This window comes from Siniperca chuatsi, linkage group LG4 (genome assembly GCF_020085105.1).
Source record: "Siniperca chuatsi isolate FFG_IHB_CAS linkage group LG4, ASM2008510v1, whole genome shotgun sequence".
In the NCBI taxonomy this organism is placed as follows: domain Eukaryota; kingdom Metazoa; phylum Chordata; class Actinopteri; order Centrarchiformes; family Sinipercidae; genus Siniperca; species Siniperca chuatsi.
Window position 1 is genome coordinate 25,433,950 of NC_058045.1, and position 72,089 is coordinate 25,506,038.

The window sequence follows — 72,089 nt, forward strand, 5'->3', positions numbered from 1 at the left end:
GCCACCATGACAAGAAAAAAAATATTTGCCTAGTTTCTTGTTACAACATAAAAAGTTTCTTGTTTTAACTAGATCCTTTTTATGTTAAATAATTATGACACAATATTACTAAATACCAAATGATGCAATGTAACAAGAAACATGTGTTATTTATTTGTTATAACAACATGTAATTTTATCGTTTTATGTTTTTCAGTTGTTTTGTCTTGTTATCACAAAACTCTTGTTATTACAAACATGTTATAACAAGAAACTGAGCACATTTCTTTGGCAATATGGCAGCAATACACTGCCGTAGGGACGCTCCTAAAGTGATCAATAATGACATTTAAATTCAGCCATAAGGTTGAAGTCTTATTTAATTATTTCCTTAACAAGCATACATTGTTGCCCTTGTGTTGTCACAGTCAAGGTTATCTTACAGGTTGGTCTGTGTGTGTAATGAAGCTGTTTACAACTCACATGCTAACTAAAAATCCTCTTAGGAGATTAATGATTAATATACATATATATGATAGATAGATATATGATACATCAGTTCTGTTCATTCTGCACTATTTGAGCTTTTGGGAAAGGAAAATGTTAAAACCCTAGAGGGACATTTTATAAATATTAGGTATATATATTTGGTGGAACAGTGTATTTCCGGGGTCAGCTCAGTCCAAAATGATTTTTTGATTGACCCTGTAATGTGAAATTGTCCATGTCATGTTTAATAGTTCCTGTAATGAGTCTTGTTTGACTGTTCATGGAACCAGCCTTCTTACATGGCCTCGGGCTCTTCCTGTTTGGTTAAGGTCAAATATAAAACCAACCCTCGCAATAAAGCCTCCTTCATACGCTTTAAACTACAGAATGGCTCCATCACCTTGACAGACTGACTTGTGTAAGATAAATCAGCTGCTGAAGGAAAAGATTTTGGACAAAAACTGCACCAAGAAACTGACTATCTTAGCTGTCTTTGTGGTTACAATCCACTTAAATACAGAAAAAACATTCTGACATCCTGAATGGAGTTACCAGTAGCCAGCGACGGTGTTCACCTGGCTGCATACAGACCCAAACCTTCACTGTCAGTAGCCAATGGGAAGGCAACACCTGGAGGGTTTGATGAGTCTGGTTACTATCAGTGTTATGGTGATGGGAGCAGTGTAGCATCCCGTGGATCAGATGCTCTAACTGGCTATGAGACTTTGGATGCTCCGCCACACTATGACTTCTACGCCAACACAGAAGTGTGGGGCCGAAGAAGGCGCTTCAGACCATCTCTGTACCAGCTGCATGCCAACCCTGAGGTGAGGAATCTCTGCTTTTTATCAGCTCATATGGTTCTTATGTCTTTTCAAATGACCAAAGAACTGCAGGTTGAATAGTTGTTTAACAAAAAAGGTGCATTTTAGCCTCTAATTTCCACTAAATTTGTTTAAAATGGTCTGAAACAAACCCTGATCAAATGTTACATCAGTTAGGTATATTTGCTCCATTTACTGTAAACAAAGATGACATTACCCCCAAGATTCTGTTGTAAAACCTGCAACTGGCTACTAGAAATTATTTAGAATTTTTTTTTATTTAGAAATCAATTTTTTTATGAATGCACATACTGAATGAGATGATAACTGATGTATGAGACAAACTTGGGAAAAATGTCATTATAGTCCTAGTCCTGCTGTCACAGTACTTCTTGTTTGTTTGTATTAGAATTTTAAGTTTACATGGTCATGTTTGTGTTAAACCAGTTTCATAAACTTTGATTATTGTCTAACAATTGCAACAGGCAATTTTCTTGGAAAACCATGAAATATTTATTGAAGTATGAACTCAAATGTAATAACTCGGTGTATGTCAAATTGATTTGTATCACTCTTCATTTTTGTTACAAAGTTTGCTCTCTCCAGTGGTGATAATGGCAGTATCTCAGCAAAATCTCAAGGCAGAATTGAACTCATTTCACAAGGAATTTTTGATGTGGATCACAAAAAAGGAATTCCTATGCCGTTTGATACTGAAAAAACTAAACATAACAAATATCTTTGTTTCCATCTCTGGTAGAGGGATTCCTCCTCTGTTCCTGAGGTTTCTTCCTTTTCTTCCCCATTAAAGGTGTTTTGGGGATGAGGGGTGTTTGTTCTGAAATGAGGGTCTAAAGATAGAGGATGTCGTATGCTGTACTCATTGTAAAGCCTTTTGAGATCAATTTGTGATTGATGATTTTGGCTTAAATAATTGAAATTTACTTGAATTTACTTGACTAGGATGATTCCAGACCTCCCTTGTATGAGGAGACAACAAGTGGACAGATGGAAGGAGGTGACAGCTCTGAGGAAGACGAAGAGGAGCAGAAGGAGCCACCAACTGAACCTACTCGCTTTGGCTGGATACAGGGAGTCATGGTAGGTAGGGTTAGACCAGTTTGGGTTTTGGTAGATATCTGTGAGTTGTAGCTGCTCAGTACCAATCTATAAATGTTAAGATAAGATAAAATTTATTTACGTTATTATCCTTGTAGTGAAATTTGCCTTTTATGCCTTATTTTGCTTTTATGTTACAGCTTCCTTACAAAAGGAACTGACAATTTACAAAACACCTACAGTAACTGCACTGCATCAGACATTACCAACAAACTGTATATTAAAAACAGCTATGCATCACACTTCACTCTGACATATTGTACAAGCCTATATGCTGACATACTATAAATATCTAACTATGTAAAGAAACTTGGATTGCGCAAACCTAATAAACCATGACCAACTGCATTGTTAATTAAAATTCAGTTTGAGAGTGTCATGAGAGACCAATTTAGTCAAAGAAAAAAAAATCCAAATAATCAGTGTTTCTCTCAGATTAAATTTTTCATCTAGAGTCTAGATGCTGTTTCAGAGCAAAAATTTAATCATGACAGTCTAGACTGTCTAGTCTAGAAAGATGTTAACCTTTAAATTTACACCGGTGTAATTACATAGTACTGGAAAGAAACAAATAAGTAATAACCAAATAAAATTATGACAGATAATAAGAGAGAGTCAAGTCAAAATGCTACGACTTCTTTCTTGAAATACAACAACTTTATTTGTGACATACCATGACCTTTTTTTCTCATTCAATTCTGACTTTATTTTCAAAATATTACAACTTCTTCTCGAAATTACATTCTTTTCCGATAACATTATGACTTTTGTTCTCATGATTTTTTAATATTCTCAAAATTCTCAGATTTTATTTTCCTCAACACTGGCACTAATACCCTGTCATATAAAATCAATGTAATAAGAAATTGTACTGCTGGGAGTAATATAAGTAACATTAAGTATAAGTAATGTAAATCAAGCTACACATTTCAAAGCAACAGTACACACTATAGTTTACCGGCCATGGAAACTTAAATTCCTTGTCTTCATATATTATTTCTTCAGTACAAATAATAAACATTTCAAAGAAGGAGCACACTACACTATTCAGGCCATAGAAATGTAACTGCAGTGACATTTCTTAGCATTGTTTCATCATGTTTTATGTGGACTATCTGTATGCAGAAACACTACAGACTTTATAGGCTAGGCCATAAAGAGGAAATTATGGGTTAATTATGGTGAAATTTCTAAGTAGGCCTAGTTATACTGGAAGTACTGCGGTGTATCATCAGCTGTGGCTTTGATCTTTTATTGGGAGCAATGATGAGAACTGTTTTCTTAAAACCATATAACATCTTTTCCAGGTAAGAACTAGACTTTACAGTACAATTACTGGTGAAAATGTGCATTACTCAATAACTTCTGGCTATTACACTGTTGTCTCTATCTCACAGCTTCTACTGAATAAGCTGCCTGTCTGTCTTAACCCTCTACCTGTTTGGGATATAGTAAGATTATGAAAGAAGCCTCTTTAATGTGTTTAAATTTTGGTCAGTAATTCTATATACAGTTGTATGCAAAAGTTTAGGAACCCCTGACAATTTCCATGATTTTCATCTATAAATATTTGGGTGTTTGGATCAGCAATTTCATTTTGATCTATCAAATAACTGAAGGACACAGTAATATTTCAGTAGTGAAATGAGATTTATTGGATTAACAGAAAATGTGCAATATGCATCAAAACGAAATTAGACAGGTGCATAAATTTGGGCACCCCAACAGAAAAATCACATCAATATTTAGTAGAGCCTCCTTTAGCGGAAATAACAGCCTCTAGACGCTTCCTATAGCCTGTAATGAGTGTCTGGATTCTGGATGAATGTATTTTGGACCATTCCTCCTTACAAAACATCTCCAGTTCAGTTAGGTTTGATGGTTGCCGAGCATGGACAGCCTGCTTCAAATCACCCCACAGATGTTCAATGATATTCAGGTCTGGGGACTGGGATGGCCATTCCAGAACATTGTACTTGTTCCTCTGCATAAAGGCCAGAGTAGATTTTGAGCAGTGTTTTGGGTCGTTGTCTTGTTGAAATATCCAGCCCCGGCGTAACTTCAACTTTGTGACTGATTCCTCAACATTATTCTCAAGAATCTGCTGATATTGAGTGGAATCCATGCGACCCTCAACTTTAACCAGATTCCCAGTACCGGCACTGGCCACACAACCCCACAGCATGATGGAACCTCCACCAAATTTTACTGTGGGTAGCAAGTGTTTTTCTTGGAACGTTGTGTTCTTTTGCCGCCATGCATAACGCCCCTTGTTATGACCAAATAACTCAATCTTTGTTTCATCAGTCCACAGCACCTTATTCCAAAATGAAGCTGGCTTGTCCAAATGTGTGTTTGCATACCTCAAGTGACTCCGTTTGTGGCGTGTGTGCAGAAAAGGCTTCTTTCGCATCACTCTCCCATACAGCTTCTCCTTGTGCAAAGTGCGCTGAATTGTTGAACGATGCACAGTGACACCATCTGCAGCAAGTTGATGTTGTAGGTCTTTGGAGGTGGTCTGTGGGCTGTTTTTGACCGTTCTCACCATCCTTCGCCTTTGCCTCTCCAATATTTTATGTGGCCTGCCACTTCTGGCCTTAACAAGAACTGTGCCTGTGGTCCTCCATTTCCTCACTATGTTCCTCACAGTGGACACTGACAGCTTATATTTCTGCGATAACTTTTGTAGCCTCCCCTAAACCATAATTTAGAACAATCTTTTTTTCAGGTCATTTGAGAGTTGTTTTGAGGCCCCCATGTTGCCACTCTTCAGAGGAGAGTCAAAGAGAACAACAACTTTCAATTGGCCACCTTAAATACCTTTTCTCATGATTGGATGCACCTGTCTATGAAGTTCAAGGCTTAATGAGCTCACCAAACCAATTGTGTGTGTTCCAATTAATCAGTGCTAAGTAGTTACAGGTATTCAAATCAACAAAATGACAAGGGTGCCCAAATTTATGCACCTGTCTAATTTCGTTTTGATGCATATTGCACATTTTCTGTTAATCCAATAAATCTCATTTCACTACTGAAATATTACTGTGTCCTTCAGTTATTTGATAGATCAAAATGAAATTGCTGATCCAAACACCCAAATATTTATAAATGAAAATCATGGAAATTGTCAGGGGTTCCTAAACTTTTGCATACAACTGTAATACCAATACAACAACTTTCCATTGCATCCATTTTACTTGGCTATTACTATACTTTTACTTTACTTTTTTGTATTTATAAAGTAAATTCAGTATAATGTCCATTTACATTAGTTTGACTTGGTTATTTTATGGCAATACTATGTAAGTAACAGCCCTTAAAGTAACCACAAAAAAACCCTCTAATGAACAAATTAGCAAGCAGAAGAAAATTCATTTGCACTTTGGTTTAGTTGTCGTGGACAACTGGCCAATTTTTAATAAAAGCCCACCAGCCACATACTGTGAAGTATTCATAGTGTCTTAGAACTCAGGCTGTAGAACCATGATGTTTTGTTCGAACATCAGTTTCATGTTGTTAAACCCTGGCATATAGTAATAAAGATGTTGGTGTTGAACTTCAAATGTTGGCTGGGTTTAACCAGATCTTGAGAAATTTGGTAACTTCAGTCCGTAACTGTGTGTCTTTTTATAGATCCGTTGCATGTTAAACATCTGGGGGGTGATCTTGTACTTGAGGTTGCCCTGGATCACTGCTCAAGCTGGCATAGGTACGTCAAACAAAACCTGTTTATGTGCCTGATGTAATGCACCAAATTTTAAATATTTCTTAGATAGTTCAGTCTAAGAAAGCTTCCTTCTGGCTCACTGTCATTCTTTTTCTCTTTCTCCTTGTGTCTTTATGTCAGGTCTGACCTGGGTGATTATCCTGCTGTCCTCTTTTATAACTGGGATCACTGGCCTCTCGACCTCAGCCATCGCTACCAACGGAAAGGTTAAAGGAGGTCTGTTCACTCAGTTGTAACAATACTTAATAAATGTATATTTGCTATAAACAAAAGAAGGACTAATATCAAAAACTGCATTTTATTGCCAGTGATTCCTAACATGATGACCATATTTCCCATAATACATGTTTCTGTTCCCCCTCTTGTCTTCAGGTGGGACCTACTTCCTGATCAGTCGCAGCCTCGGTCCAGAGCTGGGTGGGTCCATCGGTCTTATCTTTGCATTTGCCAATGCTGTAGCTGTGGCCATGCACACTGTGGGTTTTGCTGAGACTGTTACAGACATCATGCGTGTAAGTAGGATGCTGTGTGTTAATATGCATGTGGAGGAGCTTTTACAACGATACCATAAGGCAAACACAGATTTTGATTCTGTTTCTCTCTTATCTTATTCCTCTTTCTTCTGTTACTTCCTCAGGAAAATGGAGCTGTCATGGTTGACCGAACCAATGACATCCGTATCATCGGCATCATCACTGTCACATGTCTACTAGGCATCTCAATGGCAGGCATGGCGTGGGAGTCAAAGGTTAGCTCAACCAAACATATGAGACCATGATAAACTGCCATTAAGATTAATTAAGACTAATTAAGATTAATGGTTAAGATTTTAAAATGTACATTAAAAAGATTTATCTTATGCACTGAATGTTTTAGTGCTACAGAAGTTACAGCATTAATACATTTTGGGAAATACAATTGTTTATAGAGCCCTCTAAAGGTCACGGCGAGAATCTTTTTGAGAACTACTTTTGCATTCCCTCGCAATATGTTTTGCGTTACCTCGCAATATATTTTGCGTTCTCTTGTAATAAATTTTGTGTTCTCTTGCAATACTTTTGCATTCCCTCACAATACTTTTCTTTTTCCATTCCTTCTGAGCCATATGTCTATTTCCGCTCAGCTGCTCCCAGCACAACACCCCAGTATATCAGCTCATTGAATTTTACTTTGAACTGGGCATTAAGTATGCTGATATAGTACTACTGCTCAATAGGCATGCATGGTTATGTAATTAGTGAAAGTGAACTTAAACAAATTCTTAGATCAAGGGGTATCTCCAGAAGAAAGCAGTAGGGTGATCTGCACGAAGCTGTCGGTTTCATTCATGAACAGTTACTGTACTCTCTACTGGACTCTGGACTGGACCCCAGAGGGGTTTCACTGAGGAAAAGGAGACGTCTCCAGAGGCAGAATTACAGATATGTAGTTGAATCTACCTCATGAAGCTAATTTGCTGTATTTGTTTGAGTCAAAAAAAGAAGGTGACTGAAATGCTGCAGAGTCTGTGGTTCTGACACAGAAAGAGCAGACAACATTGAACCACTTGCAGAGATACATCAGAAATGCAGACCAACGCAAGTTGGAAAGCTTTTCTCTGTTCTCTGTTCTTTGCACAAAACAAATTAAAGTAACCTTCAATGCTGAAACAACTTTTGGTAGAAGGCCTGTTGCTATAAGTGCAGAGCTATAATTGATGTTCCTTATACATACAGCTCCTGCCCAGAAGTTTGATAATGTTCTGTCTGATAACTTCTTTGCAATGGACATCACACCATGCTAAATGCATTAACTTGAGACTCTCCACACTACCGTCCATTACAATAGACATATGGCTCAGAAGGAATGGAAGACGAAAAGTATTGTGAGGTAACGCAAAACATATTGCGAGGGAATGCAAAAGTAGTCCTCAAAAACATTCTCATGGGGTCCTTTACGGGGCTTTCTGGCCAAGAGTTAGATGAGAAGATTGATACCGCTCGCATTTCAGTACCTATAATATAAAGCTAGGGCCACCAGTCAATTGTCTTAGGTTAGTATAAAGACTGAAAGCTGGGAGAAAGCTAGCCTGGCTCTGTCCAAAAAAGATCCTCTTATTGCTTTCATAAATGTAAAATTAGGTTACATTGTTTATATTGTTTTTAATTTTCAAATTTGTATTAACATTTGAATATTGTCCACTGTACAGTGGGGTACAACTTTGAAAATTAAATGTCAAACAGCTTTTCCATTTTCATTTTAATATGGTCATAGAACGCCCATGTGAGTAATCCAGTGCAAATTGGATTATTGCATTTCCATTTTGATATTTAGATCTTTTGACCTTTGGATAGAGTCAAGCTAGCTGTTCCCCCCTAGGTCCAGTCTTTATGCTAAGCTAAGCTAATGCTCACTTTAGCTTCAGACTTAGTAACGTAACTGTTTGTGTCAGTGCAGTTCCCAATGCCAGTAGAGGTAATAGATTAAGTTACCTTTAAGCTAGAAGATCCTCATTATGGGCTATAATATTGGGGCAGCTACACATGTAGCATCACCCACAACATACAGTAACTACAGCCTGAACCCTAACCCATAGCCATTGTGTCGGGGTGTAGCTACTCATTTTGATCTGTCATGTATGTATTAAGGGCTGCCTGTTTCAGCTAACAAGTTGCACTAAAATTCTCTTTATGTATATACCACCTACCATGCTAAAGAATTACAGAAATAGATAAAGAGCAGGTAGCTAGCATGTTCACCCTAGCTCGTATGATAGTTAATTTATTAGTGTAGTGAGATAAAGTAACTTATTCTTGCATGTAAATGTCTGTCTGCATCCACATATTCATCATATATTTTTCCTTCCACAGGCCCAGGTTCTGTTTTTCCTGGTCATTATGGTGTCATTTGCCAGTTACATTGTTGGAACGATCATGCCTGCTTCACCACAGAAACAAGCCAAGGGTTTCTTTAGCTACAAAGGTGACTATTTAGTCCCTGCTCAGAGATTCTTGAATGCCAATGCAAAGTTTCCCATTTCATTATGGAGTGAGGGTATTTTGATATGATTTCAGTGGCATAAAAACAGTTTTTGTTGAAAATAAGACTTTTTTAGACTTAGGATGTCATGAGTCTCTCCCTGTCAAAGCTCTCCAGTAAACTATGTCTATGTCACCTTCAACAGCGGATATCTTTGCCACCAATTTTGTGCCCAATTGGCGGGGGCAAGAGGGCAGCTTCTTTGGTATGTTCTCCATTTTCTTCCCCTCCGCAACGGGTATCCTGGCAGGAGCTAACATCTCTGGAGATCTGAAGGTATGTTAGTTTGTTTCTTTCTCTCTGCTTTATTCTATTCTTGTAAAATCCTGATTTAGAAACCATCATGCATTGTTCATTGTTCTCAGTGGTTTATAAACCTGCCTGCTTGCCTCACACACCATCCTGTTCCCGCACATACATACACACATCTTGATTAACATGTATGTGGCAATTTATATCTCAGTTGTACTACAAAAAGCCTTAAGTTCATGTCTTTTGTCCTCTCCCTCACAGAATCCAACAGTGGCCATCCCCAGAGGAACACTGATGGCAATATTCTGGACCACCATGTCCTACCTCATCATCTCTGCTACTATTGGTACTGTATGTCCATACTGCCTACCAAATCTGTATTTTGACTGCCTTTTACCCATATAGTGAGTTGGTCTACGAATCACCCTGTTGATGTTATTTTGCAATAATGACTACTTAATACATGGCTTTTACCAAAAGCATTTAATGTAATCATGTGGCATAAAATGATTCATTCAGGATTGAATATGCAAAAAATGTCTTGTTTTAGTTTGTGTGCTGGTTGATCCATAGGAAGTAAAAATCCAACATATCCAGGTGAAGGGAAGGTACTCATCCAATAAAGATCTAATGTTCGAGTAACCCATCTGAACTCTGCTAGCCACTAGCCACACCTTGTGTAAAGTCCTCATGTACAGTGTTTGCTATAATGTACAGCAGTTAAGTAATTTTGCTTCTTAAAGTTAAACCTCTGCACTATGTCTATCTCAGCTATATTTACAGTGTTAAAAAAACAGTGACACTTAAAATTACCTTGCGGAATTTTGCACATAACTTTTACAGTTACTTATTGTATATTTTTTTTATTTTTAGCAGGTTAAATATCTTGACAAGACAATGGTTTGTTGTAAGCAAGTATAATGACAAAGATTGAATTGAATGGAAACAATTAAATAGAATTTCGATATGGACATGTTGCCATAGCAACATGCAGACATATAGTAGGCATTATAGAAACTCATCTGCTGAAATGCCAGGATCACAACATGCCTTTTAATTTATTATTTATTATATTATTTATTTATCTATTCATTTTTTTAATTTTAGGTTGAATAATCTTGTCTGTATGCATATGCATATTTATTCATGCATGCTTGTGTCCATGTGTGTTTGTTTCCTCCCAGGATCTTGTGTGCTGCGGGATGCGTCTGGCCTGTTAAATGACACCCTGTCACCATCCTCATCCATCGAAAATTGTAATGGTTTAGCTTGTGATTATGGATGGGACTTCACCGAGTGCATGAACAATAACACATGCGACTACGGCATCATGAACTACTATCAGGTCAGCACAAGCTAAATCATCTCAGTCTAAATCACAAAGTGAGGCTGAAAAGCACAAGCCGACTCCTTACATGATTTCTGGGTAATGCAGTGTCAAAAACCCAAACATTTACCTCCTGTTGTCAAAGCATAAAGCTCCCTTGTCTGCTGTCAGTTCAAAGACATTTATTTGACTTTTCTTTCATTGCCACAAGCAGAAAACACACAATTTAAACAGTGACAGAAACAAGCCAAGAGTAACACCATTCTGCATGAATGATTCAGTCTCCCTGTGTATTAATCAGTTACATTAACAGTAGGTCACCTTATAAACAAACAGACAGTGTCTCCCCTGGTGATGAAGAGAGTAAACAGTAAACTAATAAGTAAACAGTAAATTTCTGTCTCCAGTCCATGAGCATGGTGTCAGCCTTTGCCCCTCTCATCACTGCTGGTATATTTGGAGCAACACTGTCCTCTGCTTTGGCCTGCCTGGTGTCTGCTCCCAAAGTCTTCCAGGTACATACAAACACACACACACACACACACACACACACACACACACTCACAGTCATAAATACACCAGTTGTGCAATATTGTTAACATGTTTTTTCTTTTCATATTTCAGTGCAACCTTTTCCATCTTTCTGTGCCTGTTTAAATGCAAGTCTTCTTTCTTATTTCCTCTGCTGTGACCAAGACATTTATTTTTGTCTCTCCTTTCATTTTTTTCTGGTAGTGTCTGTGTAAGGACAATCTCTACCCTTTCATCGGTTTCTTTGGCAAAAGTTACGGCAAGAATGATGAACCACTCAGAAGCTACCTATTGACGTACATCATTGCTGCCTGCTTCATTCTCATTGGTGAGAAGCTCTGACCACTGTAGATGACCAGTAGGAATTTTAGCAATTATAGTCTGAATGGAAATGGGAATGTCCATTGGGTTTCACTTCGTGAAAATCTTAAGGATTATAACTTTAAAAACAAATGTGAAGCATGGTTCTCTTCAATTCTGTCTTCTCCCCTCTATCTTTTCTCTCCACCAGCCGAGTTGAACACCATCGCTCCAATCATCTCCAACTTCTTCCTCTGCTCCTACTCTCTGATCAACTTCAGCTGCTTCCATGCCTCAATCACCAACTCACCAGGTAGAAAACTCAGAAACAACACATTTTGCTTTAATGGACAGATGGGATTAATAGACAGATAGATAAATGCATGAATGAATTAATATTAAGACTGATTACTAATTAAATACTTTGGCAATGAAACACAGAAGAAATGCAACTGTTGCAGAGAAATGAGAATGAGAAAGCAGAATACCTGGTAGATAGGGGTGTGTAGACATTTGTGTGTGTATGGTATACGCATGTTTTTGTGTGTGTCTACAGGTTGGCGTCCGTCCTTCAGGTTCTATAGTAAGTGGCTGTCGTTGCTGGGCGCTGTGTGTTGTGTGGTTATCATGTTCCTGCTGACTTGGTGGGCAGCCCTCATTGCCTTTGGCGTTGTCCTCCTCCTTTTAGGATACACACTCTACAAGAAGCCTGGTAAACTCACACACATACATTCAGACAAACAAACCACAAACAGTGTAGTGTCACACACCAAACAGCTGTCCTCCATTCTAACTCGACTGCTCTCCTCTGTGGTTAGCTGTAAACTGGGGCTCCTCAGTGCAGGCGAGCTCCTACAACATCGCTCTGAACCAGTGTGTAGGCCTCAACCATGTGAAGGACCATGTCAAGAACTACAGGTCAGTGACAGGATGTGATCACACATCTATAGTTTGTCTTCTGTGGTCAAAATTTAGAAGGGAAATGTATTTTATTGCTTTTTTGTATTTGGAAGTGGGGTAGGGGTCAAAACAAATCTGATTGTAGTACTTTAGATGAGTTTGATGGCTCAACTAAAATATAATACTAAAAACTATCTTTGCCAAATTATCTATATTATCTGGTGTTCATATAATGAAGTTATAGCTTACTATGAGATTCACTCCAGAGTGTTGCTTTCTGTGGTAGGCCTTCCAAGTATGAGGACCTGCTGGCTGCCAAATGAAAACATCCACTTTATTATCCTCATAAAATCTTGCCTTTTGGGGATCATTTCCTGTAGTTGGTGCAGATTGTGTGCTCACTCCTAAATGAATAGTTCTTTTGGGAAAAAAATGCTTATTTGCTTTGTTTCCAAGAGTTAGATGAGAAGAACAGTACTCATACAGTGTATCTGTCAGTTAAATATGACACTACATACAGGAGACAGTTAGCTTAGCTTAGCATAAAGACTAGAAACAGGTGGAAACAGCTAGCCTGGCTCTGTCCAAAGGTAACTAACTTCATTTACCAGCACCTCTGAAGCTCACTAATTACCATGATATATCTTATTTGTTTAATCCGTACAAAAACCAAAGTGTGAAAACTACACATGTTATGTGCCAGACCAAAGAGTTCATTAGACAGAGCCAGCCTAGCTGTTTCCACCTGTTTCTAGTCTAAATGCTAAGCTAAGATACCCGTCTGCTAGCGCTAGCTTCATATTTTCTGTACAGACATTAGTAGTATCGATCCTCTTATCTAACTCTTGGCTAGAAAACAAATAAGATTATAGTAAAACTATTCCTTTAATGTTCAGATGAATGCAGTATGTATTAATATGCAGTGAATTAACAAACAGCAAACCAGTTTGTTAACAGTAGCTTAGCTGCTTAAACAGGGGAGCAGATTATGAAAGGGTTTCACCATAAAAAGCACTTAAAGCTAGCTAAGTAACTTGAAAATAATCTCTGGTGTCAACTATGAAATCAAGTTGTTGTTCAAAAGACAAGATCATGTCCAAGTCCTTATCAGTCTCATTTAATGTCCACAGTAAAAACAATCAACGGGAGATAAACAAAGGTGTAGATACGTCTGCAAGAGCTCTGGACTAAGCTGCTCAACATCTAACTCTGGTTTTGCCCACGTTTCAGACCCCAGTGTTTGGTGCTAACAGGTCCTCCCAGCAGTCGTCCAGCTCTAGTGGATCTCGTCACCTGTTTCACAAAGAGTCTCAGTCTCATGATGTGTGCCAATGTGGTCTCTGTGAGTACAACTGGACTTGCAAAGACATACACATCACCCAGTGAAGACTACATCATTGGGTTGGATTTTTTGATTCAGTAAAAACACAAGCACAAACATATTTTTGAACATTTGAAACTGGCATGTCTCAGCTGTCAGAGCGTTTTCAGTTGACTGAAATCATTATTGATTTGACCTTGTATTTGTCAGGCTGGTCCCTCCCCATCAGTAGTGGAAAAGTCGAACAGCGACAGTCATGTTGCCTGGTTGAACCATCGGAAGGTCAAGTCATTCTACAGAGGTGTGGTGGCTAAAGAGCTACGATCAGGAGTTAACATGCTGCTACAGGTCAGAATTACACCTCATCTATTCTATTCTAATGAACTGTCTCCATCAAATGAACTTTGTTGGGGCCTGTCTCACAAAGCCAGCTAACTTTGGGGTTAACCCTGGCTTTTCAGTCTCCGAAAGATAGCTCAAGTTCACGCTCAGTTGTCATGGTAATTAGGCTAAACCTACAAGGAGCAGGTTTTGTTCAGGATTACAGATCAAAACATGTGAAAGAACCACCTCCTGACCAATCAACTGTCACAAAAAAATGTAGTCACCACTTCTACAAGATCTTCGAATGGACAAAATGCTGCATTCACATTAAAGTGCTTAGTACAACAGAGAAGAGTGGCATCATTACAAACCAGTAGAGAGGCTCTGCTAATGTCTCTGTGAATGTCATGAGACTCCTCTTTCATGTGCACAAGTTCATACTTGGATTGAGAAAGCCAACAGAGTTAACAGAGCCAGATGGTAACCAGCTATGTGACATCAGTTTAGGATTGTCAGTGTTAGGTTCAGTGAAGCCAGAGCCTGAGGAAGCTGAAGTTGCTTTGTGAGACAGGACTGACTCCTCTCTTCTTCTTCTTCTTCTCCTCATGTTGTTGACTGTCCACCAGGGGGCAGGTTTGGGTCGTATTAAGCCAAATGTTCTGCTGCTGGGTTTCAAGAAAGACTGGCGCAGTGACACACCTCAGGCTGCACACAACTACATAGGAATACTGCAGTGAGTACAGTGGGGACTAATAAACCTCATCCTATGTGTGTGTGTGTGTGTGTGTGTGTGTGTGTGTGTGTGTGTGTGTGTGTGTATACTTTTGAACCATTAATATAAGCACTGATAATCAAATTTATTGCAATAAAGTTTTCCAATGTTGAAATTCAACATTACAATGTGTGTTTCAGTGATGCGTTTGACCTACAGTACGGCGTGTGTGTGCTAAGAATGAGGGAAGGACTGGATGTCTCTCCTCCATCTCAAGCCCACGGTGAGAGCCTTATTTCAATTAGAGTAGAATGCACTGAGAGTAAGTTCATTTCATCAATGAACTGACTGCTGCTATGTCAGATGGAAGTTAACAAGGGGCATCGTGGGAAGAGCTGTCCACATCATTTGAGTTAATGACTACAAGTGAATCCATATACATAGCAAATTCCTCTGTTTTTATTTCAGTTAATCCAGGCTTTGATGAAGGACCAGAGAGTATAAACACCATCTCTGCCGCTCCACGCATTAAAACAAGCACTACATGTATGTATATGCATGATCATATCATTACGATTCATTTCTTTTATGTATCATTACAATTAAAATAAAATCTTGAGTAAATGTGGCCTGAGTTGCCCTTAAATCTGGAAAAATGAAAGCTGTGAATATCACTGAAAGGTAAATGTTTAACAGTTTTAAACTTAAATACCCAGAAATCCTATAAATTGATGTTAATAAAATGTAAAAAAAAAAATCATAATTTTTTAAAAACTATTTTCTGTGTATACAAAATTGCTTGCAGCTACTGTCTCCATTGAACCAGAGCCTCAGCCTAGTACGGTGTTCCAGAAAAAACAAGGAAAAAAGACCATCGATGTATACTGGCTGTCTGATGACGGAGGTCTGATCATCTCTCTATCCATCTACCACCTTCTTTTCTTTCGTCACGAATATTAGCACAGGTTTCCTTATCACTCTGTGTGTGTGTGTGTGTGTGTATGTGTGTCTTTTACCAGGTCTGACCCTGCTGCTGCCCTACCTGTTGACTCGGAGGAAGCGCTGGGCCAGATGCAAAGTCAGAGTGTTTGTGGGAGGAGAAACAGACAAGAAGGAAGAGCAGAAAGAGGAGTAAGTACCTTTCTTCTGCACATCTGACGAAAAAATGCAGAATTGCTTATGGAGATCAACAAAGTATCAAAGACCTTTTTCACAACAGACATTTGACTAGCATAGCAGAACATTAACAATGGCTCCAGTTCATTTGAACCTGCAATAACAGATTTTTTGCCCAGGGTAGCAGAAACAAGCTGTAAACACAACGCTGACATATTATCACCTGAAAAAGTTGGTATGGCTAACATGTTAGCAAACAACTGCTTTAGCAGCTTTCCTGCTATGACAAGTCAAAAATGTCCGTCGCAATTAAAAGACTATAGCTGTGGTTTACAAGTATGAGATTGTGTGAACACTTTGAAAACTTAATTGTACTACTGATTTAAATTTTCTTTCCAGGGTGTTGGCACTGATCAAGAAGTTCCGTCTTGGTTTCCATGATGTTGAAGTGCTTCCTGACATCTACCAGAACCCACAGCCTGGAAAGTAAGGCTGCTACCAGTTTATGAGAATGAAGCAAAGGGCAAACAACAGGGGAAAAGATCTGTCATCGTGCAGTTTCACATGTGATCAAGGCTGAGCTGGGCTTACCAACTGGGCAAAATCCCAGAATGCCAGGGGCCCGCGGAACTGTTTTATGCACCACTAAAGCACAATATCAGCTGACATGATAAGGGTTCATTAGCTGATCTTGAGGCCGTGTGATGAAAAGGTTTCCTGCGCCAGATATTGTTTTAACCTTCATTATTTCAGTTTTGTGGTAATATGATGCATATTCCTAAATTAATGCAGAATATGCGAAGAATTAAGGGGGGATTAATAGGAGCCCAGTAGCTCATTTTTGCCCCAGGGCCCGCTAGCATGTTAATCTGGCCATGCATGTGATTTACAATGTGTTTTGATTTGAGGATCAGCAAAAACTAGATGGTACTTGGAGAGCATATGCCTCCCATGATGTTGTCTAAGTCACTGTTAAACTCATAGAAGTCATTGCTATCACTTATTGATTTCCTAAAATCCTTTAAATGTTGTTGTATTGTATTTTAAACCAAGCTTCAATGTCTGTCTCATATTTGTTGCTAAAGTTTAGTGGATGGATCAGATCCTAAATGTGCTTCACAAAATATTACTACCAGCTTTCATGGAATTGTCCCAAGTGTGCTGCTGTAAACAACAGAGGGGAAAACCTCCACATCGAGGTTGCCAGATAAAATCAAAAAACAATCTTCATAGTGAAAAAGGAATTAATTTCTCCATACTTGATTTACATTATTACTTACTTTCTGCAATTACCCATGATCCATGTGTGTCTCTGTGTGCTCCAGTGTTCATCAGTTTGAGAATATGGTGGGTCGCTTCAAGCTGGATACAAACCCCAAAGAGGACTCTGATTCTGAGCCTCCAAGACAGCAGGAGGAGCCATGGATGATCACTGACCAGGATTTAGAGAAGAACAAGACCAAGGTCCGACACACACACACAAGAAACACACACACACTGACACAACCTGAATCACACACATTTGGATACAGCACATATAGAATTTAGCAGGAAGAAATAATCGATCCAAATCTTTTTTTTCCTCTGTCTTCCTCGACTGAAATTGTAAACGTTCTATGTGTGATTCAGTCTCTCCGCCAGATCCGTCTAAACGAGGTTCTGCAGGATTACTCCAGAGAAGCTGCTCTGATTGTTATGTGAGTACAGTAGTTCTTCTTTTTAGGTCATGGCTGTGCTACTTTATTAGAAGGTAAACAAAGCAGAGTAAAAGGAATGACAAGCACAAACTGTTCACCCTATTAAACCGTCTTTGCTGTGACTCTGTGTCTCCTGACAGCACCATGCCGGTGGGGAGGACAGGAGTGTGTCCCAGTACTCTCTACCTGGCGTGGCTGGACTTCTTGTCACGTGATCTGAGACCTCCAGTCCTGTTGGTCAGAGGAAACCAAGAAAACGTCCTCACCTTCTACTGCCAGTGAAATGTCTCGAGACCAATGTACAGATACTGAACTACAACTTATAACTCACTAACATCCTGATATTTTCATCTTGATTTAGACATGTCAATGCCTTGATGACTATCGATGATTATCAAATCCTGTAATGAATGTATGGTTCCTCTATTTCCTATGTTCTTGCCCTTTAATTCATGATTTACGCATTTTAGAAGTACTGCAAAAGTAAATCACTCTAGGGAAAATAGTTAAAACTGAAGCCATTATTGATTGTAAAGACAATTTAAATTTATCAAAATGATTGTATAACGTTTGACAATGTTTCCTGTCCTTAAATGTATGGCACAAATGAAGACAAAATTTTGTTACTTTAGTTCAATACGATTACCAGCTGCGACAGTGATGTTGGTACTGTTTTCACCTTGTCAGCCTGTGTGTGTGTCATCATGGCAAACTGGGGTCCTGGAGACACCTTCTGTAGCAGGAACTACCACAGAAGCAGTCTTGAGTACTTTGCAGTTTGGACAGATTTTGTCAATGCGATAGCGTCACAACCGTGCAAGATGCAGTCACCAATCTTTACAGATGTGTAGTTGAGATCAAACTGAAGGCTGAGTTCATAAATGTATGTGGTCCGAGCACTTCTGGGCACCAGAAGTAGGGGGGTAAGTAGGGAAGTGCTCACCCACACACACACACTTTACGCCTCTGGCCCCCATTCGTTTTGAGTCATGGAATTAGCTTTGCCAAGATGGCAAGATCCAGGCAGACACAAAAAAACACATGGTTTTAGCATACAGTGATCCAGATAACATTCACCCTTTATTATAACAACTAACGACAGCAACTATCATGATACATCATACATAGTCTACACATACTATACAGCATAAACTGTTAGATCCTTAACAAAAAAGTATTATTTAAGGGGTAGGCACATTAAACCTGGATGTGGATGTCCCTAACCAAATATACTACAACCTGATCTACACATAATTATTACCAGCTGCAATAACCCCCCATTCAATATTCATGTTCTTGCCAAACAACTGATCATTTATCTCTTGCCAATAATGACACATTCATGACTAACTATGTTTAATGTTGTACATTCCTTGTATCAAACCAGGGAATATTTTAGCAAAACACAAAACTAACAGGTTAAACGCAAGGAGCAACATCCGGGGCTGAAAAATTAAGCTATCGCCGAAGTGTCAAAAACTGCAGTTCCTTGAATGGCCACTTGAGGCTGGCTCAAAAAGCAAGTCAATAGCCCATAGAGCATAAAATGCCTAACTTTACAGTAGAAATAAACATGTTTACAGCCAGGTACAAAAATGGTTTTGGTCTCTATAGCTGATTTCCCCCTTCATGACAACTGTGAGGGGGGTGAATGTTTTTTATAACTCACCCGTTTAAATTGTATTAAGGCTCAAAGTTATGCATAATTAAGGGCGTGGCCGTTTTGATTGACAGATGGGTGCCATCACAGGTGGCTAGCCGCTAGGTGGTTTCAGCAACCAGGCTTCATTTGGCATGCCTCAGCTCCATCTCTTTGCCCATTTTTATATTAGCTGGAATCAGGCACTGCTAAGATTGTGACGGCCGGAGCCACCACACGAGTTTCACAATCGCTCTTCAGCAACCTATATGTGACATCACGGAGACAACGTCCATGTTTTATACGGTCTATAAAGTTGACCCTGCGAGGCCGGTTAGGCATAGTGGCACAGTTCACCTGTTTCGCCAAACTCACTTCTCTCATGTCATGTGTTCCATTGCACCATACACACCAATTTGGCATCATGGATGGTGTGATCCCATCGCAAATAACGAAAGACTTGTCAGAACAAATGAAAGATAACTGCTAGACAGTGTGCTTCATGTTATATAAAGAGGCTGTGTGTGTGTGTGTGTGTGTGTGTGTGTGTGTGTGTGTGTGTGTGTGTGTGTGTGTGTACGCTGCATTGTCACGAATCAAAATGGCAGAGGTAGTTTCCCCTCAAACCCTCTCCACCTCTTTCAGCTCTATCTTTAATCATTAACCTGTATGCTGATTATCAGCAGTGCCACATAGTTAATTGTATCAGCTGTTAAAGACATTCCTTTTGTATATATAGTATATCTAGAGACTATTTGTTGTATCTTTCTATACATGGCTTAGGACAGCAGGATATAGCAGTCATAGTGACATAGTATCTGGCCTGCTGAAACGTCCTTGACACCCTGAATCCTTCTCCTGTAGCAGACCCTGACCTTTGACCTCTCCAAAGGGGACAGTAATATTTGCTATTCCAGTAGAATGTTGTACAGACGTCACTGTCATTAATATGTCATGCCACATACAGTATAATGCCTGTTAATGTTTTTGACATGTTGCAATTAAAGTAGTGAGTATGACACACTGGTTCACGCATTCTCTTTCAATGTTAATTGCATCTGCCAAACCACTATGATTTTGAGGAGTGTCTTACTTTTACCAGCCGAAACTCAAGCCTCTGACATCCAGTCTTGGTTTGTTATTCAAGATCTACAGTATAATACTTTTATATTTTGTTTGTGTTTGCAATAATACTCAAATATCCATAGTCGGTGTGTTCAATAGCTACTGGATAACTCCTTTGAGATCATTTGCAAGTCGATTTACATATGATGTAACAAGACTGATGCAACTTCAATGGACAAACAAAGTTTTTCTCTCGGAAAAAAAGTGCTCTTGTCTGAGAGGGAGAAAAGAAGAAAAGAGCTCTCACTCCGCCTCCATTTTCAGGTACGGAAAACGTCAAACACTAAAGAAATGTTACAAGGGACTACCGGTAATACTAATTGAAGTTCATAAATGGTTGGTGGCATCTATTGATTTTGAGGAAATGTTGCTATGGAGTACAGTTTTGGAAGTACAGTACATACGAAAACGATGTTCCATGGCATTGCGTGTAACTTATGTTAGCAAATGTAGTAGTCCCTTCTTTTAACAGCTCTGTTTCATTAGTTTGCTGGCTAAACTGGGAAACAAATCGGTCATATCAGATAAGTATCTCATACTTATTTACTTACTGTCTAGTTTAGTCTTTATATGTTTATCATTTGTTTTTGAGAAGCTGGCAAAATAACACCAAAGTGAGCGAAGTCACATCTCCATTTAATGTAAATAAACGATCTTCGGAACTGTAATTAATATTTGCGCATGCTCACAGGGCGATAATCCCAAGAGCAGCCTCCACGTCTTTGCAAGAGCGAACGGTAACCAATCAGGAGCGGCCACAGTGTGTTTGGAAACAAACGTGACGTCCTCCTCGCTTCAGTCCCGAATGACTACCCAGCAGAGAGACGCTGCTAGATTCAGCAGAGTCCCACAAGTTACTCTTTAGACGAGACAATTTGCGTCGCTTTTCTTCTGTCTGCTGACAAATTCTATCACGAGGACTCTTGTTACTTTGACGACTATAGTTGTAGCGAGTAAACAGCATCATCCTAAACACGACAATACAACGAGTGAAAGAGAAAGATAAAAATGGATGTGGAAGAGTCACAACAAAAGACGATTACTCTTCTTATAAAAACGCCCAACCAGGCTCAGGAGGACCAAACCGTCGATGGCGTCTGTCTGAACTGGACTGTAAAGGAGCTGAAAACGCATTTGTCGATTGTTTACACAACTAAACCGGTGAGTTATTATGAGGCGGATAAGTTAGCAGGCTAATGTTAGCGGAAGTAGGTAGCTCGTGAGACAGGCAGCTCGAGGCTATGTTCTGGAATGTCATGAGCCAGCTGACGGAGTCAAGGAGGCTGCTGCCAGTTAACAGCTGTCTGCCATTTCCCTATTATTGTCTGGCTTTCTGTCTGTCTGTCCGTGTGTGTGTGTGCGCACTCCAAACCTGCACAATTCCGATTATTAATATTAACTTTTGAAGGAGTTTGAGTGTTTCCCAGTTGGAAGTCATTTAATAATTTACTTCCCTGAAAACAGACAGAAAGATAGTGTTTAGTAATGTTAAATAGGTTAAACTGTCCCAACCAGGTATTATTTTACAGGAAACTCCCAGCCATAACTCTGACTAGAGTCATAGCTACAGCTACAGTAGTTTGTATGTTATCTAAAGGATAGGCCTACCTGTCTGTGTTTCCTTGGGATTAAAATAGTTTGGGATAACCTGTTATAAAGTGCTGACTTCACATTATATACTTAAACTCTTTGATTTGTGAAGTGTGTGTGTTTGAAATAAGCCTGGTATATAACCAAAATTTGATTTTGGTAAAGCTTTGGTAATCCCAGCATGAGGCTTGGATTGGGAAGCACAATGCAGCCGTTTGATGATGATTATAAAAAAAAGTTGAAAGGCAGAATGAGCTGTACTCAGGCCTCTCTAATAAGAAAGTCAGCCAAGTACCTAAAATCTTAAGCATGTGTGGCCGCCAAGTTTCATTCTCCCTGGAAGACTGCAGCCTTGAAGGACACAGTGTCCATCCAGGCTGCCGCTGAGATGACCGAGGACAAACGAGCAGAGGACACTCTGTGCCTCAGTGGGATTGGGGGATGCTGATGGAAAGTGTCCAGACAAGGCGGGGCCAGGCAGTAAACTGTAAAATATATTTTTTCCAAGTGACAAACCAGGTCCCAGAGTAAAGTTAATGATTGCTGATCAAGTTTGTCACTTCTTGGGAAAATTAGCCCTGTGCTTTAGCGGAGACAAGGCTGAGACACTAGTATTTCCACCAGCTCATCTGCAGTGCAGGTAAACTTAAAATACAATATATGAAGACATAATTGAGACAAGTATAATCAAATGTATTTATATAGCTTGTATCAAAAACAAGAGATTACAACGTGCTTTACAAGGAAAAAAGAAAAATATAATACACATTCAAAGTCATACGCAAAGAACATGAGAAAATGAAGCCTTAAAAATTTTGATCATTTTGATATAGATACAAACATATTTGTTACATGTGTATTACTTACATACATATACCAACCTGCATACACACAAATACACACACACCCCAACTAATTACTTCTTAACCTTAGTTTAATACTTGCTTTCTAAAAAGTTGGTCATCTTCCACCTTAATCTTCATTTTATTTTGTTTTTATAGCTACTAGCAGACATTCACAAGCTCCTGCTTTGTGAAGAGTAGCGTAACAGACAGTCGGTAAGGACCCTACTTGAAGCCATTGTTTCGTTGTGATTAGCTCATGGTCACTGAGTGAAAGAAATCCAGCAAACCATCTAAATGATTTGCATTTTCATATTATGTAAAAATCTATTACTTTTTAAATAATTTCCTGGATTCAAAACCTACACTTGCCTTGCTTTTTCCATAATTTTGGTCCGAATTTTCCACTCAGCAGCTGATCTTGTCATGCCCTGTCCTCAGGAAAGAAAAGCTGTTACATGGTTTCAAATGTTTGCCCAAAAAATCAACCATAGACTGTATATAAAGATGGACGACGCGTCTCCACTTCCGGATACGGGAGCTGCCATCTTGCGCTGGTGACGTCATTTGTAGCCAGAGTCTGCGCAGTAGTGTTTGGAGTTGGCGCTGTGGTATCGAGGTGCCGCCCATACACCTGGCCGACTCAATCGTGAGCCAGCCTCAGCTGTCAATCATGACGTGTAACCCCCTTTTTATAGCATCAAATAACTAATTAGAACCAAACTTATCAGAAAAATGAACATTTGAACATACATCAGCATGTTAAGAACTACCCAAAGTGACAGAAACCATCTTTGGGAAAAATGTATTTGACGTGTTCGATTTTTTTAGTTTGGCTCATGTCCCATCCGCTAACATGGAGGTGGCAGGGTTTATGACCTATTCTGCAGCCGGCTATGAGGGGGCGATCGAGATGTTTTGGTTTCACTTTTGGGGAGCTGTCTTGTCGTTCATCTTTATATACAGTCTGTGCTATCAACTATCACTGGCACTGTGAAAAATTCCTTAAGGTTGTTTTCTATTTGCAGAAACATCACTCAAATCAAGCCACTATGCAGATACAATGTGTTAGTCACTAAAGTTACTTTATCCCAAAAGTTTTAACTAACTGAAACCTACTTGTTTGTTTTTCTATAGGCTGTGAGTGACCAGAGACTGATCTATGCTGGTAAACTGCTGCCCGACCATCTGCAAATTAAAGATCTCTTCAGACAGGTATGTGTGGGAATATGTGTGTCTGTTTACAAGTGCGCATGGCAGTGCTTACAAACAGTACTTTGGCATTCTGTCTAAATAGATTTTCTTAGAACCTCATGTCAATGAAGTTTAACATATACTTACTACAAAACCTGAGAACAGTGAACATCACAAGTTGATTATATGCCTTTATGCAGCAGTTATACTGGTGACTGTCTAGAGAGGTTGAATCAGGGTTACTTTTCTCTCACCAACCTCTCTCACCAAGGATTTCAGTGGCCTGTGAAAAGGTTGTTGTGCTTTATAAAACCAGAACAGTGTAATATTTCATGTGTCTCGTTCATGGTTTTTGTGTGTGAATCCCACTAGAGGCTCATATAGCTGGAGATGAGATAGTACCAGCTGTCATACAGCTCTAGCACTCAAAGAGGACATCAACCACACCACCTGTTGTGTTTGGTTCTGTTTAGAGGGCTGTGGCACATAGTGTCTAAACCAATCAACATCTTTAGATAGCTTACTATCCTCAGACCGTATGGACCAGTATCCAGAACCAAACCAAAACCAAGTTTTTTCTGATTCTGTTCCGTGCTGTACTATTTTGTGGATAGAAAAGAATACAAAGAGGCTGTCATGGAGCTGTGCAGTAATCACGTTGAGATAAACTGCAAAAACATTTGTCAGCCTGCCCTGCTCTGTTGTCCATGGCAGGCTTGCGTTCATTGTCAGTGGAACAGCTCCATACAGTCTTGGTTCTGTTGTTCTTAACGTTGGTAGAGACTGTTTCATGCTCATACAAACAAGTTTAATAAGTTTAATTCCGTTTGCTGTAATACTAAGGCTTGAATGTATCAGTGTGTTTTACCATGAAGCTTTTCTAATCAGGCATTTATCTCCACTTTCTCAGACTGACTGCATTCCCACACTGCACCTGGTGTGTGCTTTTAGGAATCCACCCCAGGGACCACTGGGAGCTAGACCTAAGGTGAAAATAATGATGTTTACTCATATTCAGCTTTCCTCAGAACCTAGGCACCATGTTCACACAGTACTCCTTTTCAAATTAGAAATTGTGTTTTTACCCCCGGGCTAGGAACAGCCAGGTTGTCATGCAAATAGAGCAGGCAGATATTTAGTGTCACGCCCAAGAACACTTCAGCAGGAATCAAACCAAGCTACCCTTTTGTTGGGGGATGATGTCACTAACCAACAGGCCAGAGGGCACCCATCAACATGTCAGATTCCCACCAAGAATCTGATGTGTTTTAATAAAACTCTTTTAGCTGAGGAACACAAACACACATTTGTGTTTGCAATTTTAGTTGTCACATCAATAACAGATCACAGATGATTTAAGGTTAGTTATGTTGGTCAGAGGTTGTGTTGAAGAGGTAGGCGGTCATAAGAAAGGACTTTCAAACATGTCCTGTTTTTTTGCCCTCACACAACCAGTTATAGTGAAACCACACTACTTGTTTCCTTCTTATCTAATTTAATGGTAAAAAATAACTTTGGATTTTCTCTGGAACAAATTCTGATACTGTTCAATCTTCAAGTGCCCAAAACCAGCTTTAATGTCAAAATCCTGTCATCATCCTTTTAAAACTTAGTTCATTTAATTTTTCATATGTATCCTCAGTGGTGCTGGGTAAATGAAACCTGAGTGTTCAGTGAAACTCCTATTAGTTTTATTTTTCACTTGTGAGACCATGTAAGCAAAACAGCTGGTTTCAGCTTGAGCTCCAGTCAGCAGTGTATTTCCATTGCTTGTCAGCTGAAATATTAGTTTGTTTCACATATTCACCTTCGTTATGTGCAGTTTACAATGCCAAGTATCTAAATGTACTGTAAAACTCATTGAAATACTTTAAAAGTAATTTAGGAGACCTTGCTTCAAATGCTTCAGTGATGTTTCAGTTTCATAAATTCAACAACATCCATCAGCTCTGTGGGCTTTTAGAGGAGCTCCTGCTTCCTGTGACATCTCAAGCTCAAGGGAGTTTGACAGGTGCATGTCTTCACCTCCTCCCTCATTACCATCCCACCGTGGAGTGGAACTGTTTCACTTCAGCTGTCACCCTTCAGAACTCAGCTACGGTATCGAGATCAAAAGTACAGCTAAAGATAACTCGCTTTAGTTTCACAACACTTTCAAGTGTCATGCTCTGCTTCAGCTAGTACTGCAAAACGTCCAAGCGGTTGTAAATCCTGGACAATAAAACTCATCTCAACAGACGTATCTTATTACAGTGGATTTGCTGTAGTGCTGAGTGACAGACATTGCTCAAATTTGCAAAAAAAAGTCAAACTCTTCTTGCCTTTGCAGACCAAAGGGACAGAACAGCCACATCCCTCCAGTCCAAGGACCATGGCACCCTCTCCTTCACCCAGTCCCAGCAGCTCCCCCTCCACAGTCCAGACTCCCAGCACACCAGAGCTGAGGCAGAGGAGGCAGACATCTTCAACCTCAGCTGCTGCTCCAGCTCACACACATACCCCAGTGTCTCCACCAGGAACTCCTTCATGGCCTGCTGCTGCAGTGTAAGCCACAATGGAAGAAATTATGTATCTACTAAACTGCATTTACTTTCATTGGCATTACCAGGCAGATGTAAACACACCAGTGAGAACAGCAAAAAGCTGCATGAGGTCATTACACAAACTGTAGACTGGTCCATATGTGTCAGATCGCCACCTGCAGTGATTTCATGTCTTTTGAAAAGATGAAGGATTCTGCCTTTCCAATCTTGTTTGATAATTTCATCATGCATTATTATTAAATTGATAACAAAGCTGTTTTCTTATTTCCTGAATTTTCATCCAGCTACAGTAAAACACAACCTCTATTTGAAAACTAAATCACATTTTTACCAATGTTACCATGACAAGTAAACATAGTCAGACTGAATACGGTAAATTGTCGACTTGCAGTCATTCACTGAGATCCCCTCTTCACTTCCCCTCGGGGGAATCCCAGCCACCATCTTAAGTGACACTCCATCAGTCTGAAAACTTAAGTGGACTTTAGTGAGATCAACATTTCAAAGGCTGAGGGAGCGAGTCAGGAATGATGCACACCCAAGGAGCCTATATTACCTAGAATGCATTGTGATCTTTCATTATTTCCACTGTTTTCTATCAATGTGTGATGGAATATTAAGTGATATTTGCTGTTAATGAATGTAAACGCATTCATCTGTTACTATCAGTTATTAGGGCTGCTCAAGAGTGAGTGCATTTCCTTTTCGCACCTAGGGGAAGTGAGAGAGGGCAAGTCACACCCTTGATTTGCATGGTGCTTCCACTCAAAAAAATGCAGATATTAGACATGTTAAAAAAAGTTTTGCAGTACCTTCTATTATAACTAGAGAAGATAAAGTATGAATTAAGAAATGGATATGACAATTTTTGTTATTATTTCTATGTCTCTTAGATTGCTTTCACTGGATAAAGGTTACAGTGTTGAACAGATATTAACCATCTGTCATCTTTCCCTGCAGGCCTGGAGCACTGCAGATGACCCAACCAGCCTTTCCCACCTACTCCCTGTACAGCCCTGAACAGCTACTGTGGCTCCAGCATGTCTATGCTAGACAGTATTACATGCAATAGTGAGTTTTCATTTATACATTTTTAATTCATACTACTTTTCCGTTAGTGTGGGTTCTTCCTTTAGCCTTGCAGACCTCTGCAAGAGTTTCTAATACTCTTGATCTTTGTCTTATTTTCCACCAACAGCCATGCAGCGTTGGCGGCAGCAGGCACCGTCCCCTCTGCACCAGCTACAACCATTGGCCAGTACCCTCCTGTTCCCGCCCACCAAGTACCTGTCCCAGCTGCCTTAGCCAATCAGCCAGCGAATCAGAACCCAGCGCAGGATGGCGCTTTCATCAACCCTGGGGAGGCCAACCAGAACATGCGGATGAACGCGCAGGGCGGGCCTGTAATGGAGGACGAGGAGGATGTGGAGCGCGATTGGCTGGACTGGTTGTACTCCGCCGCAAGATTTGGCGTTCTGCTTATGATTGTGTACTTCAACTCCAACCTGACTCGCTTTCTGCTAGTGATGAGCACCCTCCTCCTCATGTACCTGTAAGTTCCATCTGTTGCTCTCTTCTTTGACATCTATGAACCTTTACATTTTTCAAGTCCAACTACCAAACTTGGCTGAACAGCTTGACTGCACTGTTGTGGGTTGAGTGACTTACTTTAAAGCACTTCACTGTAGAGCTCTCAACCTTACCTACCCTTATTAGTTGCTAGTGTTGGTATCTAGAGCCTCTCTCAAAAGCAAGGGTAAACACTCAATTCACCATATCAATAATTTAAAACAACTCAAGGGCCTAATTATAGGAGGCAAGCTTTTATGAGTTGTCCACTAAAGCCTGTCTGTGTGTGATTTTTAAACAGCAGCACACCATATATGTTACTGCTTGTTTGGAAATTTAAGTATATAAAATGACTAGATATAGGAGCATAGTAGCATGTCTGGTTTTACATAATTAATAATAAAACTTTATTTATAGAGCACTTATCAAAACAAAGTACAAAGTGCTTCACAACAAGAGAAATAAATGATGAAATGATGACGAATGATGAAATATAAAGAAATAAAATACACAAGAGCAATAAAATAAACACCCAGTTCAGGTAAAATCAGGATATGCTTTCAGATAAAAATGTGTTTTGAGAAGAGACTTAAATAATTAACTCCCTCTAAACAAAGTAGCTGACAACTGTGTGCGTGTATGCATACAGCCCAGCCTTCAGGATGTGTATCCTTGAAACCTGTTATACCAAAGCTTCCTAGAACAAACAAGTGAAAGCAGCTGAGTTCAATGTATTGGTTCTGCTCAAGGGAAAAAGTTCCCTTTTGTGGCCCACTGGTAAAAGTTTCAACATTCATTATTATTTTTATATGTCTATATTATACAATACGTGCTTGTCTGGTCAAAAACAGTTGAGAATAAGAGAGAACTTTCAGACAGTTGCCTGCTATAGTGGATTAGTGGAGTAGATACAATGCCTGAGTAAACATTTGGTTGGTGACTGGCTTTTTGAATTTTAACTGAGGTCCTCACGTGTTGCTAGCTTACTACCCCTGTTGGTTCCCACATGATAACAGTAGTAGAGGTGAAACTATTAGTTAATTAATCGATTTGTAAGTCAACAAATAATATTCAAAAGCAGTTTTCATTATTTTTTTATATCAGTTGTCAGGCAAAAATGCCAAACATTCTCTGGTTTCAGCATTTACAATGTGAGGATTTGCTGATTTTTCTCCTTGTTATTTTATTCTAAATCAAACATGTTTGGGTTTTGGACTGTTGCTCCAACAAAACAACAGGTAAAGATATAAGTGAAAAGGAGGCTGTGAAACTATACTGTAGATTCATTCTGGTCAAAAGATATTTGTGGAAGTGTGACTGGTTTCTTCTGTGGAGAACAAAATGAAGAGCAGCCAGGACCACAAACAATGCACTCCCTGCCTGTCCTTTCTAATGGTCCAGAATGGGAGTCTTAGCCTTGTTTGTGCTAACATCGGGTCCTACGTGTGCTCTAAGTGTGTTTCGCCAAAGATGTTTAGAGTAGTTAAGTCAAACTGTTAACTTGTTTAGTTTGGTTTTGTGCCTTGAATTAACCACATGGACACGTGAAAATGGTCTTACTCCTCCTCCAGGTGAGCTGTAGTGTGGCTTGTACAGAGTGAATGCAGTCAAGTACAAAAAACAAACCCAAAAAACATGGGTTCATGGGTAAAAGAATACGGACACGGACACCTAATAGCTGGTGGTTCCTCATACTTGGAAAGATTAGCAAACAAAAGGCAAACCATGGTCTGAACTGACTCATTTACTTCCTCATGCTGTGAGAACTCCAGGGAGAAATGATTACTGCAGAGAGCACAGTCTGCAGCTTACGCTGGAGCAATAAGCATCTTTTACCTGTTTCAAATGTTTATCTTTGAAATGTCTGACTGTTTTAAATCTCTAAGTATTTTATTATTAGTGGCTAGAACTAGTTTTTTATGCTGTTGAGAAGTCAATACCATACTATCTCATCTGTTAATTAGCAAATACAAGTTGTGCTGTCTCGTTAAGGTCTCAGTGATATCAGTATAGATAGATGTCGCTTATAATATCTTTGTAGAGTAGCTGAGAACTTAACGTAGTCTGTGGAACATACAGAACTTAGTTTGTATATCTCTTATTGATCTCCATCTTAGCTTGTTTGTTTGACTTTACATCTGTGCACTGCAGCATCAGCAGGATGTGGTTACTCACTTCCTTAAACATGTTTTTATTCAGATTACCTAATAACTGTAAAAACAAAAAAGAACACCACTTGTACTTGCATTCCTTCACAAAGCTGTTGTCACCTGTTGAATGCATTTACTTACTCCTGAATTCAAGCTAAAACAGTGTATGTGTCTCCATTTTGCTCCAGCATATGAAAATTATTATGCTAATTATTTCTTATGACATCCCATAGTAACTGTAATTAAGAAAGTTTCCTTGATAAGTCACAGCTCAGTTTCAGATGCGTTAATGTTAATGGGTCAAAGTCCATCTGACAGCCTGTTCCACATCAACACTGTTATCATCAGTTCAGGCCATGTTGTTCCTTTACTTAACATGTCCCGGTCTCACACTCCGTTTGCAGTTACATAACCCTTTATCCCAACACACAAATATACATACACATTCCATTTCTCAGGCGTGTATTAAATAGGTTTAGATGTATACTAAATGTGTTTGTTTGTCAAGGACAAGCAAAGAAGAATGAATTGCTGAAAGTGGGAGACATGCTGTCATTTCTCTGAGGGAGAAAATAGAGTGTTTCTACAATTTCTAAAAGAATGAACTCAAGGCAAAAATGAAGTCATCTCTTCAGAACTTAAAGAGGAACGATGCAGCCCACCCCTTTGATAATACATGACAGTCAGCATGCATTTGACTGATTACACACCAGCAACAGTTGGAAGGTTAATGTTTAGAGACATAAACAGCAGACATCTGTTTCTATCCTCTACCCTCACTTTCTCTTTTCAGTCAGTTCTTTTCCTCTTTGAACATCACTCAAGTCAGGAATGTAAACAGGATAGTAGTTTCATCATTTCAACACATGGCGCCTGTTAGCAACAACAAAATTACAAGATATTTAGAAGTACTGTGTTTATATTCCAAAATGGAAAACAGATCTAATGCAACAGTATTTATTCAAACAGCTTAAGGACAGGGACCAGCAAATGTGTATCCACAAAGCAGCCAAATATAAGGATAAGATACACTTTTGTTCACCCACAGTGAAAGAGAAACTGAAACATGCACAGTTAAAACAAGTGTAAATTATAAATGGAAAAATATGAATAATAGAAAATTATACATTATAAAACCCAAAATGTGTACCAGTCTTGAAGTATATGTTAGTCATTTGATGCATTGTTAATATAAAAATATTGATTAGTGCAGCTTTAACTAGGGTGGCTCATAGAGGCAAACCCACAGAGAATTATCACCCAGCTCTGTAGAGCCCCTCAGCTCTATGGAGCATTTTAGCATCTTTTAGCTAGCACATTGGTTTGGTTTCGCGGCCTGCAACTGCAATGTTTTGGTTCAGTCCTACCACTTTCATTAATCTGGTTTCCGCAGCAGGCAGCTGTTTTCAGCACCAAACAGCAGACAGGCAAAGTTAGCAACTACTACCAAAACAGAGCTAAAAGGAGAGTGAATATTGGACTTACATTCATCAAGTGGACACAAACATGACGATCTGACATCAGTTTGGTTTTGGCTGCTAAATGATTTGTAGCATTTTTGAATAAAAAATATAATAAACTTTATTTATATAGCACAAGTTTACAAAGTGCATAAAAACAGAAAATAAAATAAGTTCATGCAGTCAAGAAATAAAAACATAGATAAAAGACAGTACAAATCTTTCAATAAATGAATAAGAGCCTACAGCTTAAGATTAATTAAAAGCCATTTTATAAAATTCGTTTTTAAAAGAGGACACTGAGGTAGCTTGTCGGATTCCCAGTGGAAGGTTATTCTACAATTGTGGAGCCCTTACGCCAAAAACCCTACTACCCTCGGTCTCAAGCTTTGCCCTGGGGATCGCGAGCAACAGCTGGTCTGCAGATCTGAGAGTACGAGCAGGGGTGTAGGGGGTGAGAAGGACAATAATGTAGGAAGAGGCAAGGCCACTCAGTGATTTAAAAACAAGTAAGTCAGTTCTAAACACCACAGGTAACCAGTGCAATGAGGCGAGAATAGGGGAAATGTGCTCGTATTTTCGAGTTCTTGTAAGAACCCTGGTTGCAGAAGTTGGAGGTGGTTGATTGATTTCTGAGTTACAGTAATCCAGATGGCTCGAAACAAAAGCATGAATGAGAGTTTGTGCATCACTGAATGAAATAAATGATCTAGTCTTGGCAATATTCCTGATTTCACTGATCGCTGATTTGGTGATATTCCTAAAATGTTTAAAGAAGTTTAGATCTGAATCAAAGGTTACTCCCATATTTCTGGCCTCATGGGTGCACTGCAAACCCTCGGAATCTAACGCCCGGCTTATACAAATCATGCTATTGAACTCTACACTGTATAATATAAAGCTCCACTAACCAACTTTGTATTTATTTTTTAGGTGTCATGACACCAATAAACTGCAGAGTTTGCAAATATACAAAACTTCCTACTAGTGTGTAGTCGAGTAGAGGAAATTAAGCTTTGCCTCAGTTTTGATATTACAAGTTTTAGACAAGTTTATCTTTTAAATAAGTGTTTGCCTCAAAAGATGGGTTATAGGCACTAAGACCTATTTTATTTTTTATTTTTTTGCATTCATATAAATGTATTTTCTCTCCCGTTTTTTTTTTTTTTCCTCCACAGACACACAGCTGGTTGGTTTCCGTTCAGAAGACGATTGCAGGTCCAAGGACTCAACCATGTGCTGAACCCTGAGATCCAGCACAACCAGCAGAACGAGAACAGGAACCCAAACCCAAATCCAGTAAGAACCTTCATTTACCTAAAGTTTTATAAACTCTGTTGGGAATCCTCATATCTTGACATGACAATCTGGGTTTGAGTCTGGTCTATAACCTGCATGTAGGCATGGATGTTCCCTTTAAATGTACCATAATGCCACTATGGAATCTGGTCTACTCAGTGTAGACTCAATAAACTACTATAGGTTGATCTGAGGATTTAAATAGTATACTTTAGCTTAAAAAAACACTTTCAAAACCCACTGCCATAAATCATCTTTTTCATGATGACTCTGTGTCCTGTCTATTCAGGCTGACGAGCTTGCTGACAGACAAAGAGAGGAAGCTGCTGCTGCAGCAGACGGATCAGATGGACAAGGACCAATGACGGCAGTTTTAGTGCCTCCTCACAGGGTGTCAGCCATGTGGACGGCCTGGGTTTTCTTCAAAACTTTCTTCTCCTCCCTCATACCCGAGGTTCCTCAGGGTGTGGCCAACTGACCACCTAGGACAGACGATTGATGGAGACAGTGGGGAACTTGAATTTCCACAAATGTGGCCTGGAAACAAAGGACACGAAGGACTGGAAACATCAGACAGCATTTTTAACAATAAGAAATTATTCAATCGGATCCCAGTTCTCCATCTGACCAAACACCTACTGTTGGTTTTTACCCCTCCCCAAGGTGTTTTGCTGTGTGACAAGGCCTTGTAAGACAAGTGCAGCTACCTGGTTCCCTTCTCCATGAAACAGCAGTAGGTGGCAGCTGAGGGTAAAAAAACCTCTCAGCTGACACTGTTGGACTATTGTGCCTGAATTATTCTTCCTATGAGGAGGTTTATGTACATGGGCTTTCTGATCCCATAGGATTCTAACTCAGCTCGTCTGAGTTTTCATAATGAAGAATATGATCCAGATCAATACTCTCACATTTATAAGGATTATATGAGCCATGCTCAGTTGAAGTGAAAATCCACGCACAGACAGAACTCAGTACTGTATCTTATGGCTATCCAAATCTAAATTCTGTTTTTCGAGGAACAGATTAATATTTTCTATACAAACTGTCCACACTTGGAGCCTGTGTTTGATAGGAGAGAGTTTTTTTTTCACTTGTTTGACATACTTCTATCTATGGAGGCATAGGAAGCCCAAAAGGATTTGAGCTGAATTTATAGCAATAAAATATATTACTTTTTTTAAAATCCCCCTTTTAATTCCTCAAAGTAAGTTATTTCAAGATGTGCAATTTCAAAAACTTGATTTTAAGTTTTTGTTTGTTTTTTTTTTGTATTCACAAAATATTCACAATATTCACAAAAACTACATATGCTTGCCCAAATTCAGTGGGTCCTTTTCGATATTTAAAAAAACCCTCATTTGACTTTTCTTTATGAGTTCTGTTTTGGGTGGATTTTCCTGTTATTGAGCGTCAGCTGATGGTGATTGTGACCAAATACAAATTAGACTGCGTCTTTCTGCCAAATTGTTGAGTACATTTTCTGTAAAATAGTGATTTTACCATAGTAAAAAATATATAAATCAAGTTTTGTAAATATACTATATGTACACAAAGCACTTTACAACATGTATCTTATGCAAGCTTCTTTACATATAGAGAGTTATGATTTCTTATTCTTCATGGGAAGGTTTCTAATATAAATATAATGCCTAGAGGGCTCAGAGTTGTGCTTTATGTTTTGTTTGTATTTTTCAGAGGGGACTAACTTTAAATTTCAGGTCAATTCTAAAATCCCATTCAAACAAAACAGGTTGAAGGTCAGATCAGTGCCATTTAAATTATAGCAAATATCACTTTAGAAATTAAATTTGAATTATTTATAATGTCAGAAACCATCTTTAGAATATCTATAGAATTGAGGCAAGTTTACTTCTCAGCTGGCTTGTAAGCCCTCTGTATAGTGTTCTCTTTGCATCCAGGGATTGCGTTCTTTTATTATTGTGTTGTCACAGATCTTAACTCCATTTAGTTAACATTCCAAATTATAAACTGAATGTGGTATAATCAAACTACCCCACATCATTCCTACTGTACATGTCATTTCTCAAGCATTTTTATCATCATTCTGATTGAGAAACCTTCACTGTAACAGATCAAGTGCACAAATGACAATGACTTTTTGTTAATGCTGTTAACTGGTCACTTCACTCAAGTCATCAAAATTACGATGTTATGCTGTTATGTGACTTGAGTTCCAATCTGTTAAGCGTTTATTAACTGACTGTAATCATTGCATGTTTTATTGATCTATATCAAGGAATAAGTGGGTTTACTAGCTTCTCTTAACAATGTCACTGTAAAAGGGGGTGTATTACACCTTTTAAGTAAAGAGTGAAAAGTCCGCCTTGTAATCCAATCCATTTTGTGTACTGCATTAGCCCCTGCTGTAAAGTTAGCACTCTGTTTCCCTTTGGGGAATGACCATAGTTTGTGACATTGGTCACCATGTATATTTGGAAGTGTTAATGTTAAGACAAGATTTCCTTTTTTTGTTTGTCTTTCTGTGAGAGTTGCTTATTGATGGATGTTGAGGGAGACAATAATGGATGCAATAAATGTTCTTAACTTTAACAGTTCCTCATTGTGTTGATTTGTTGCAGATATGGTTTGTGAGGACAACGTTTCTAATAATTTCAATACAAAGAGTGCAACCAGAGTTTGCTGATGTTTAAATGCATGAACTCGCTGAAGGTCATGTCACCATAGGGTAAACATGTACTGTAGCATGATAAATATTATGACCTTGAGTACACTCTCTAATTGCACTGGGTCCACTACAAATACAAGCAGAGTTTGCTACAGACACATGCTTATGCACGTGAGACCAAACCTGCAGGACTCCCCTATTGACCTTATCTACCTGTAAAAATAGTTATTTTTTCTTTATTACCAATAAAACAAAGGAAATCTTAATTTATTGTATTCTTCTACTAATCTTTCACCAGCTAATTTCCCTACACAACATTTCCTTTTCGGTGAGGGACTTCTCATACATCTACAACCCACTTCCTTGAGCTCGGTGATGGCCGATAAAGTAAAGAGTGCTGATTTTATCGCCATTCAAGCAGACATGACTGACATCCCCCCCACTGGCAGCAGTGCTTGTGCTAAGCTACATCAACGCAGTAACATCCAACAGCGGGTTTTCGAGTTCATTACCAACAGCCAACACCATCGATACAGCGCTTCAAATAGACAATGAATAACCAGATATCAATCAGATGTACTCAAACTCTGACTGGTAGTGTACATTTGTTCATGTTCAGCCCCAGTGTGTGTTTTTGTGCTATGTGCATAGTTGACATTTTAAAACAAATCTCAAATTAGTCTCTGCTGAAATTGATTGGATGTGACACAGCCCTACCTAGAAAATCTTCCATCAGCTGCCACTGCAGCCTACCATTGCACAATTGAAGACAGACATTACCCGACTGCATCTATAAATTCTGTCATTGGTCCTCTGCCTAGCCAGCCAGTTGAATCCACTGCAGAGAGTTGTGAGGATTTTCTTGGAAAATGAGGAATGAGGAATTACTTTTAGAATAAAATAGTGGAGATTCTGCAGCATTTTAACACTGATCTCAGAGAGCATGATGTTGACTCCTGCCCACCTTCAACATTAACAATGGAATCTCTCTGTCAACTCTGGAACGCGCTGTTGCACTTTGAAAATCATCCACCTGCCCTTCAGACTGCATTGCAACTTGGTTTTTAAAAGCTGTATTTCAGACAGTTGGTCCCGATATTTTAGCCATTATTAAGTGCTGTCTGTCTACTGGCATTTTCCCCTCCAATTTTAAACACACCACTATTTGCCCCCTTTTAAAGAAGCCTTCTCTAGACTCCTCTGTTTTAAGTAATTTTAGACCCATCTCCAAGCTGCCATTTTTATCAGAGATTTAAAAAGAAATTGTCTCCACTCAACTGATTTCTTTTATGAATAACAATCAAATCTGATTTCCACTTCCGACACTGCAGACTGCTCTGGTGAAGGTCACCACCTACTGGCTTGTACTCCATTTTAATTCTCATTGACCTCAGCTCAGCCTTTGACACAGTGGACCATGATATCTTAATCAACCGTCTGAAAACCTATGTTGGCATCAGTGATGTGGCTCTGGACTGGTTAATCTCCTATCTGTCGAACACGTACTTCTCTGTAGTGCTTGGAGATGCCTCCTCCTCTCATGCTTCTCTATTTTGTGGTGCCCGCAAGGATCTATTTTGTTTACTATATACATGCTACCCCTGGATCAAATCATGCGTAGTCATGACATTGACTTCCATGCAGATAACACCCAATATGTCCCGATAAAGCTTGGTGCCACAGATGCATCCTTTATTATGTCCTACCTTACTGAGACCAAAAATTGGATGTCCAAAAATTTTCTGAAATTGAATGACTCCAAATAAGAGGTACTTATAACAACCTCATTTGGCCCCAGTACTAGCGGCATTAATAATCTCTCCTATAGTCTGTGTGCCTTATCTAATAATGTTCTAAAAGAGGCCCGCAACCTAGGTATCATTTTTTATTCAGAATTGTCCTTTGATGCTCAGGTGACTAAAGTGGTGCAGTCCTGCTTTGCACAACTGAGACAGCTAATCAATATCATGTCATTCCTTTCCTCTGCAGACATAAAAAAGGTCATCCATGCTTTTATCTCTTCCGGACTTGACTATTGCAATGCATTTTATTCTGGTATCAGCAGGCGAAACATCTAAAGATTGCAGCTGATACAAAATGCTGCTGCCAGGCTTTTAACACGTAGTAAGAGAAGCAGCCACATTACACCGATCCTTGCTGCCCTTCACTGGTTACCTGTGAGTACAAGCCTTTACTGCTTGTTTTAAAGCCTTGAATGGTCAGGCTCCTGCCTATATCTGTGATGTGCTAACTCCCTATGAGCCTGATCGCTGCTTGAGATCTTTTGGTAGGGCCCTACTGGTTCCAAAATCTTAACTTGTCACTAAAGGTGACCAGACTGTTGCAGTCCGGGCCCCTTAGCTGTGGAACTTCCTGCCTGAGGATCTCAGGAAGGCAAACACAGTATCCTCCTTTAAATCTCTTCTTAAGACTCACTTTTATTGTATGGCATTTTCTTAATCTGATGGTATTTGTTATAATTAGTTTATATCTTAAGTTTTGGATTTTATTTGCTTTTATTATATGTTTTTATTTTAAAGTACTTTACAACTTTGTTTTAAAAGGCGCTATATAAATAAAGTTATTACTATTTTTATTATTATAAGTCCCGCCAGGGTAAGCATCGCCTCCAGCCGCTCTCAAAGGCTCCCCAGCTTGGGAATGAATTTCAAGTTCTGGAAAGTCTGACCTTCCCTGGTACATCCAGATCCAGCTGGCTGTCCTCCCTCCTCATCGGCTGCTCCCTGCCTGTGAGATTTCTAAAAGAAGTATATTGTTCTGTCAGTCCCTATATTCTCACCATAATTAACATGTCACTATTAACTGGTTCTGCCCCTGCTTATTTTAAGAATGCAATAGTTCAACACCTTCAGCAAAAAACCCTCTTTAAACCCCAACTCCATGGATAACTTCAGACCAATTTCCAAACTGCCTTTTCTTTCTAAGGTTCTAGAAAAAGTTGTTGCTGTGCAACTGATCACTTTTTAAAACAGTAATGGACTCTAAACGTGATGAATGATCTATTGCGTGCTGCTGATGCTGGAAAATCGTCAGTAATAGTTCTGTTAGACTGAAGCGCTGCATTTGATTCTGTTGACCATTCCATTTTATTGGAATGTCTCAAACACTGGGTTGGCATCTCTGGTTCTGTTTTAAAGTGGTTTTATTCCTACTTATTAGTTAGATCTTTTAGTGTGGCCATTGGCAACTCACAGTCATCCTCTGTGAAAATGACCTAAAATGCTGGATGGCCCAGAACTTCCTATAGCTAAATATTAATCACTTAATCAATAATATTAATGACTTCACTTTGTCTGTTAAGTCACTTCTTAAAACCTACAAAGGCATTCTCTTAACTCTTAACTTTATTGAATATTTTAATTATTTGAGATATTCTATTTTACTTATTAGACTCTTCCTAATATGTAACTCCTTTTGCTCAATGCTGTGTAACTGCTATTGTTTTTAAATTGTTTATCATTGTCAACAAGTTTTATTTTATTTTTATTTTGTAAAGCATGTTGTAATTTTGTTTCAAAAAGTGCTATATAAATAAAATGTATTATTATTATTATTATTAAATTATAATTACCAAAAAAAGAAATTTAGTTTTTTATTTAATTTTTCTGATATAAGGCCCCCTACATCAGTTTTCTCCAGGGGCCATGGAGTTTTGGTTTCTGACTGATGATGTCTTTAATCAGATTCGTCCAATGTCTGTGTTCCACACAGGCAGTTAACCAGCTGAGGGGGGCAACGTTGTTAGCTGTTGCTTTTTGCTTTTAGTCCCTTCTGTGTTTTGAACACATTAGTTACTCTGTGTACTGATTTGAATCATGGAGAACCATATAGAGTTCTGAGGTTACAGGACTACTCAATGCTGTGAGGTTTCACAGTCTGGTTGTTTGCCGTCACAACAACTGGACCCATTAAAAAGAGCTGGTGGTACTGTAAAAGAATATATAATATAGCCTTTGTATATGTGTGTATGTGTGTGTGTGTGTGTGTGTGTGTGTGTGTGCGTGTGTTTTCTGGGGAAGGTTATAGTTTTTGTCCTGTTTCTTACAGGAAGGGCCAGAGCCGCCTCTATTTTCTGAGGAGGCTGAGGTCCTTCAATATCTGCCGGACAGTGCTGAGGATGTTTTATGAGTCTGTGGTGGCCAGTGCTTTCCCATATACTGTTGCATCCTGGGGCAGCAGGTTGAGGGTAGCGGACCCTAACAGACTCAACAAACTGATCCTTAAGGCCAGTGACATTGTGGGGGTGGAGCTGGACTCTCTGTCGGTGTTGTCAGAGAGGAGGATGCTGGCCAAACTACATGCCATCTTGGACAGCGTCTCCCACCCACTCCATGACGTGCTGGTCAAACAAAGGAGTAGTGGCCATCAAACTCTTTAACTCCTCCCTCTAAGTGTCAGTCTATATGACCTTAAGTCACTAAACTGGACATTGGATCATTACATCACTGCAATAATTGTGCAACATTCTCTGTTTAATACTTCTGTGCAATAATTGTTTTCAGTTTAAAATTCCCTATTTATTGATATTTATTCATACTTCTATTTCTGCTGTGCAATATCCACCGTCTCATAATCATCTTAATAAGCTACACTTAACTTGACAGTACTCATTATTGCACTATTACTTATTACTTATATTAATACATTGTATTATTATACCGTACATACTTGTCAACCTCTAAATCCACTTTGGTACTTACACTTATTTTAGCTTTTATACGTATATCCACTTTGTACTTAATTTATCTTACCTGTATTATAGTGTATTATATTTAGATTTGCTTAGTACTTCTATTCCTGTGTGCATTGGCGTGATAGTGAGCAGCTGTAACAAAAGAGTTTCCTCTCTGGGATCAATAAAGTATTTCTGATTCTGATACACATAAATGCATTTACTGCTCTGCAATAACCTAATAGCATGTTGTAACCATGTTTGTAACTCCACACACACACACACACATGTTAGATCACCTTTCTGGATCTTGTTGTTGTCTCCAGTCTCTCTTTGTGTCCTACTGTACCTCCCTTTTCCTAACCCCGCTGCCTTTTAAGTTCAGGACAAACCAAACTCACTCAGTTGTGTTTGGAGGAGAACAAATAGACTCATTACACTCTAACGGAAACACCACTAGGGAATGAATAGTTCACGTTACAGTCAGCTTCTGTATCTCGTTTCCCTTTGAGCCAGCACTTGTTGAAAGAGTCTTTGTTCAGAGAAAGTTGGACCTGATTGTAGCGTACACCTGTTGAGAGCAGGGAAAGAAGAATACGTTTAGAAGTGTTATGGAGAGAACAGATTTAGATTCACTCGGACATGCTCATTTCCAGCATGTAGGGTAAGTTTATACTGTGAGGATTTAGTGTTTCTGGTCATTTTAAAGGCATCTTTGTGGGGTATGTATACTGGTTGTGATAACTGTTGCCCAACATTTTCATAAAACCTACAGCCTGGAGTCCTAAGGATCTACCAATTGACATGTAACATTTTTACATGCAGCATCTGTTCAGTGCTGTTGTATCTTCTTGTCCTCCAATTGCTATTTTTATCTACTAGTTTCCTTAATGTGATCCATGTATAGAGAAAAAAAAGGATTTGTCCTTTGTTTTAACATTAAATGTCTGTACTCAGTATTTGATCTGAATAGATGAAAATGTTTGTGTATCCACCTGAGCTTTCGTAGCACTTTCATTATCAGAAAAGGTTGTACTTTGACCAGTTTACTTTAAGGGGACCTTGTGTTAAAGACAAATCAGTGTCAGAGTCAGTGTTTGTCCTTCCATCAAGTGTGAATCACACAAGTTGTCCGTCTCTGATTGGATAACGGGTAGGGTATCCACTAGATAGTTGCAGTACATAGAGCCCTCCCTGACAGTGGAAAGAACAAGGTTAGTAGACTGTAGGGTTCTCTTAGCAGGTATCAAGGAAAATCCAAAAAGGCTGGCTGAAATTTTGTCACATATGTGCGAGAGCAGAGACGCCATAGCTCATGGGAATTGAAGCCTAAAAGAAGAATTTTAAAGGCTGTGGAACTGAAGTGAGATTGGATAAGATACTACTACTACAGTGCTCCACTGTGCAGTGTCAGTTGCACCAGAAGGAAACTTCCACTTACAAACATACAGTGAACTGCAAACAGTCCACAGGGTTAAAAACCTCTTGCACAATGCCTTGTGATCGTTTCCCACCGCTGCTCCTGCTGCTGTTCCTATCTGTGTTTGGGGTGTCCCACGCCTGCCTGCAGGACCCTGCTTCAGCCTACAGATTCACCGGAACTGTATGTCGCCTCACCTACCCTGCAGCTGTTGTGTGTGAGTGGGATTTTGACCCTGTTTTGGTATTTATCGCCAAAGACTTGCTTCATTCATCTATTTAATCAATTGAACCATTCATCCTTTTGTTTAACAACCTACCAAAATTGCTGTGAAAAGGATTTCAAGATGGATTTCACACCATTGGTAATTAGTGGTAGTTAGTGCAAGTGATTCTAAAAATCAAAATGCTTTCCCACAATCTCTGATGCATGTTGCAAAAAGTATGTCTTCTTCCTGTGTCAAAATGTTTCTCTTTTGATTTTTTGAAGAGATAAAATATGTTGGAAGGAATTTTTCCAGAGAAAAGTCAGCAGACATCTCTCTAACTTTTGGCCAGTGTCAGTATCAAACAGTGTAAAATACAGTGTAGAGACTGCCAGTCTGTCAGGGATGGTTTCAAGGGTTAAGGTGGTAATGTTATAATTTCTAAAAAGATTTTTGTATTCCATTGAGTACCGTTGTTTCCCTTATTTAATTTTGTCTTTTTATTTATAAATGGAAGTGCCAATGAATACCCAGCCACTTTGGTGTGTGTTTGTGTTTTCCCACCTGACTGCCATGCACCTGTGTTTAAGTGTCTTTGACGACATGTCTGTGTTTGTGTGCTGCTGGCAGTGAATGAGAAAACCACTAAAGTGATTGAGGCAGCGTTCCAACATGCCAGATACCCAAGTGTGAAGGGAGAGAAATCCCTGCTCTTTATAGGCAAAGTCATATATGGCCTGGACAAGTAAGAGGACACACACACACACACACACACACACACACATATACACATATATACACACATGGACACATAAAATCTCATAAAATCATATATTGTTTCTCCATTGACCAGTTTGGAGATTCACAACCTGTCGATTGGCCGGAGTGAATTTGAACTGCGTCCAGCTGAAGGCATCAGCATGGAAATAAGCAATGTGTCCGCTGTCTTCAGGGGGACCATCCAGTATGGATACGGCAGCTGGCTGTGAGTCTGAGTTGGTGTGACCAGCAATATCCTACATCACAATCACTTGTTCTCTCAAAACAAGCTCAGTGATAGAAAAAAAAGCAAATGATGATGTTGTGGAAATTATCTGAAAGAACTCACCACATAATGAAAGACACAAAACACAGAAGAGTTGAAGTAAATAATTGTAATTAATTACAAGATCACAACGCCTTACCACTTTCTTACAGTACATTTTATAGTGTTTCAAGACAAAGAACTCCACTGTGATTGGCTCTCAGCCCAAAGATAACACTTTCATCCAATAGGAAAAAGCCAGGTGTATAGTATGTTCAGATCATGCAGTGTTCATGCACTCATGTGGCTCAGACCGGTGATCAAGGGTTTCACTCAAAGGATATCTCCTTACAGAGGGGCCCCGACCTACACATTCCAATGCTTACCCATTAAGGTTACACATTAAAGTTTCCACATTAAAGCTACACTTTCCAAGGCTTTAACCAGGGGCAGGCAAAGGCACATAAAGACATAATGGTTACTACAATTAAATGAATAAATGATAAACCTAACAATATTATTTTACTTTCACAATGAAAAACAACAATCCACGTATACTCAACACCTGAAGACAGCAAGAAAATCATATTTAAAATACTTACTTCCACTGACAACAAATAGGATATACTTTACATAGCACCAAATAAACTGTGGCAGGGTGATGCGATGATACGATTTTAAAGCCTGGTCACACCAAAAATGAATCCATGCACCAATACTCACAGGGCTGGTTGGTGAACTAGTGTAGCTGGCGAGCTAACTGCTAGCAGCTAGCCAGATAGCTAGCCAGCTGGAACATGCTAGCTTCCAGAGATCTAATACCATTTACTATCTTCTGGCATTTTGTTCTCATTGTGTCAGTCATCAAACTAGTTACCTCTGTCACTAATGGGACAGTATGTTCACACATTTTATTCAAGAGATGACAGAATTTGGTCCAAAAGAAGCTGCACCAACTACTCCGCAAAACCATTCCTCTTTTGTGGAGCCGTTAATAGTTGGTGAAGTGGATGGTTTTTTGGACTCTCTGTTCCCTCAAAAGTCAGAACTTTCAAGATGGCTTGCTATTGGTCAATGTCACGGATTTGTGGGTCGAAAAATTTGTACTGATTTGCTTCACTGCCATGAGTGACTCCACGAATCGAATTGATTCCAGTGGAACGAATTGTTAACGCAGCAGAATTTCACTGTTTTTAAATGTTGGTGTGACCAGGCCTTTGCCATTCTAGTTACATAAATGAATCTTGACTCATGGACTTAGATTGTTGTCCCTCATGAAAGTTGCATCTTATGCCATCAGATACAAATGAGTTCTATAAATAAGTGTTTACGGTTGTGGGGTTTCCTCTGTATGCATCTTCATTACCATCTAAAACGGTGAGACACTGTAACTTGTACTGTACTGTAAAGAAATACAGTAACACATTCATCCTCTTACATATCAAAAGTTGAATTCAGTAGTAACAAAACACACCCTTGCTCAGGGGTTTTGCTGCTACAGCCTTACTTGGTCTGATATGACCAGTAGCTTAAAGTGGCCAATGTTAGCAAACCTTAGGTACATATTGCTGTGTAACTGACATTATTCAGCTAGTTTGCTGACATTATGATTCTTCTTTTACAAGTTCCTCAGTTGGTGCTAAAAGTGCTAATAGCTCATTGCTGTTGTCTTCAGGCATCGCATTCACTACATATCACGTCAGTCTAACAGTGAGAGGAGTAACTCCCTTCGTGAATTTCCTAAGATTGTGTTTCTGTAGGTTGCACTTTCAGTCTTGGTGGCGCCACTTCTTTGTTCCTAGAAAATTTCCCAGGAGCTGATAGTAAATGGATTTGTATTTATTTGCCATTTGTATTTCTTTTTCATCTAGTGTCAGCGTTGCACATTCAATTGACTTTGAAATTGAGTCTCAGATTGATCTTGGAATCAACCCCAAACTTTGTAAGTACCTTATTTTGTATGTGTTCACAGGTATTGAGGCTTGATAGAAACTGCAGTAAAAACAGTGCTTGAATTGAGCCGGTATTCACTAGTACCATCCAATTTTTCCTAACATGAGTTCCCATACTTTATATTGCATTACATTTTACTATCTCCCATATAGCTTAATCCTAAACTATGTTGTACTATTTACATTACCTCTGCTGCCTCACTGAGGGAGAAGCTAACAGGTGACTTCAGATTTGTTTCCATGGCATCGTTACTGTAAGGCAGTTGCATTTTTAAAAGTCAGCAAACAGTCTTACGTTTATCCATAATTTTTTTTCTGTCTATGGTGTCGAATCCAAAATGCTTCCTCACATTACTTTATAGATGGTTTGGTGTCATGATTATTCAGTGCAGCTGCTGGTTCAGCATACTGTAACCTTTTTTTGTTCCAATTCAAGCACTGAAGAAACCAACTAACTATCTTTCATCTCACCTTATGTCCTCACATCTGTTTTCTCTGTCTGGTCAGACTGTGGAGAAGGGAAGGTAGCAGCAGACACATCAGACTGTTATCTGAATTTTCACAAGCTCCATCTGCATCTGCAGGGCGACAAAGAGTAAGTTAAAAAAAAAACTGAACCCTGATGGACTGTCAACAGCAGAACAGAAGAAGCATCTGCATTATATAATAACAGTGTCTGACCGTGCTAATATGTGTTTGCTGTTGTTGGTCAGACCAAACTGGCTGAAGAAGCTCTTCACTGACTTCATCACCTTCACTGTCAAACTGGTCATAAAGGGACAGGTGAGGGCGAGAGAGACAGAATTAACCAGAACTACCACCAAACTGATTGTTAGCTTGTTCATGTATTCTTATAGTCAGAGTAAAGGTAATACTGTAGCAATGATGAGTCTTTTCCCTAATGCAGATTTGTAAGGAGATCAACAAGGTGGCAAATATACTGGCTGACTTCATACAAGACACAGCAGGTATGTGCATGTTTGTGTGTGTGTCTGAAAGTCTGGTCATATCTTTAAGTCTTTTAGAAAGCACATTTCTTTGGTTATCTTTGTGTCCATATATTTGACCATTTGTGTGAATCCATAAATGAAATAAATATTGATCTGATATGTACGAGTGTTCACATTTTATCTGGGACGTGTGTGTGTGTGTGTGTGTGTTTACAGAGCACTTCCTCAGTGATGGAGACATCAGTGTGGATATCGGTGTAACTGCTGCTCCTGTTATCACTGCTAACTACATCGAATCATACCACAAGGTAAATAATACCTGTGTTAAGTGTCAGTCTATATGACCCTACATCATTAAACTGGACATTGGATCATTAACATCACTGCAATACTTGAAATAATTGTGCAATATTCTGTGTTTAATACTGCTGTACAATATACTCTGTTTTCAGTTTAAAGTTATTGATATTTATTCATACTTCTATTACTGCTGTGCAATATCCACCGTCTCATAATCATCTTAATAAGCTACACTTGACTTGACAGTACATGCACTATTACTTATTACTTATATTATTACATTGTATTATTATACCGTACATACTTCATCAACCGGTAAATCCACTTTGTACTTTACACTTATTGTAATTTTATACTTATATCCACTTTGTACTTAATTTATCTTAGCTGTATTATAGTGTATTATATTCTGATATGCTTAGTACTTCTATTTCTGTGTGCATTGACGTGATAGTGAGCAGCTGTAATAAAAGAGTTTCCCCTCGGGGATCAATAAAGTATTTCTGATTCTGATTCTGATATACAGTCAAATACACAACCATATCCTCTTTAAATTCCAATTCTAAGCAATTATCTTGCATTGCAAAAAGAGTTTCCTCAATCACCAGACAAGAAAAGGCAAATAAAGCTACTTGATAAAAGACTATGGTCATGGTTAAATAGAGAAATTGCCAACATTGTCAAACATTGACACAGATGTTTACGGGAGACTGGGCTGTAATACATCATCATATCAATATCATATCCAATGAAGTTCCAGCTCTTGGTCAGCCCCCTGCCCTCCCCAATAATTTTTGTACAGTCCCAAGCTTCTGTATCATAGTTGGATTGCAGTAGTGCTTAGAGTATAACAGTTCACAATGGAGTGTACACGTAGATAAGAATCTCTTTGTTTTAGGTGTAAAAGCTCATATTGTTGTCTCTCCGTTCATCCCTCGACTTTTTCCTTTCTTTTGTATGAATCTTCCAGGGGCTGACCAACTATAACAACACTTCCGCTGTCATCAATGACTCTGTTTTCCACCCCAGTCAGCTGACTGAAAACAGGATGCTCTACTTTTGGTTGTCAGGTCAGTAGTTGGCATTGCATTGTCTTTTGAAATCTGGAATTAAAACAGTAGAAAAAAAAGGTACATTAAAGGAAGTATCCTATGATTTGGCATGTCCAAAAACGGTTGTTGGCTTTAGGTCTTAAGTTATGGTGTGATGTTAATAACAATGAAAAACTGATACATGTTGGTCAATTTCTCCAGACTAAAATCAATTACCATTTAGATTTTTATATAGTAACTGTGTAGTCCAGTCTGGTATTTACGCTCAGTGCCAATGTTCATTGCCAATACGGGAAGTAGTGTGTCCTTTATGTAGCGAGGTGGAAAGTAAGGTCAGAGTGGTGGATGTGCGTGTAGTGAGTCGGAGGCAGCACTTCGCATCCTGTAACAGATCTGCAATTAACGTTTGCCTTTTTATTAACATATCCAAAATCTTTCCCTAACCTTAAATGGACAGTTTACCCCAAAACCAAAAATACATATTTTTCCACTTATATAGTTCCATTATATTGAAAAAATGCAGATATCTCTACGACCGATATCTCCAAAACTAATCAACTCACCAAAACAATCTAGATGGATAAATAGCTCTACAGGTAAGAGGAAAAATCTGTATTTTTGATTTTGGGGTGAACTGTCCCTTTAACAATTGGTTACTTTCACTGACCTTATCCATACCATAGTTGACATGTGAAGATATATTTAGAAAGTAAGAAAACACTGTCACTAAATGCAATTCCGGGCTTTGAAAAATCGTCTAATATTGATGTTCTTGCGTAGTGAAGGGTTGGTGAAGTTACTGATATTGTTTAGACAGCAGCTTTTAGGTTGGCATCCCCTGAGAATTGATGTGGTAAAATTGTGTAGAAACTGGATTTTCAAAAATATATATCTATATATATATACTACAGTGACATATGGACTCCACCATGTTTTTTCAGGACATTGCTCAAAGGCCAAATTTTATTTGCTGCTACTGTTCTAATCTATGAACTTTTTAAAGCATAACCTCCATGGACCCTAAAGTATAAATTCAGTAAGAAATAACTAATTTCATGCTTCTCCAGGACGGTAGCCAAAGAGCAGCAGCTCATTAGCAGCAGGGTAGTTCAGTTCTCTTCTCTCTTTGTGATTTAGAGGTGTGTCGGTACTTAAAATCGTGTGTGGTACTTATTTTTAACCCCAGACCAGGTCTTAAACCCCATGCTTACTGCTGCCCACCAAGATGGCCGTTTCCAATTCAACGTCTCTGGAGCAGATCTCACTGTAAGTACATCACCTTTAAATATGGCCTGGAAAACATCCAGGCAGAGTGACTGTAACATCACATATGGATATGGTATCTTATTAAAATCTTGTCTAAAATTGGCTTTGATGGTACTTACTGCTTAGAGATTATTGGAACCTACTGACAATCTTATTGGCTCTGCATATTGAGACGGTGTAGTCCCTCATTCGTCCAGGAGTGTTCTATCGTAGAAAAGGTTTCAGTCGTAGTCATCTGGACACTGTTTTCAGAATCAAGACGTTTCGGCTCCCATCCGGAAGTCATTCTCAATGTTCTCAAAGTCATTGAGAATGACTTCCGGATGGGAGCTGAAACGTCTTGATTCTAAAACAGTGTCCAGATGACTAGGACTGAAACCTTTTCTACGGCTCTGCATATTGAAAAAATACTGCAAACATAAAATATGTTGTCTTTCTTGACAAGTATGAGATGGGCACAGATGTTTAAACTTGAATTGTTGCTGTTTAATCTCTTGTTGGGTCTTACATTCTGTTGATGAATGTGATTTCAGGAACTTTTCAAGACAAATCTCTCCAGTGCTATGCCTGATTTTTTTCAAAAGGTAATATGGAAAAACCTCCTCATCCCTGCACACTCCCAAATACAAACATACACACCTTTGTCAGGTGAGACATATTATTTTGCATTTGCATTTTGTCTGTTCAGTGTCTGCTGGAATCAGGTTCTCCAGAGCTAAGAGTATGGAGTTCATCTGTTCCCTACCTAAACACCTCCACCTTGGGTACGGCCGTGTGGGCGAAGGCCTCTGGGCAGCTCCACTGCGGGAGTCAAGGCACACCAACACTCTTCTTTCAAGCGGTATTTTGCCACTTATTTTGTGACGGGACATTTTCAGCAATATAAAGTTGAAGAACAAAGAATATTTGATGGGTTCAGTGTTGACCTGTTTTGATTGTGATTTGCCTAAAAAGAAAATATCCTTACATTTGTGTTCTATTCAAATAGGAAATTGTAAATTTCTTGACACAATAACTAGTAAGCTACCAGTTACAATAAGCTGACTGCACAGGACACGTCTCCCACTAACCTGAGTCTGTTGTAAGACCTGAACACCACATGTTGTGAATGAGTGCATGAAAAGTAGTTAGCAAGTGAGCAGAGAGGTTGAAATTGTTAGCTAAACAAAATGGATAAACTGTTCAAAATGAACTCAAAGGAAATGATAAACAGTTGAAATAGTTAGCTAAAAGTAATGGATAAATGGTTGAAATAGTTAAAAGCAATTTACAGTTGAAATGATCACATTTGGAGCATGACGGCTGGTGTCAAGGAAGGGTTACTTGATCTCATTTGATAGGGATGTGGGGGCGCATCAGAAAAAAGGTTGGGAACCTTGGATGACATTCAATGTGCCATCTTGTCCATTAAGATTTAGAAGGTATCTCCTGAAGTCTCCTTCTGTGAAAGATACTTGTGTTTTTCACTATTTGACATGGGCTCAGGATCACACAGTGAAATGCTTACCTCTCAGTAATTACTATCCTTTTAAAATCCTTAAACTGACAATGATATTCAATGATGATATAGACCCCTTGGTCCAGTTCCACTGCTAGGAGGTAAATAGCTTCAGTGCAGCAGAAGTTGAATGTAATTTTTTTCTGTTGTTCTTTTGTACAAGAAGGAAATGGTGGACAAGCTGACCGATGTACTTTGAATGCCATTAATATGTCTGATGCCTTTACAGCATGTGAGTGTGCTGTGCTTTGAAGCATTTGATACAGTAAAAATGGCGACATCTTCTGGGCAACCCTTGGTATTGCATATGTATGGAACGATAAAACTCAAGAACCATGATGAAGTCAGAACATAAGCGGTCTCAGTTATACTAACTACAGTCTACAGCTCTGCTTTTAAATACTGAGGCAGATTGACATACACACATCCCATATTCAAAACTGCCGCAATACCTCTCTGATGCGACTGTAATGAAACAAGGCCTTGTTGTGTTGGTCACACGACATTTAGTGAGTCATAGGTATATCTTGGCTATAGTTCTGCTTTGAAGGGTCGATACTGAATTGACAAGTCTGCTTCAAGCGTGACATCAATAGCTGTACCTCTTGATCCACAAGGTGAAGGTGGTGATTGACGCCTGAGGCTTTGTACAAAGGTGAAAATATGAACATCTGTGCATTGTCTTTGTCATACTGTAAAGGGCATGTGAGGGCAGGGCCTGTTGTGAAGAAGAAAGTGATGTTTCTTTCTTTGTTTTTGATGTCTAGGATGTGGCCATGGACGTCACAGCTTCCTATGCTGACAAGAAACTCTTTCTGCAGGGTAACGCGTCAGAGTAAGACCTTTCTTGTTGATTTTTACGACTTAAGACTTCCTGATCTTTGAGCGACCTGCCTGCAGAGTTAAGGCTGCAACATGTGTATCTTTATTAAGTCCATCTGAAATTAAATTCAGCGTACATGCCCAAAAGGGTCTAATATATAATTTCTTGGTTTCCTGACAGCACTCCCTATCTTTACATTAATCAGTGAGGAAGCCGTTGGTTCTGCATTAACATAGATGGAGAACTTGCTTCCATACATGGGCAGCTGGTCACACTAAAGGTGTCAGTATGCTCAAAACAAACCACTTCATACAGTGTGTCCTACAACCATGTCTGAAGGCAAAAGTGTTTATAGTTGTTCCGAATGGCACTCGAAGGTGAAGTGAAAAGCCTGCAGTCATGGAGAGGGGCAAAATGCAATAATTGTTCAAACGGGGATAACGGCACACATTTCCCCAGAGGCATTCATGGTGTTGTACACACGAAGGTGACAGAAGTAGTTGAGTGAAGAATGAAAAAAGAGAAACATTGTTCACTTTCTCACCTCCACAAAGCTGGTCCATCTCTGTGTGAAGGGGGCCTGATTGTTGGAGTGTCGGTTTTGGAAAGTGACAGTACTTCGGTTGAAACACATTAACAGACAGACAGCAGCCTGCTACATAACACGAAAAGAACCACAGACTTTGAATAATCCACATTAGCTTTCTTCTCAGCTTTTTCTTTAATTTGACAAACAAGGCTGACCAAACAAACATCCATCGGGAAAAAGTGCACTGCTAATATCAGTTTGCGGGTGGAGAACTAATTAGCTAGTCAGCTGTAGCACATTGAACAGATTAAAAACTTGACCCAATGACCCAAATCTCAGTTTGGTCCATTTAGATACTGGTGTGCTGCTAACGAAACACTGTCCACCCATAGCTTTTAAGCTACAGTTTCCAGCACAAGTTTGCTTACCTTGTTTCTCTGTATCATACCGGGGCTCAGCCTGCCAGCTCCTGTCTCTATTACTACTATTCTTTTCAGTGGCTGGTGATCAGTTGCACTATAGATCATCACTGAGTGTGCAGTTTTGTATATTCACCACTAAAAAACTAGAAAATTCAATTCTTAATCCATGTCCTTTGCTTGGTTTGTGATGGTGATCCTCCTCCCTCTCTAGGATCTTTGTATTCCAAGCTGAGCTGCCCTTACAAAATCAACAGGTAAGGTTTTTTGAGCTAGTTTCAGACAAGTTAAGGTAAGCACTACAGTAAAACTATACTATAGTTTAAAGCTGCACTAGGCAATTTTTAAATGCAGTTGAATTCCGGCTGCAATACAACTACAGAGACCTAGAACATGGAGGAAAATATTTTAGATGGGAGATGAAAGAGACCTACTCTTGCTTTTGCTCAACAATTTGCATTCTCTTACAAAACTTTAACTTTATCCTGAAACGATTTGTGCATTACCCTGAGAAGTATTTGTCAGCATCAACGTAAGACTTTCTGCAAAATAAAAGCGCTATGCCCAAAAATGTTAACAGACCAGAAAACTTAAAATTGGCACAAATTGACCTTGACCATGAGCACATATATCGAGTAGCTATATGTCTGCTATGTGTACCCTCTACAGTTAAAAATGACACACATTGTAGTATATTGATTATTCGTCTGATGCCAATTAGTAATCAGTAAGAAAACACAAGGTTTTTCTTCCCCTCCCATTTAAATTATCTTTGTGCATGTCGCTTGTTAAAATGATGCTGATGTTTTAATGTTTGATTGGACTTGTTCATTTACCTCTCCCTCTGTTTCCAGCAGCTGGATGAGACACAACTGGAGTTCATAAGAGAAGCTGTGGAGAAGATCGGCATTCCCAAGGTCCTGTCTGGTAAGAGACAGAAAAATGTACACAGATAATAAAGTGCAACTTGGCTTAAACCTCAACCCATTGACACCACAATCATTAAGTATTCCTCTATAATTAATTAACTAAATTAAACAACCAAGACAATTACCAAAAAGATCTGTAGCTTCAACGGGCAAAAATTGTGGTTATTGTTTTGTTTTTGCTATAGTAGTACAGTAGTTGTGACGTTACAAAACATTTGCATGACCAATCGTGATGAACAGCATTGCTAACTCGGCCTGAAAATACTTGGGCCATGGAGTATCAACTTATAGCAGGGGCAAAATGTAGCTTCAGGAAATGAAAGTGGAACCTGTAATGGCTACATGTTGCATTATGTTGTACTTTTGTGGCGTGTGTTCCAGCTCTTGAGATTGAGATAACCAGGCTGTTGGACAAACAGGGAACAAACTTATTTGACATCTTCAACCCAGAGGTGCTTCCTCAGGATGTGAGTGTTCTCTGTTACTTTTTTTCATTGTGTCTCATGCCCGTTTGTGTTGTATTTATTAGGCCCATTGCTTCTCTCTTTCCCTCTTTATGCTGCAGGGCTTTGTGGTGATTCAGATGGATTTTGGTTTCCCTCATCACCTCCTGGTTGAGTTCCTCAAGAAGACACTACAGTAACTGGGCAACCCTTAAGCATTTTGGGACAGATTTGTTAGTGACTTGCTTAAAAGTGTTGCTCATATAGAAAATGTACCCTTTACAGTGATTATCAACATGTGTGAGCCGTATAAAACATGCCTCTGTTGCATTGTAGTAGCACATTTAGATTTTGACTATTTTGATGTATTTTGATCAACGTTTTGTTTAGATGAAACAACTTACTCAGCTCTTTTTGTAAAGTCTAGATGACACAGGTCACACATGATGAGTGCATGACACCACATTTGGAAAAGGATAACACATTTGGAGGTGTTTACTTTTAAATGTGTAAAATGTGTAATTCTCACTCTTCATTTAGTTTGTTTGCTATATGTAAAGAAAGTGTGAGCTAAGCAGTTTTATATTTATACAACACATTTGCTTGATTATCAGAGCACCAAAATGTTTTTGTTTTTCTTTCTTTGTCTCTGTGGGGGTTGGGAGGGGGTATAATTAAAATACAACCGGTGCTAATGGCTAAAGTAGGTTTTTTGTCTCAATATTTTGAACATGAATCAATTTAATTTTGTAAATGTTAATTAGTTAAATAAAGTGCTAAGAGGCCTTTGGAGAAAGAAGCAAAGCTGATTTGAATGATCCTATGTACCTCAGTTATATCAGTTTTTACAGTAAAGGCACAAACTGACAATTAAATTATTATACAATTAGTGATCATCCACCCAAGTATTCACAGACTTTCAAATTAAATCTGGAAGTTCCAAATTCAATATGCAGCTTCACATATTGGTTTTGGAAGTTGGCAAGTTAGATCCAGAATCCAGAGTACAGATTTTGTAAGTCAACTTCCAAATCTAGTGTTCTGACTTACAAAACCAAAACATAAACTTTGAAAATAATATGCAAGTTCCAAAGTCTATATTCAGCTTTACTTATTGGGTTTGGAAATTATTGCTCTGCAGTGTAACATACGGGAAATGAAACCTCTATGTGCATATGTAGAAGTTCCTTGTTGTTTTTCTCTTTCTGGAAGACGGAATATTGATTTTGGAAGTCAAACTCCAAACTCTGTCACCTTCCAAATTTAGGGTTCTGATTTAAGAAAAAAAAACAACATGCCATCTTCCAAATCTAAATTTAAAGTTCCAAAATCAATATACAGCTCCACATAGTGATTTTGAAGTTGGCATGTTAGATCTGGAAGCCAGAATATTGATTTTAGAAGTCAAACTTCGAGGTCTTTCACCTTCTAAATCTAGTTTTCTGACTTCCAAATGTCAACTTCCATATCCAGTATTGAAGTTCCAAATGCAATATATAGCTCCACATATTGGTTTTGGAAGTTGTTGCACACGTGGAAATGTCCTAATGTTTTAGGATGTTGGTATATTAGATCTGAAGGTGAGCATATGGATTTTGTAAGATCTTTAATAAAGATTTATACAAAAAGTGTGGGATCTGAAATACTAGAATAGGCTTGTCAGTTTCATACGGTAGTTGCGTAGATTGGGCAGATATGCTCCTATTTTCTGTGTGCAATGTAATCTTTTCATTGGCCCAACAAATTTCTGCTTGCAGCTAGACTGCAGCTAGACAGTTTAATTTAGTTACACCTGTGCAATATAATTAAAGCTAATATAACAGGCCTCCAATAAATCCTACCTTTATCAAGAGTAATGTTAAATTGAACATTTCTCCTCTTACCTGTAGTGCTATTTATCCATCTGGACTAATTGGTGTGAGTTGCTGAGTTTTGGAGATATTGGCCGTAAAGATGTCTGCATTTTTTGAATATAATAGGACTATATGGCACTCGGCTTGTGGTGCACCAAAAAAATACATTTGAAAAACTCAACAGCAATGTCTCATGTAGGAACTATTTTCTTTCAACTGATAGTTCCTACATGAAACTGCTCACAACAAGGTCTGTGGATTTTCTTGAGTAACCGGGTCATGATTTCTGGAAGAGACATTGAAGACACATAAGACACTGATCAATGAACAATCATTTATCATGTTGTGATTGGTCGCACTGATGGAACATTCCTGTCATAGTTAACATATGTTGAATATTATGTGAATATTTGTGAGTGAGGATGATTATGGTGCAGCTGAAATGACTTTAAGATTCTAAAATGGGACTAAATGTAGTTTAAAGGTGAGTTTGCCTGTTTCCCATAACAGTGATGGTAAAAGTTCTGGAAAGTCGTTCATCTCCAGAAAGATGACCACTCGCTTTTGATTGGTGAATTGGAATCAGGATCTTCTAAAAGTGATGTATTGAAGTGCCATCTTGTACGAGGCTTAATATGCGCTTGGGTGTTTATTGATAGGGAAACGGGGGCGTGATCACTGATCATGATTGAATGAATTGTGTTGTACTTTATTACTTTACTTCTTCTACGCCACTACAATTCAGAGGCAAATAGTGTACTTTTTACTCTGCTACATTTATTTGATAACTTTAGTTACTAGTTACTTCCTAGATTCAACAAATAAATGATGATGTATTATTATAGGTTAAGAAAAGACTTTTTTGATCCCTGGGGGGAAATCCACAAGCTACCCATCAGTATACACATTACTGTATAAATAAATGACTAAATATAAATGAGCCCGACCTTTACCAGCTGCAGCATTAAAGTGATGTACACATTTATGCATCAATAATTATAATCCAATAATATAATATACATTATTATGAAATGTGTCATTCTGCATAATGAGTACTTTTGATATTTTAAGCATATTTTCATACTAATAAGCAATACTTTTGTACATTTACTTAAGTAAAAATTTGAATAAAGGATTTTTACTTGTAGTATTCGTACAATATTGCACCTTCTACTTAAGTAAAAGATCTGAGTACTTCTCCCACCGTAAGATAAGTGTTACTATTATCATTACCGCTATCATTTTAAATCAAAACTTACCTGCCTCAGCCCTATAGATTTCTTTGCCTGTTCTGATTGCCTTATCAAAGTCTGTGATCAGTTGCACACTCATTAAAGTGTGATAACATGCTTCAGCAACCTCAAAGGTTCATACAGTTGTGCTGCATAATGTTCAGCAGCCACTAGGTGGCACTGTTAGCCTAAAATCAACATTGCAGGGTTGTTTTTGTTTTTTTACACATGCTCAATACTGAATTCACTTTTTCGAAACCCTTCACACATTCAGCATAGCAGCAGTCAATGTGGACTAAACGGTGGATCACTTTTCATTGCTTTGACACAGAATGCATTCAATGAACACACTCGAAATTCATGAACTGTTTTCTCATTCAAACTCAACCACCACAAAAAAAGAGTGTTTACACTCCATTTTGCACTTTTACATACTATTGTCTGTTAACTGTTAAATTTACATTCAAAACCTAACGTATCACAAACAGTACTGTAAATTAGACTCCAATTAGATTCTGTTACATCTACATCTAAAAGAGATGTAAATATATAAGCATGCACAAACTCCCAATTGAGGCACTGAGCCCGTTTTTATATTTCTGGATGACCTCTATGAAAGACTTGTGCCAGGTGAGGAGAGGGGCCAGGTGAGGCAGAAGCCAGAACGTTCTGTAATTGTACGGGACGATGTGGCGTTTCAGCGTCTCTTCCAGTCACAGAGTGGTTTACAGCCCATCCCAGGATGATGTCACTTTTCCTTTCCAACTTACTCTCCATTCCTCAAGCCCATAGAGGAATTCTTGTCCTCATGGAGATGGAAAGTTTATGACCACCAGCCACATGATCAGATGTCCCTTTTGGACACAGTGAATGCTGAATGTCAGGACATATCTGCAAAAGATTGCCAGGGATGGATCAGACATGCAAAAAGATTCTTTCCCAGGAGAGGACATAAGGTGTGATGTGGATGAGAACTAGCACTGTTGTATTTCTATAGCTGTAGCTGTCCTATACAAGTATGAATAGTGAATATGTATAGTTTTGTATTGCATTACTGGAATTACTTTAGTTTAATTTTGTGCACTTGGAATTTCTTGATGCAGAAATAATTAATAATTAAAGCCTACTGAAGCATATTGCAGCATTTCTGATTCATTTCTGGGACATTTTTGTTGTGATGGAATCTTGGTTTACAATAAATAAATAAATGAAATACCTGACAGGCGATAGTGATACATATTGTAGTGCTACCAGTTATTGGTGCTTTTTTTAGATCGTTGTGTAATGACAAAGTGTTACTGTTGGGAGACTGTTCTGGTTCCAGAGTTGATTCTGAGAAGTGTACCAAGTGTTTTGGTTGTATTAGTGCATTTTGGATGTTAGATTAACTGTTGTGCAGAGCTGCATGTTGATAAAGAGAACTGTCTGCGCAGTTTTGAAAAGGTGAATTCAGTACAGAAAAATGTGTGTTGCCAATTGTTAAAAAACTGTAATATAGAGTGTTCTGACTTGTGTATATGGCAAAAAGCATCTTGAACTTGATTTTGTTTTCAACAAATTTGCTCCATATGCTTACTCACATTCACACTACATCACCACAGAAAGAGAAGAATTGCTTTTCACAAACTTGATTCTACTCAGTGACATGGGGCTGCAAGTTGCAGTTCAGTATGTAAAATATAGACAAATAGAGAGTACAATGGATTTGACTGTGGCAGAATTTAATTTAAGCTATTCAATTAAACGCTTCAGTGTAAGTTAGTTAGTTGTGTTATTTATTGTGTCATGCACATCCAAGTGTTTTTGCACATACACTGTTTTGAAAAACAAATCCAGGCATGTCTATGCAGAATGTCCCAGTTAAAGAGCTTTCTCGTGAGTCACTGTGCAGACATGTCTGTTCCAAAGTTTAATCCTCTCACATTTGTGTCCAGCGTTTGGAAGTCCCCCTTCTATATCACTACTGATGGCCAAAACTGGTGAAAACCTGGGTTACTGTGATACTGAAATGATAAAAATGAGCACATGACAAGGTTTATGACAAGTTCATTCGAAGTAGAAATATTAAAACTATAAAATCTGTATTGCACTTTTTCATTGGATTTCCCAGAGAATAATTTTTCAGTAAATGTTACCTGTTACCTTTCCTGTTTGTAGAAAGATTATATTGGTAGAACGTTACATTACAGCTTGGTAATAACATAGTAATATTGGGGTAATAGTTTAATAATAAAGAGGCAATAATTAAGTAATACCATGCAATTACCAAAGTAATAACCAGGTAATAGCTTGCTATTAACAATGGGTATATCTGGGTAATATTAGACTGAAATTTATGTAACAGGGTAAAAAGGGGCCAAAAACAAAGGGTAATGATGGGGAGACAGAGGAGAAAGATAGCAACGAGGCAAAACTATTTAGTAATATTATAGTAATATTTTGGTGACATTATGGTAACCTTGTAACAATAAAATGGTTATATCAGTACAATATTTGGATTAAAATATAGCAATATGGTGACATTAATGGGGTAATAACCTGATAATTATGAAGAAATAAAGGTTGATGTTTTCACAATATTATAGGCTACTATCAGCATAATACCTTCAAAATTGCATGAAAATGATTGGAAGTCAAAATTGGTAATAACCATTTTATAATGCTGAAAATTCATCCTCCCTTATGTTCCAAACATTCCCTTTTGTTTCAAGGTAATATTGTACAAATGATATGGCTAATGCTGTGACTTGTTACCTGGAAACACTTGTGGTAGTTTCTGTGTAATAACCTAAAATGCTAAACTACCTGTTTCTATTTAATTTCACAGTAATATTACTACTTGCACAATGTGGTGTGATATCCATTTTACGAACTTTTCATCTGTTTACTTCCTGTCAACTCTACAGTTACGTTACCTTTGCCTCCAACCTTTAGTGATAATGATTACCTTATTCGGTGCTTGGAAGAGCTGCTCTCTTTCGCAAGACAGCTGCATCAGTCACTTTCATTTTTGGCAGCTCTTCCAAGCACCAACTGTAAAAAAAAAAAAAAAAAATGTTTTAAGGCCATAGCAACCTAAGTAATAACCAGGTAATAGCTTGATGCTACACTGAGTAACTAGCTAACATCGCTAACAGTTATCTAATGCACTGAGGTGATTATCAAAATGATCAAAAACACTATACACAAAACATCTTGGGTATTGAGGAGCTGCAGTGTTTATTCATGGGCAAACTGTGACCTACACTGTACATTTACTGCCACTAGACAACATCACTGCTAACCTGTCCCTCTGCTCTGATCGTCAACACCTGTCTCCTCTGAGTGCAGTCACCATCACACACTCACTACGCACTGCCCTGTTCCTTAAAGGAGCCACGCTACTCTTATAACAAACAGGGAGGAAAAGTAAAGAAAGATGTGAGTAGATGAGGATGGGCTGTGAATGGGCTCAAATATTACCAAATTATTACTATAATATTACTAAATAGTTTTGCCTCTTTATTATTAAACTATTAGCACACTACTACTATGTTTTTTACCGAGCTGTAATGTAAAGTACTACCAGTATGACTAATACAGTCTGTATCTTATTTACCAAAAGCACGACTGCAGGCGGGTCACATAGATGTAAACAAGCAACTTGGCTGGGCAAAAACCCCCAGTTTACCATGCCAACTCTTTAGCCTCCCCACTACTCTTTGTCTCTCTGTTAACATTCCTCTACACTGCATTCTTGCCACCCTGTCTGTCTCTGTGTCAGCAGTGGGAACCAAGGCCTCAGCGTGACTCTGTGATATATATATATTGTTATATATATACATTGTTTACATGGGTCCCAACATAGAACTTCCTCAACGCTTTTACTGTATAAACTTCCAGTGTGATGGCAAATTTACTGACCACGACCGACTTTTCTGTCTTTCTCATGGATTTGCTAACAAATGGAAGGGAGCTGACACACAAACACACACACAGAAAGAAATTTTCCAGCCCTCCAAGCAGTGTTCAATGATCTCTGTCCCTTCCCCCAGTCTCTGCTTGCTGTGAGTTTGCAATCCTTTCAGTCCCAAACACACATGCAGTCACCCTCCTTCCCTCAGTTTTACTTCTTACCTTTGCCTCTTCTTGTCCCGCTTACCTTTATCTCACTACCCTTTCTACTTTATTGTCAACAGCAACAGGAATCTTTGGAGAACAAAAGGGGTGGGGGGGTGAACTATGCTCACTGACATTTTCCATACAAAAATCTAAGTTCATTGTTTAGGGTGAGGTAGCTTGACATTTCTCAATAGCCTGGCTGCCGCAGAACACTCTCTTTTTGCCTGAATGTGACCACATTTATGTAAAGATACTGTTGAAGAAAGCACCAACCCTATATCATACTGAAGTGTTATGCAATCCATTCCATTAATCCAATATTTCTTGGCTTGCTCTTATGTATACCACTTACTCTGATTACTACAGCAACTTGAACCTTCCACACACATTTTATAATGTCAGGTTTTACATTTTAAAACCACTGCTCAAGTGAAAACCAGGGTGTACTTTACACTTAAATGTGTTTTTGTAGATTGGGAATGTAGTCATTTAGTTAAAGCTGCACTTTTTGGCCACTAGGGGGCAGAAAAACATCAAAACAAGCTGACAAACAGCAACCACCATATCACCAGCTTATCAAGTAGTTGTAGTTAACATATGAGCATACCTGGCAACACTCCCGTTTTTCCCGGGTTGTAGTTGCTCTATTAGGTAGATGTTGACTTAAGGAGAAATATGTTTTGGAATAATGTTTTCTTGAATAACAGGTGTCTCAGCCCACCACAGTCAGCTGTGGTGGTTGCTGAGTGCCCACCCTTGATCCAGGTTTATTCCCCTTTGTCCTGATTTGATTTTCTGACTTTAGCACCTTACAATCTATGAATCATTGTCAGACGTGGCTGCACTATGGAGCTAATAAATATTTTATCTTAATTAATTTTGAAGTGCTGTGAAGCAACAGTGTATCATGGTTATTTGATTTGTGAATATCCTCATTGGGCAAAGTGCAAAGCCAACCACTGATAAATGCTCTAAAGAGAGAAACCATAAACACCATAATATAAACCAGACACGTGTAAACTGTTTTTACTTTGTTGTACACACTTTATTTGATCTACTGTTGGCAGTATCGTAGAGCCATGACACTACAAAAAGTAAAGGAGCACAACTTACACTGGTTAGCAAATGAGCTCAGCTGGATGTGTGTTATTTTCTAATTATCTAAAAGAAAAACAGGACTGAAGCAGGACTGTGAGTGTGAATCACACAGATGGTTTATTGTCTTGATTTTCAAAAATAAAATTTGGTCTACGCAGCAAACCCTCATTTAAAAGAATATATAATTTGATAAACTGAAGCTGTGCTGTCAAACTGCAAAGCTTCTGCAAAGTCTCAGACAGAACAATGTGAAAGGATACTGTTTGGCAACAGTGTGACGTTGGCTAAGGTGATCTGACCGTTGCGTATGGATAGTGCAGTTGGCTGCAGCTTCACTCCACCAGGCCAAGTCTGACTCATCGCTGCTCTCACTGCAGCATTCCACTGTCTCACTCATCACAGTGTCCATTATCTCAATGAGCATTCCACATACAATCTGTATTGACTGCCTTGCTGTGTACATCAGCGCTGTCCTTATCTCAGCGCAAACTCTCAGCTACATTTAAGCAGGAAGTTTGTAGAGATGCATGTCTGAACAGAAAAACTTAGAGAATGTGAGAATACCAGTTTCAAAGTAAATAAGCAGCCATTTACTCAGTCACCATGGTTTGTTTGTTTGACCTGTCTCACTGGGTGTCTATATTTAGCATGAATACATGTCCAAACAAAAGAAACCACTGGCCAGTCAGTTGTTTTCTCTTTAATTTTCATTTGTGCAAAGCAAAAAAGTAAATTTACAGCAGTTCACTCGAAACCTTTTCAATTACAAAGTATATATGAGTACATATACATTCAGTGTAGCTGCATAGATAGCAAATATTATCACTGTGAGTCACATGATAGTGTAGTTGTGGGTGCTATCACAGAGCACAATGTGTTTTTTAACAAAAAAAATAAGTGAATTACATTAACACAATGTACAGTATCAAGAATGATAAGTTTGTCATTCTTTATATTTGGATAATTTGGATTTTAGCATGACCCTCTATATTTTAGTTAGTGATTATTACAAACATGAAATTACAAGTATAAACAGATGTGAGGGTGTTTGTTAGTTCACTACTGGGAACAAATTACAATTTTATTGGAAGAACCAATTAAATCAAAATTTTAGTGTTTAGTGTACATGATACTGAAGGTGAAATAATTATGGAATGTACTGTAGTTACAGATCCCGGTGTCCATTTTTTCTATAACAAATATAAAAAAATCATGGAAAAGGACATAAGAATTGAGATAGAAAAAGCATGTAGTGAAAGGTCAGGGCAAATGATGCATTTCAAAAATGAAAGACAAAATTAATACAAATTCAGGTTAGGTAGAAGAGCCACTGAATGGTATTGAAAGAAAGAATATGTGCTAAAGTAAATACTACTGCCTCAGGAAGGATGTACCAGTAACCTTTTAAATTTTATTCAGTATAATCCACTGCACATTATGCTGGTGCATCCCTAGTCCCATTGTATCTCAAAATAAATTTAAAACTATACATTAAGCACATTCCAAAGGAAATATAACAATGAAATTCACTTTCATGTAAAATAAAACTAACATTTCAACAACTTAGAGTCACAGTTCAACAACATGCAAATGTTTAAACATGAAAATACACAAGTACATACATTGTTTTTCTTTCTCGGGTCCTCAGATCAAAAGTGCCACAGTAGACATTCAAACACCTCTGGATGGTTCCAGTATCAGGTGACTGGTGTAGGGGTCAGTTTAGTTTTATGATCCAGTTCAGCTATGTGTTCACTGTATATCACTGTGTAGCTATTCTCACAAGAAGTATGAGGTAATACCTTCTGTACACTTCACAATAGTCACATATTCAATTTGGTGGCTTCGACTTAGCTCACAGGTAAACAGGGATGTATAAATCAGCTACAGCTTAACAGGAATGAACATGGAAATGCACATCAGCCTTTATGGTGGCTGCACAGCTTTCATTTGTAGCAGCACAGTCACACAGTACAGTTAAAGGTGTGTTTTTAAGCTACATTTCTTCATGTATCTTTCCACAGTAACTATGAATTATACATTTTGTGGCAAACAAGGATCAAATAAAGTGTTTCCAAGCAGTATTGTAACTCGGCATAGCAGGCCCGTCGAGCTTTGGATTTCTCCACATATTCTGCATGAGGTTGTACTAAGAGTGATACTCAGCATTTAAAAAAACATTTTTTTCTTTTAGTCTTTTCAAAACCAGAAATACAAGAGCAAAAGTGTTAGGAATGCATTAAACAGTGTCACTGTCTAAACAGCAATTGTTAGCATGTCCAGCTAACTAGCTTACTACCTAACTTACACTGGTAACGAAGCCTTACTTCCAAGGCAATAGAGCATATCATTAGCTAAATACATTAGCTTGTGGGGTTACATAAAAAAAGAATACTTCACAACTAGCACATCAACTGTGTAGTATTTCCCCACTGTTCGGAAGCTGATCTTGGATGCTATCAGAGTTTTGCGTTAGCGGCTCTGTCCTGCTCTTGTTGGATTTGGGGAAGCAACACTCCCAACTCCATGTCCCATTACCAAATGAAGCGTTGCATTTGCCAAACACATCATCATTTTCTTTCTTAACATTAAAAGTTATACTGTTTGAAAATACGAACAAATATATAAGATAAGCAGCCAAACAAATTAATGTTAGAAAGAAAAACTTATCTTATATTTTTACTTCATACTATCATACTTACAATACTAGGACTAACTGGCTCAACTCTGCAATACAATAACAATGCTGCTCATTTATTTCTTCTTATACATGGATCATTAACTTGTGAAGATGCTGACTTTTTGCCTGGGGTATTTGGCTTTAGATTCATATCATGTATGTAGTATGGTGATATCATGTATGTAGTCATCAAGTGCATATTTAAGACCCCTTTTTTCAGGAGTTCTTGTATTAAACAAGTTAATTGGAAACATTAAAAAGACAGCCGGAGACATCATTTTCAAAGAACTCATGGCGCTTACGTTAGCTTAACTAGCTAGCCACAGCTGATAAAATCTGCTAGTGACAGTTGTCATTACCATCATCTACCACTGTCTGACATTAAGGACCCATTGTTTAAAAAAAAAATACAAAAAAAATAAATGAAAAGCTTGAAAGGGGTAGCAACACTAAATGAGGGGTTGGGCTTAGCGAAAGGTTAAGTTTAGTCTGTTCTTCACTGGGTACTGCACCCTTCCAATATGGCAAACATGATGGGGGGGAAAAAAAAAATTGAAAATGATTTCTAGTATGGAAAGCTTTGCTGTAATTGTTATAGCAAGTCTAATAGGCACCGCTACACTAGCGGTGAGCTGAAAAGCTAGCTTGTGGTCACTTGTATCAATTAGAGTGGAAGGAGGAATGCTAATCATGCCAACAAACTTTTGACCAAAATGAGAGGGGTGAAAATAAACAAAAAGTTTAAATATCCAGGTCTCATTTAAAGTGAAGGCTGTCTTGGCAGCATATGACGAATATGTGTCTCTGTGTACAATAGCATAGTTCTTGAGTGTTTGGTGCACTTACAATGACTTGATGGAGTGAGGTAGAATTGAGCATGTCTCAGGATGTTTGGATGAGAGACAGCAGGACAAATTAGTCATAGTAATCACTCTGACCATCTCTTATTTTAAACAATTATCCCACTGCATAGCAGAAAGCCTAAAAGCTGAACCTATGAGGTAAGCCTGATGCACACAGGGCACAGTGCTTCACTGTTCCAGTGCTGAATTCCTTTGTTAAAAGTGCATTAAGTAAGACTTTCACCACGCTAGAGCAGACAATGGCCATAATATGTGGCCAGTGTGTGTGTGGGTTTGACAAGGTGATTAACACCAATGACTCAGCTCTCAGTAGCAGAAAGGTCTTGTTCAAGCCATATTTTACTAAATACCCCTTTATCAAAATTACTGTACAGCTGTCCAGCTACAATTTAATTAAATAAGTAATCTATGCAAAATTCAGCTGTGCAGTATGATGAGGCAACTTGGCAGTAGGCACTTGCACCAAAAAACCAGTGACATCACCAAAGAATCCATTACCACAATATGGAACCATTGCCATGTGTACTGTGTGATGCTTTCTTCAATGCAGTGATAATATATAAAAGTAAAAAAACAACAAGATGGTCAGTTAGCTCCCTAGTGTCCAATAGAGAGCAACAATTCCCCAGGTTTTTAGAGCATGGCTGGAATGTCTTTTTGGCTAAATCAGACAATGCAGATGTTAATACCCAATGCATAAACTACACAACAAGATGTGGATCTACTTGTCACAGTGATCCATAATAATACCATAAACCCACCGAACATCTGTCAGTAAAAAAACAGGTTGAGCAAATTCACAGCTCATCAGTGTAACTGCATTATTAGTTAGGAAGTCACAAAGAACCAGACCTAATTATAATGGAACTACCTGAAGTTTGATGACTTCGATTTTGACTTGGTGGAGTTTAACCAGCCACCCAGAAAAAGGAACCTCAACTATTCACATTACTTAAAATGCAACATAACTGTATTTGCCCTGGCCTGGAAAAAAAAGTCAAATATAACCATTTAAAAAAGAAAATCAAACAAACAGCAAATGTGTAATATCTAGAGGTGTAGACATCAATCTGACCTGAAGATCAAGTCATGATTTCACCAGCCAACAAGTCGGCCCATCAGTTAGGGCCAGGTTACTGGCACATTGAGATCTATATATAATATACATAGTTAGCAACTGGCTGCTTCAGTAAGCAGGAATCTACTAAGAGTAGTTCACATTTTGGTTCTTTCCAACAGAGCATTTCCATAAGGGAATGATCAATACATATACATTGATGCAATGTTAACATTTCCAATCTAGCTGTAACCAAAATCCACCTCTCTCCTGCCTCGTGTTAGTGATATGGTTCAAACAAGGAAGAAGCAGAGAGCAGTTCTGACCAGTGATGAATGTTAGTACAAGTCAATGTTTTTTCTTTTTTTTGGCTCAGGGAGTTATGCAGTGTAAACTTTGAGCTGCAATGGATTGTGTACTTTAAGCACCTAGCCATGAGATAAAGTTTTGGCTTTGGCCAACACAACACCAACAGTAGCCAGCAAATCTTCTACAACTGCAAGGAGTGTAAGTAAAGCGCGGATCGTGGAATCTTCATCAGCCTATATGTCCTCCTCCTGCCTTTGGCTGAACGTGTTGTCAATCCATCCAATCATTTCACTCCATTAGACAGCCCAGATCTTCTTCTGCTGGAAGTAGGCATCAAATCTGGCCAGGGCGTACTCCTACAACACAGCCAAGTTACATTACATTAATATATATATATATACACAAATTCTGTATATACAGTATACATACTCACACAAGCACAATTCTGAATATCATCAAATTCTCAAATAAAACATTGAGGGTTGTGGAATTATATATACTCTAATAATTCACATGATGAATTCAGATTAATGTACATTTCCATACCACTCATTTCATCAGTACAACAGAGTCACATCACTTTGTTGCTTCAAGTTTTTTTTTTAAAGATCACAAATTATTTCCAGTTGCTCCCACTTTGCCGCCTTTTTAAATCACTGTTAAGCTACCGTAGATGAAACTGGACTTCCTGCAGATGTTTCACAGTAACAGCCTACCAGGAAAGGAAGGGATATGCCCTATGAGCCACGGGAAGGCTTTTAATGTGAAACATCAGTGCAGGAAGTGTTGAGTTTCATTTACTTAGAAGCTTAACAGAAATCAAAAAAATGACAAAGTGGAAGCAATTGGAAAAAATGAGTGAATGAAAACCTTAAAGTCAGAGAAGCATGACTGTTGTTGTTTAACCCCTTCACATCCAGTTTAAAAAATCATCTTGTTGTACACTGTCTGACATTATCACATACAATCTATACCGACTTGCTGTATGATGTTTATACCAAGTCAATATTCAAACCCAAGACTACATGTTTTTTTTACTGCTGCATCATTCCATCAAATGGAAATATTCTAGATTGTGCATTAGTTTTTGCAAATTTCCCCAAAAAGGAGCCTTACATATTTGTACTAAAATTTTAAGTTTTGTGGTTTAACCAATGTTTGTCTGCACAGTAGGAGTTTGCACTGAAAGTTTAAGAGGATAAAAATGTCATGGAAATGTAGATTATCCTGAATTTATCAAGACAACAGGTAAACATGGGAAGTGTTGTGTTTGTATTAACGGCAGCATCAAGAGAGATGCTTCTTATTAAAATACAATGAAATATATTTATAAAACAGGAAAAGTGCAGTTGAGGTAACTAAAGGCTGTGGCTATTTAGAAGTAACAGTATGCAAAACAATTTCCAGCAGGGTTTGTTTACTTGTAGTGGTGCGTATACAGCATAATGAGTGCATTCAAATTTAATCAGAGCATTATATTAATTAAGAATGCAGACATAGGTTACTTTATGGAAAGTATGAGTTTATTTTTGCCTGTATTCATCCTATGATCGGGTTATAATACCATACAATGCACATTAATTGAGGTGTTACTCAATATTTCCAGCATGCTGTGTTTCAGTACATTCATGGCTAAACCTCCTATAAAACCATCCAACATCAGTACTGGGAAGTTTGCACATATACTATATTACTGCACATTTATGTACAATGACCTAAGGTATTGTATTGTATATAGTTTTCTTATTGTTTTTTCTATTTACTGTATACTCTCCTTTACCAGTTTTGTTTTGATATCTTGTCAGGCTGACATGACCTGACCTCCTTTGAATTGTTCTTGACACTGCATCACCCCACAGGACAATGCTGCTTATGCCTTATTCACTCTGTTTAACTACCAAAGCTTACCGAGTACAGTAAATACTTTATTTTCTCCTTCATACATTACAGACATTTAAAGTGTAAAAGAAAAAACAAGCATAAAAGTAATAAAACTTTTACTTACCAGGTATCCAAACTTAATGGTGGAGAGCCGGGCCTGGATGATGGACCACAAGCCCCAAAAGAAGTGGGATGCCAGGGAGAACCTACATTCAAAAACACATGGTCACTTTGTTTTCTTTTTTTTTTTTTTTACCTTTCTATTGTATTGTCATGTCATGTCAGTTTACACCGTGTCCTACATCTGAGCTCACCTGTTCACCTCCACGTACAGCTCCTCCTTCACTTTCATTTGGTCCTCTTCACTCAGGTTATCAAACCCTTGGTCAGACTCACGCAGGTAGCTTTCAATGAAGTGGAGCTGTACAAAGACATGGCAAGTTTGCACCAGTCAGCAGTCGACAAGTAAAACCAAATAAATAAGACGTTAGTGTATTAACATATCATACACACCTGCTGGGCCTTTGAAGGGTAGGCCTGAACATTAACTTTGAAGAAAGGAAACTCATCACAGTTGTAGTCGTACATCCATTCGCAGAAATGGTTGCCAATATCGAATCCCCTGCAAGGTTAACATATGGAGAGAGACAGAGAAACAATTACAGACGATGACGGATGATGCCTTTACATTAATAAATACTTTGTTTGACATCTCATGGTGTCTATTGGGGTTTGTATTGCATTACTCAATGTGTCTTGTATTGTGTTCATGACCATGAAGGGCAAGTAGTCTATTTATAGAGATGATGATGTATCTGAATATTATTTATTTGACTTAGCCCTGCCCTACTCTGTGTGAGTATGTTTACTGTCCCATGTTAAAAGCCAAGCAAAGACACTGGCTATTGTGTCAGCCAGCTCAAGACATACCAGTGTGTTTATGTGTGTGGCTTTCACACCTAGTTAGTTATGACCGTTTCTTTAAAACCCTGCAGTGTCTCCATCTTTCTTGGTTTTGTTTGTTCAGGAGAACATCAGATCTTGTTTACTCACTACTTTTACAAACCAGCCCTGAAGCCTTTTGTGCTGTTCAGCGAATTGCAGTGAAGCCCTGTGTTTTATGGGTTAAAAGTAAGTAAACACAGCTGACACTGCTGTTTTGTGAAATGTTATGAAACAATTAGGGCTGAACAATTAATTGAAATATTATTAAAATCACAATATGGCGAAGTGCAATATCCAAATTGCATGAACTGCAATCTTTTGATAAAGGTAAAATGTGTCAACAACATACCATTATAAATGAAGCATTGTGGTGCTACAGAGATGCCCCGGCCTACAAATATTCTCCAGACATAAAGGAACATGGTTGTTTGGTACAGATCCCAGCAAAAGTCACATCATCATCATTTTTATATATTTTTCAGTGAAAATTAAATGCAAAAATTACCATTCCCACTAAAATCTTGACTCAAATTGCAATAGCAATATCTGTATCGCATTGTTACACATCATTCTGCCCTAGACACAATATGTAAAAGCAGCAGAGTAGATTTGTTGAAACTATTTGTCAATTGATAGAGATTAATCAAATTTTGATAATTAATTAAACACTTAAGTCAGTATTTGGACCAAATTGTTGCTAATTACGTAGCAGTCATGACGCAAAGACACTACATGAGGTAATTTGTCTCAATTTTGCCCAAGGGGGGCCCATGGTGTCAGACTCCAAAACCTTGGTCTAGACCAACGTGGCTGACCGACCTGCCAACATTGCTATCCCTACTAAAAACTAAGATCAAAATATATTCATACAGCAGGAGAGATGAGAAATTAAGATCTGTCTCTCATAAAAGCCTGTTATTTTCTTTCACTATAAGGAACTAGTTGAAAATTTTGAGTAACTACTCAATCTGTGATTTAAACCAGAAGGTGTATGTGGTACGTGGTAGGTGTATGTGGTCTTTTCCTAAAGTAGCACTTGCATGTTAATTCCCACGCTGTTATCAGGAACCAGGAACTGCCTCCAACACAAAACCTCCCACTGCTCTGAGGGAGTCTATAAACCAGACTCATCCACTTCTGTTTCCACATCTAGCTAATGTCGGTCAATGAGAAAAAAATCCACAGTATGTGCGTTTGTGTGTGTCCATTTGTGGGCATGTTCTTGTACATACATGACGGTACATGTGCTCACATGCTTGGTATGGGTGTGCAGTGGGTCATTTGTGTACAGAGGGTCACATGTTTGCTGTGTAACATGTGAGGAGACTTAAAGGGGCCATGCTGAAGGGAGCTGCAGGGGGGGTGGGTAAGAGAAAGAGAGAGACCTTTGTCTGAGATCAACTGTGAACCAATGCCAATGTGTTTTACACTGTTTTCCATAAATGAACCACTCAGGAATTCACACACCCAGGCACAAACATCTGGGTGTTGAAGTCACTCAGAGTTGCTGAAAATAAGCACTCCTTCAGATGCACAATCATTATTCTATTAGATTTTATTCTATTCTTCTTTTTATAGTCCTTTGTGAACAACTGTAGTGGAAATCCACCGCACCATCATCTCCATTAGTAACATTGACAGGCCTGGATAAGGTCTTTCCATTGCCTCCATCCTGTGTGTCCTCGTTGGCCTGCCAAATTCTCAGCTGCAGTGAATATTTTAACAGATGGAGGTGGCCCTGAATGATGACTGCTAGAAAGAAATGTTGATGGACCAGATACAAGCCAGGCTGCATTCTTTTCTCCTTTCGTTTACCCTTAGATTTTGCTATTTTTCTGGCTCAATATCTGGATTACTCTGTCTCTCACTCTCTCTTTCAAATTTCAGCCTCTCTCCCCTCCACCCTCCACCCATCTCTTTCAACTGCAGAGCCAAGGTTATGAGGGATGAGGGACAGTGACGCAGAAGTTGCAGCTGAGGGAGATTTATCCGCAATGCCTGTCAGTCTGGACAGAGCGCTTGGATCAGACACTACTTTTTTCTTTTTTTTGATTAAACCATTAAACTTACTCAGAGTATGGAGCCCCAAATTGTTCAATATTAAATACATAAATAAGTAATTATGAAATAACTAATCACCTTAATAAAGTGTGTAAAATATATATGAATGAAACAATAATCGATACAATAATTTAAGAAATGATTAAAACTCAACTCATTATGAAATTTATTTTATAATTTTTATTTTCGTTTAACAGCCCCTGCCTCTTAAGCTAGCAAGCTCCTGTTAGCCAGAGAAACACAGAAACTAACATCTCTTTTTATTTATTTAGCTTAACAAAGCTGCATATATGGAGTGTTTTAAGGGCCAAAACAAAATAATATAATAATAATAATACAAATACATATGATTATATAAAATGAATGAATAAATAAATAATTCTATAATTTAATGCTTAGTAAATATATAATTATATAATAAAATTATTAAATAAATGAATGAATAAATAATTATAGAATTTATTGCTTAATAAATATATTATATAATAAAATGCTTAAATAAATGAATAAATAAATAATGTTCAGTCTCCTTGCTGGTTGTTTCTGCACAAAAAGGAAACACTTTAGGGTTCCATAATAAAGGTGTAGGGGCATGTTAGAGCTAGACCTTTCAGGTTGCAGATAGAAGCTGAAATCTAAGGGATCCAAGAGATTTTTTGTCATGCAAACTAAAAGGGAAATACCAACAGCACTAAAAATATCCCTTCTATTTACTGACGAACTGCATGAAAATTGAGTCTTACAATTCAGTTTGTCTGACAACATCATATAGTGTATTTTCTGCAAGAGCCCAGGGACAAAACGACGCCTTT

At 38.5% G+C, this 72,089-nt stretch overlaps 4 protein-coding genes across 6 annotated transcripts in view; 3 read left to right on the forward strand and 1 right to left on the reverse strand.

The window, feature by feature from the left end:
- The first annotated feature begins 826 nt into the window (after nt 1-826).
- Nucleotides 827-20,294, forward strand: slc12a3 (solute carrier family 12 member 3). The gene is made up of 26 exons (XM_044194301.1): nt 827-1,295; nt 2,256-2,393; nt 6,045-6,120; nt 6,259-6,354; nt 6,511-6,650; nt 6,776-6,886; nt 8,988-9,099; nt 9,302-9,432; nt 9,670-9,754; nt 10,593-10,753; nt 11,143-11,250; nt 11,471-11,594; nt 11,778-11,879; nt 12,123-12,278; nt 12,385-12,484; nt 13,697-13,808; nt 13,998-14,135; nt 14,738-14,844; nt 15,024-15,106; nt 15,292-15,369; nt 15,629-15,727; nt 15,843-15,954; nt 16,339-16,425; nt 17,265-17,403; nt 17,569-17,636; nt 17,777-20,294. Exons 1-26 carry the CDS (start codon nt 1,011-1,013, stop codon nt 17,916-17,918), a joined length of 3,090 nt encoding a protein of 1,029 aa, XP_044050236.1. The 5' UTR covers nt 827-1,010; the 3' UTR covers nt 17,919-20,294.
- An 850-nt stretch (nt 20,295-21,144) lies between these two features.
- herpud1 (homocysteine-inducible, endoplasmic reticulum stress-inducible, ubiquitin-like domain member 1) lies at nt 21,145-35,618 on the forward strand. The gene is made up of 8 exons (XM_044194302.1): nt 21,145-21,561; nt 23,970-24,047; nt 24,937-25,014; nt 26,356-26,570; nt 27,530-27,640; nt 27,768-28,121; nt 32,927-33,047; nt 33,337-35,618. The coding sequence occupies exons 1-8, from the start codon at nt 21,409-21,411 to the stop codon at nt 33,523-33,525; spliced, it is 1,299 nt and encodes a 432-aa protein (XP_044050237.1). The 5' UTR covers nt 21,145-21,408; the 3' UTR covers nt 33,526-35,618.
- A 5,173-nt stretch (nt 35,619-40,791) lies between these two features.
- On the forward strand, nt 40,792-54,001 carry LOC122875326 (cholesteryl ester transfer protein, plasma). 2 transcript variants are annotated; one of them, XM_044194303.1, is made up of 17 exons: nt 40,792-42,024; nt 42,643-42,757; nt 42,866-42,997; nt 44,908-44,978; nt 45,496-45,583; nt 45,702-45,771; nt 45,896-45,956; nt 46,155-46,246; nt 47,209-47,308; nt 48,477-48,556; nt 49,090-49,140; nt 49,245-49,397; nt 50,822-50,889; nt 52,040-52,082; nt 52,680-52,752; nt 53,136-53,221; nt 53,320-54,001. In XM_044194303.1, the coding sequence occupies exons 1-17, from the start codon at nt 41,880-41,882 to the stop codon at nt 53,395-53,397; spliced, it is 1,506 nt and encodes a 501-aa protein (XP_044050238.1). In that variant the 5' UTR covers nt 40,792-41,879; the 3' UTR covers nt 53,398-54,001. The 2 variants fall into 2 exon arrangements, with proteins under 2 accessions (XP_044050238.1, XP_044050239.1); XM_044194304.1 differs by having other exon boundaries at nt 52,683-52,752.
- Nucleotides 54,002-62,166: 8,165 nt separating this feature from the next.
- The window catches only part of chka (choline kinase alpha), a 29,608-nt gene continuing 19,685 nt past the window's right edge, over nt 62,167-72,089 (reverse strand). For both annotated transcript variants that reach the window (XM_044194306.1, XM_044194305.1), the window contains 4 exons: nt 68,785-68,893; nt 68,586-68,692; nt 68,396-68,477; nt 62,167-66,746 (listed from right to left, as the gene is read on the reverse strand). In XM_044194306.1, the coding sequence (XP_044050241.1) occupies nt 66,687-66,746; nt 68,396-68,477; nt 68,586-68,692; nt 68,785-68,893 (358 nt within the window). In that variant the 3' untranslated portion in view covers nt 62,167-66,686. The remainder of the gene's footprint in view (nt 66,747-68,395; nt 68,478-68,585; nt 68,693-68,784; nt 68,894-72,089) is intronic.

Coding starts and splice junctions, on each gene's coding strand:
- slc12a3 (XM_044194301.1), top strand. CDS start 1,011: ATGGAGTTACCAGTAGCCAGCGACGGTGTTCACCTGGCTGCATACAGA. Junction 2,394..6,044: donor GCTGGATACAGGGAGTCATG/GTAGGTAGGGTT, acceptor GTCTTTTTATAG/ATCCGTTGCATGTTAAACAT. Junction 13,809..13,997: donor TGTGTGCCAATGTGGTCTCT/GTGAGTACAACT, acceptor TGTATTTGTCAG/GCTGGTCCCTCCCCATCAGT.
- herpud1 (XM_044194302.1), top strand. CDS start 21,409: ATGGATGTGGAAGAGTCACAACAAAAGACGATTACTCTTCTTATAAAA. Junction 28,122..32,926: donor ACCCTCCTCCTCATGTACCT/GTAAGTTCCATC, acceptor TTTCCTCCACAG/ACACACAGCTGGTTGGTTTC. Junction 33,048..33,336: donor GGAACCCAAACCCAAATCCA/GTAAGAACCTTC, acceptor CTGTCTATTCAG/GCTGACGAGCTTGCTGACAG.
- LOC122875326 (XM_044194303.1), top strand. CDS start 41,880: ATGCCTTGTGATCGTTTCCCACCGCTGCTCCTGCTGCTGTTCCTATCT. Junction 42,758..42,865: donor GTCATATATGGCCTGGACAA/GTAAGAGGACAC, acceptor TCCATTGACCAG/TTTGGAGATTCACAACCTGT. Junction 44,979..45,495: donor TGGAATCAACCCCAAACTTT/GTAAGTACCTTA, acceptor CTGTCTGGTCAG/ACTGTGGAGAAGGGAAGGTA.